The sequence below is a fragment of the Lepidochelys kempii genome, chromosome 1, assembly GCF_965140285.1.
Source record: "Lepidochelys kempii isolate rLepKem1 chromosome 1, rLepKem1.hap1, whole genome shotgun sequence".
Classification (NCBI taxonomy): Eukaryota; Metazoa; Chordata; order Testudines; family Cheloniidae; genus Lepidochelys; species Lepidochelys kempii.
Genome location: NC_136380.1, coordinates 53,382,511 through 53,454,599, shown reverse-complemented (window position 1 = coordinate 53,454,599; position 72,089 = coordinate 53,382,511).

Sequence of the window (72,089 nt, the reverse complement as noted above, 5' to 3'; positions counted from 1 at the left end):
ACAAATCACTTTGCTAGGGATGGTGGCTCTCCCCTTGACACATCAATGAGAAGCGGAGCATCCCCCTTTTACATAGCCCATTCTGTTTAGGAGGAACCGCCTGTAAACATCAGCAAAGCTACCTCATTATCCTCTTTCAAAACCCTTAACACTTTCCTATTCTATTATGCCTGCAAAACACTTGACAATGATTAGGCTGCTGGTGTGATGAGGACAACCCCCCACCATGCTGAGCAATATTGTCTCATTGTTTCCTTGTATTCCCTCACTTGTCTGTATCCACCTGTTGTCTTATACTTAAATTGTAAGGTTAAACTTAAATTGGGGCAAGAACCACCTTTTTGTTCTCATAGAATATCAGGATTGGAAGGGACCTCAGGAGGTCATCTAGTCCAACCCCCTGCTCAAAGCAGGACCAATCCCCAATTAAATCATCCCAGCCAGGGCTTTGTCAAGCCTGCCCTTAAAAACTTCTAAGGAAGGAGATTCTACCACCTCCCTAGGTAATGCATTCCAGTGTTTCACCACCCTCTTAGTGAAAAAGTTTCCTAATATCCAACCTAAACCTCCCCCACTGCAACTTGAGACCATTACTCCTTGTCCTGTCCTCTTCTACCACTGAGAATAGTCTAGAACCATCCTCTCTGGAACCACCTCTCAGGTAGTTGAAAGCAGCTATCAAATCGCCCCTATCTTCTCTTCTGCAGACTAAACAATCCCAGTTCCCTCAGCCTCTCCTCATAAGTCATGTGTTCCAGGCCCCTAATCATTTTTGTTGCCCTTCGCTGGACTTTCCAATTTATCCACATCCTTCTTGTAGTGTGGGGCCCAAAACTGGACACAATACTCCAGATGAGGCCTCACCAATGTTGAATAGAGGAGGATGATCACGTCCCTCGATCTGCTCGCTATGCCCCTACTTATACATCCCAAAATGCTGTTGGCCTTCTTGGCAACAAGGGCCCACTGCTGACTCATATCCAGCTTCTCATCCACTGTCACCCCTCGGTCCTTTTCCACAGAACTGCTGCCTAGCCATTTGGTCCCTAGTCTGTAGCGGTGCATTGGGTTCTTCTGTTCTAAGTGCAGGACCCTGCACTTCTCCTTATTGAACCTCATCAGATTTCTTTTGGCCCAGTCCTCCAATTTGTCTAGGTCCCTCTGTATCCTATCCTGCCCTCCAGTGTATCATCCACAAACTTGCTGAGGGTTCAATCCACACCATCCTCGAGATCATTTATGAAGATATTGAACAAAACCGGCCCCAGGACCGACCCCTGGGGCACTCCACTTGACACCAGCTGCCAACTAGACATGGAGCCATTGATCACTACCCATTGAGCCTGACAATCTAGCCAACTTTGTGTTTGTATAGTGCCTAGCACAGCAGGGTCCTGGACTATAACTGGAGTACTTAGGAACCTGATAAACAATAAGAGGTGTTATAGAATTTTTTTTAAATAGAATTGTGCTTGGCAGTGGGGAACAGGCCAAGTTAGTAACATGTGACTTGAACTCCTAGAATTAGACTGGTATCTAAACCAGTATTATGTCACCAATAGTGGCAAGTAACAGCTGCTTCAGAGAAGTTGCAAGAAACTCTGAAGTAGGCAATTATGGGATAACTTTGCAGGGAAAACTTTCCTCCTAACTGCCCACCATTAAAGTTTCTCTTATGCCCTGAAGCATAAGGGTTTTTATCACTTCCCAAATGCTTGCTTATTTTTTTAATTTCCTATTATAATTCAATATTCTTGTTACTATAAATGCCTCCTCCCTTAGTTGATTTTGGCTGCAGGGGTTTAACTTACAAGAGACAAAAGTTCTCAAAAGAAGCTTGTGACCTGCTGTAGAAAAATCTTGATTTACATGAGGTTCAACTGATCCCTAATTCACATCACTGGTGGCTCCCACAGCTATAAGTCACAGTTGCATTAGCTCATAGGATTGTGGACAAGTCAGCTTTCTTTGGCCACTTTAAAATTGTTGACTTGTTTTCTTTGCATTTAGGCTTTATGGTGGCAGAACAAAGCAAGGTCATTTAGTTTTGTGTTTGGCATAAGCAGGCCAGTGGTTTTGTATTTGTTTATTTTAAATAATCAGACCTTGGTTTCATGCAGTGTTCGCATGTATCCCATCTGGCTAAAATATGTGATCATGTGAAACAGAAGTCTGGTTACAACAAAAGAACATGCAATGCAGTAACTTTAAAAGGAGCCAAAGTTCACAACCTATATACTGCACTTTAAATGACCAAGACAGACATTTAGGCTGAATTTGATCCCTTGTGCATTCATAAATCCATAGCTTGGACCTCTTCATTAATGAATGGCTTACAGGCCACTATTGGTCTCTGTCCGTGATGCAATACCTAGGCAGAATGGAAAGAGTTAAGGGTAAGCTGACTGGAATTGCTGGATCCATTCTTTTAAAGCAGACTTTTCAGGTATAACATTTTAAAACAGAATTTGCTTGGTTCCTGTTAATTTTAAAAGAAAACACTCCAGGGAAGTGATGGGTCTGTTATGCCACAGTCAGTGCTTCTTCATTTCATTCAGTCCAAGGAATGAAAACAATGAAGGATTTTTCCACACAGCCACCTCCCCATCCAGCTTCAAACTGCTCCTTTATCAAACTGTTTCAGTCTGGGGAAGACTCCTTGGACCACTGGCCAGAAGCTTCTTCCCCTACCTCCATCATACCCCCACAGCAGGGTCTGAGGAAGGTGGCCCAGGAGCTGAAGGATGCTAGTTGGATGCCAGCCAGAAATGGCTCCAGGCCTGTGGAATCATGATACAGGCCAGTTAAGGCTGCTAAACTACCAGAGCAGCTCAAAACTGGAGCAGGACTGAGGCTCCAGCTCTCTGAATTGTTACAGCCCCTAGCACACTTTGGATGCTGGATAAGTGTGGCTATTGTTTTATATTATTTAACATGGTTTCCACTGAAAAGTCAGGATACCACCATTTCCCCTCCACACAGAGCAGTGGTATCTCAGAACTACTCATACATGTTGGCATTTTAGTGACAACTACTGCAGGTGACTCCAATAACCTATAAAGACTATGAACAAAATAAACTAATATTTCTCTAACATCTTTTAGAGCCATTTGAATCACACCTGTGTTCATTAGGTGAAATCCTGGCTTCATTTATTTTAATGTCATCCTTTATGTTCAATACACTTCTGGCTCTCAGGTCACAATTTAGCAAAGAACTTAAGTGTGTGCTTATAGCCCTTAGGCTCCAGTCCTTCAAACACTTACACATGTGCTTAACTTTACTATTATGAATAATCCCATTTGCCTGTAGAAGTCCCAAATAGGACTACATACACTAGTATGTCCCACCATCAACCTCAGCCTGAACCAGTCCACACAAGAGATCCACTTCCTGGACACTATGGTGCTAATAAGCAATGGTCACAAACACCACCCTATACCGGAAACCTACTGACTGCTATTCCTACCTACATGCCTCCAGCTTTCATCCAGACCATACCACATGATCCATTGTCTACAGCCAAGCTCTACGATACAACTGCTTTTGCTCCAACCCCTCAGACAGAGGAAAACACCTACAAGATCTCTATCAAGCATTCTTACAACTACAATACCCACCTGCTGAAGTGAAGAAACAGAGCCAGAAGTGTACCCAGAAGTCACCTACTACAGGACAGGCCCAACGAAGAAAATAACAGAACACCACTAGCCATCACCTTCAGCCCCCAACTAAAACCCCTCCAATGCATCAAGGATCTACATACAACCTACCCTGAAGGATTACCCAATACTCAAATCTTGGGAGACAGGCCAGTCCTTGCCTACAGACAGCCCCCCAACCTGAAGCAAATACTCACCAGCAACCACACACCACACAACAGAACCACTACCCCAGGAACCTCTCCTTGCAACAAAGCCTGTTGCCAACTGTGTCCACGTATCTATTCGGTGACACCATCTTAGGGCCTAATCACATCAGCCACGCCATCAGAGGCTTGTTCACCTGCACATCTACCAATGTGATATATGCCATCATGTGCCAGTAGCGCCCCTCTGCCATGTACATTGGTCAAACTGGACAGTCTCTACGTAAATGAATCAATGGACACAAATCAGATGTCAAGAATTATAATATTCAAAAACCAAATCGGAGAACACTTCAATCTCTGGTCACTTGATTAGACCTAAAAGTGGAAATACTTCAACAAAAAGACTTCAAAAACAGACTCCAACAAGAGACTGCTGAATTGGAATTAATTTGTAAACTAGATACAATTAACTTAGGCCTGAATAGAGACTGGGAGTGGATGGGTCATTACACAAAGTAAATGTATTTCCCCATGTTTATCCCCCACCCCCACTGTTCCTCAGACGTTCTTGTCAACTGCTGGAAATGGCCCACCTTGGTTATCACTACAAAAGGTCCTCCCCCCCCCCCGCTCTCCTGCTGGTAATAGCTCACCTTAAGTGATCACTCTCCTTACAGTGTGTATGGTAACACCCATTGTTTCATGTTCTCTATGTATATAAATCTCCCTACTGTATTTTTCACTGAATGCATCTGATGAAGTGAGCTGTAGCTCATGAAAGCTTATGCTCTAATAAATGTGTTAGTCTCTAAGGTGCCACAAGTACTCCTTTTCTTTTGCAAATACAGACTAACATGGCTGCTACTCTGAAACCAATACACTAGTATACTTAAACACATAAGTGTTTGCAGGATTGGGGCCTTAAGTACCTCTGTGTAGAACTGAATGGAGAATGACAATTCTTGTAACAACTTTTGAGGTTTCAAAAATTTGTTTTCATTCTGCATTGGAACAAACCCAAATTTTTTTAAAACTTTAACCAAATAGCCATTTTGTGCTCTGAAAGATCAGATTCTTTTGTTCTGGTCTCTGTCTCTGGGCTGCAGTGACCAGAGAGCCCTAGAAACCTTCTGGATGAAATTTCCATTGAAACTGATTCATCTCAGTGAAAATACTTTTGCCAGAAATATTCCAACCAGCTCTACCTCTGTCATACCTACTCATCTGCCAAAAAGGCCTGTAAATGTAAATGCAAATGCTATTAGCCCCTCACCTCTATGCTTCCAGTCTCACATTGCAATGCTCACATATTCCTTGACACAGTAATCCTGTCCCCCTCCCAGTATATTTATTCAAACTTTCCTCTCTCAGTGGAAGAAAATGTGAAACAGTTAAAATAAGTTTAACAAAGTAACATCTGCTCTCACTTTATATTTTCCCCCTTTTCCAGTGGGGGAAAAACTTGTTTGTTTCAACTTTTTTCCACTGGGAAAGTGGAGAGAAGGGGTTGCTAAAAGAGAGAAAGGAAAAACAGTGACTTTAATGATAGAAAAATTGTTTTGCTTCATTACATTTTCCATTAAAAATGAAAAATTTCTACAAAAATTGATCAAAGAGCCATTTTTGATCAAAGTGTTAAAAAAAGCTTTGACCAACTGTAGCTTTAAATTTCCACCAGTTCTATACATATTCAAGTTTTAGTTTATCATCTCTCGTCTGCCAGCCTTAAATGAATCATTGTATTTTAGTTTGGTTATTCCTTCCCTCCTCTGTTTGCAGTAACATGAGATCTTTGACCCGTTTCTTCTTTCTTGTATTTTTTCCAGTTGAATTATACCACTTGTGCCTTAATTATGTCCCTTAGGATTCTCTTGTCATCTTGCACATTTCCTCTATTTGTTATATGCTCGTGAGAATATATCATTCTGCAAAATTTCCTTTCTTGAAATCTAACAGGCTGCAAATGTCTTGATGTAGGCAGTTTAGATGCCATACGCAGTTACACTGTGGATACAAATATTTAGAGTAGTAATTTTGTGTGAAGTTCAGTCTAATCTGCTTGTCATTACATAGGACCAGAACATTCAATTAAATGGAAAATGAATTATTGTGATGAGTTGGAAAGAAAACCTTATTTCTTCCCTAGATCAAGGCTTCTCTACCAGGGGTACATGTACCCCTGGGGGTATGCAGGGGGTCTTCCAGGGGCACATCAACTCATCTAGATATTCGCCTAGTTTTACAACAGGCTACATAAAACACACGAGTGAAGTCAGTACAAACTAACATTTCATACAATGACTTGTTTACTGCTCTATACACTGAAATGAAAGTACAATGTTGATATTCAAATTGATTTATATTATAAATCAGAGAAAGTAAGGAATTTCAGTATTTTTATGTCCAATTTTGTAAGCGAGTAGTTTTTAAGTGAGGTGTAACTTGGGGGTATGCAAGACAAAAATCAGACTCCTGAAAGGGGTCCAGTAGTCTGGAAAGGTTGAGAGCTACAGCCATAGACAGATTACATGTCTATTGTCAGTATGATATGACAAACATTACCAGCATAGAATATTTCCAGATATACAATTAAAGATCCTTTATTGCATTTTCTGACTATAATGCATGTAAATCCACAATCTCATGACTCTTGAGTGCCATGCACACTGTCTGTAGACCAGACAAGTTTCTAAGTGACTATGCATATGCATGCAGCTCACCTACGGTTACTGTAGATAAGGCTTTCTGATCAACTGCTCAAGTACAAGAGTAATGTGGTGTATTCCCTCAAGTTCAGTTACCACAGATGAAAGTTCTTAACAGCTGGAACTACACCAGTGTCCATAAAAAAAGCCAATCCTGAAGAAAGCAGCAGTCCGATATTAATGGACAAAGCCTGCACTAATGCCATGATACAACTCTTTGTGATGTTACTAAAGATTTTATTTCAGAACTAATTTTTATTAAGTGATAGTATACATTAAACTCTTGGCAATGGCAGCTACATATTCCACACACTAAGTGTTGGAAAATACCAGTTATGGGAGCAAAAGGTTAAGAGTTGACAGAATTTGATTTAAGATGTGTTTTAATTATATATTACTAGCAAGGTAACAATGTTAAATACTTTCATGCCATTATAGTTCTTGGGATCAAGGAGACAGTAATATTTAATTGTTTTGCATGTTCTGCTAAACTGAAAGCTGCTCAATTAATACAGATTTACCTTAAGTTCTATTTTGTGTTTGTAACTAGTGAATGCATTTTCAAAGTTCCCCTCTGTGCCAATCCAGAGAATATGAATTATTACAGCCTACAGCTACAGAGCCTTTACTCCTTAGAGCATGCTTTTAGCTATGGAGGTCCTAGGTTCAGTCCCTAGAATGTCAGCCAAGAAGGCAGCCATCCCATGTATACACTAGAAACAGACAGAGGGAAACCACAACAAAAGTAATGGCTCTTCTTGCTTATCCAAATGGCTAGAATACAATGAAACTCCCAAAATATTCTAATTCTAATATTCATTTGCAATACATTTGTTTTAATTCATTTTATATTCTTTGGATCAGTCATTTAAGATAAAATTGAATAAATAGGTCTGGAAATTAATTAGTTGACATTTCAGTGACTGTCAGGATCCTGACAAGGGTAGTGGGGACCAAGGGTCAGAGTAGGATCAAACTGGAAGCCAAGGTTAGCAGAGAAGTTCATAATCAAGTTCCAGGCCAGGGTCAATACCAAGAATCAGAAACCAAGTCAGGTTTTACGGTCCAGGTCAGGAAAGGAGGTCCAAATCAAGACTAGGTCTCAGCCAGGCATTCAAGACCAAAGAGCATGAAGAGTTAAGGCAGCTACAAAAGAGCTGCACACTGTTGTCTAGACACTTTCTGAAAAGTCCCTTTGGGTTTATATAGGTTGGGGAGCCAATCAGGAGCAATGAGGCTGCCTCATGTTGGAGCCCATCAAAGTGGGACTTCTTGGTCTGTGTCCACCGCAGGTAATGGAGCACAAGCAGGTCACAGCTGTTGCCAGGTGGCAGCATGGAGGTGTTTGCTACCTGGCAACTCTATGGAATGAGAGCCACAGGGCCCTAGAGAATATAGATGGGGATCTATTAACTACAAGGAGTGAAAAATGAAAACTATAGTAAATTCTAATTTGGTAAGATTAATTTATGCAATGCCACATCTCTGATTTCCTTATAAGGTTTATTAAACTTGCTGCAAGCTTAAAGGCAGCAATGGAAACTTTGAATACATCTGCTGTCAAACACTATCAATACTGAATGAAAAGCCTTAAGAAAATATTCAAATTCATAGAATGCAATGATTTTTATTTTACTCACAATATCTGCCTATTTACTATTGTTTTAATACCAAGAAATCAATAAACCTATTTTTATAAAAGAATAATTTGCCAAATTCCAGTGTTCACACTGAAGCTGACTTTGAATACTAATTTTAGGAATTGTACAGATGCAAAAGAAACACTTGAATTTAAATTCTTCTCTCACCACTCATGTAAGGCCTGATTTGTGTGTGCGCACCACAGGTCTACATCAAATTAGGCATCTGTATAAGTTTTTATAACTGGGGCTAAATGCTGTGAACCCGCAAGCACAAACATGCTTACCTTCATGTACATAAGTCATTCCATTGTCTTCAGTGCAACAATTTGCATGCATAAAGTTAAGCATGCGCATAAGTATTTCCAGGATTGGGGGCTAAAAGTATAAATACAGCTGAATGTGAACCACAAGCTGAAAATCTGGCCCATATCTCAGAAATAGCCAAAACCTTATTTGAAAATGAGAAAAAATTTCTCATGTGCCAAGATTCAACAAAAAGCTTCTTATGATAAAAATCCTGGCAGATCTTGCAGTGCAGTGAAACTACTATAATAAATAGCCAAGTCCTTACCTTAGGCAAATTAAAATAATTGTAAACAAGCAATTAGTATCAGTCTTTCATCCTGATAGCATGTGTTTTGGTTAGTAACAAGAAAATGGTGATCATTTATAAACAGGTAATTTTATGTTTTTACACTTTCAAAAGAAAGTATCTAATTAGGAAAACTGAGAACTGCTATTGTTTTTGCTTGGCTATTTTTCAAATTCAATTGATATTTTAATTGCACTTTTATTTTTAGACACTTTGCCATGTAAAACAAAGATTTACAATGTAGTAAACATTTTATGGGATTTGAATTTTAATCAAGATTGTTTTTAATTCTCTTGATAGGGTGAAAGGAGATTTGAATATCATGCTGTGTTAAATTTCTGTTTTCACAGGCAAACCCCCAAGAACTGGATATTAAAAAAAACACACAATTCCATATATTCTACAAATGAAACACTATTTCTGTAATGGCTTGAACCTGTTAGAAGAGTTCTTAATATTCAATTACTGTTAATAGCACTTTTACATTATGATAGAAATATCATTATCCAGGCCAAGCACTTTAAGTAGCCAAATGTCTAGTTATTTCTGGGTTTTTTAGTTGAATTATGGTAATTATTCATGATCAACCACTTTGTTGTAGAATTCTTTTTTTAAGTATAGCTACTCTATCACTGACTTTAACAGATAAAATCCCAATTCAATAAGGTACTCAAGAATATGCCTAATTTTAAGCACATACATAATCCCATGAAAATTGATCCCTTGTCCTGGGTCTTTTTGACATCAATTATGCAATGGAACCACTTTTGTGCCTAAAGTTAAGCATGTGTATAAGTACCTTGTTTAATAATGACAGATGACATGACATCAGATAATCATGTCTTGGTCTGTATTCTGAACCTGCAAGTGCTACAAAATAATGGCTTGAGAATTTGATGAAAAGGATCACCAGGAAAGCAGTGCACAAGCTTTCAGAGCAATTTAATCATCAATATTTAATAATTACATCTGCATTTCTTGTGATTAAGAGTATCATTATTGTATAACTCGGGGAGGGGGGGTGTCACATTCATTAGGTTGGTCTTCATCTCATATGTACTATCATGGTCTCCCTTGATGGAAGGAGAGGTTGCCTCACAAGAGAGGCAATTGGTGTGGGGAACCTGGACAATAGAGGAGAAAAGGGAAATGAGGCAACTGAATGACAACACCTATGAGGCACTGACAGCAGATCCACATTGAAATATTTTGGTTTTCAGTTGAATTATTTTGGATTTGGGGTATTTCTTTTTCAATTAAAAATCAAAATTTTCTGCACAAAGTAGATATTTTGCAAAATAAAGCCCCCAAAACAAAATTCTGTCAAAAAACTAGTTTTGATGAAAAATTCACAAACCCTGACCTGACACTAATCAGCAGCAATCTGGAGTCTTCACCTGAAGTGCACTTGTGCGAAGTGGCTGTTGCCTGTCTGCATTTGACCAAAGGTTTCTAATGACTGGCTTTCTGGGGGATGGTTTGCCCTTCATGTAACCATTTCTTCCCGATAAGGCATGCATTGGGGAGGAGTGCTAGTCGTGGTGTTTGTTGGTGAAGATCTGGCAAGTGTGCTCAACAAACCTGGGCATTTTGCTGTGAGAAGGGGCAAAGCTGTAAAGGGTCACCCCAGAAATGGGGTTGCAATGACACATTTAGAAAAAAAATCTAGACATAGAAACTAGGATGTTTAAGGATTGGGGAGATGTAGCCACAACCTGAGATTTTCTTGGTTCCAGGCAGCAAGGGAGAAGCCTGTGTCTTCTTGATGAAAGAGGACCAGCCAGGCCCACAGACGGGGGGATGGAGAGGCAAAGGGGCAATTGCCCATGGGCCCAGGTGATTTAAAAAGGGTCCAGGGCCCCCCCAACCACTACTGCCACCACTAGCAGGGCAGTGGAGCTAAGGCAGGCTTCCTGCCTGCCTCACACCTGGCCACTCCCAGAAGTGGCCAGAACGGCCCTGGGAGGAGCAGGGGGTCTCTGCACACTGCCCCCACCTCCAATGCCAATTCCGCAGCTCCTATTGGCCACAATTCCCGGCCAACGGGAGCTTTAGAGGCAGCGCCTGTGGGAAGCAGTGCCTGGGCCCCCTGCCTAGGAGCTGCTGCCAGAGGGCTGTCCTGATCACTTTCAGGAGCCACCTGAGGTAAGCGCCGACCTCCTGACCACTTCCTGAACCCAAACCCCTGCCCCAGTCTAGAGCCAGCACCCTGCACCCAAACTCCCTCCCAGAGCCTGCACCCCCTCCCACACCCAACTCCCTCCCACCCTTGTGCGCCTCAACCCTGTGTCCCAGCTCCTGGAAGCAGCCAGATGGCCCTATGGCCCCAAGGGAGCAGGGGGTCTCTGCATGCTGCCCCCACTCCTAGCACTGACTCTGCAGCTCCCATTGGCTAATGGGAGCTGTGGGGATGGTGCCTGTGGGAGGAGGCAACATGCAGAGCCATGCCTCCACCTAGGAGCAGCCTGGACAGGTCGCTGCTTAGGGGAGCTACCCAAGGTGAGTGCCCCCTAGATCTGGTACACTGCACCCCCTACTGCACCTCAACCCACTGCCCCAAGCTGCCTCCTGCACCGAAACTTGCCCCCCCCGGAGCCTGCACCCCCATCCCCTGTCTGGGGGAAAGGAGTGAGGATGGGTGAAAGTGAGCGACAGAGAGAGGGGGATGGAGGGTGGGACCTCGGAGAAGGGGTGGGACAGGAGTGTGGCCTCAGGGAAGGGGTGGGACAAGTGTCTTTGGGTTTGTGCAATTAGTTGGCAACCCTACCAGGTGGGCATGTGGAAGCCCTGGCAGTGCCAGAAGAGTGTGCCCAGCAGTGCAGCCAGTGTGGTACAGGAAACTGCTCCCAGTAGGAAAGTGCTACTTATGGTGTACTGAGCATGTTCAGCAACATCTGCTGAAGCCACGGCCCTTATTAGCCATAAGATTCTGCTAACTGCTTTTTACAGGGGTTAAAGGAGGGGGGTGGCCAGGGTCTGAGCAGGGGGCAGAAATTGACTGGTCGGGTGGCTCAAGCAACTGGAGGCAGGGTTAGGATAGGGCTGAAGTGAAAAATCAGGGATGGGGAGGGGGGGGAAGGAACTAGGGTTAAGCCCATGGGTGAGGCACTGCCAGAGGGTTACAGAGGGCAAAACCCCAGCAATCCAATCCAATACATCTTTGAGATGGGGTGACCAGGACTGCACACAGTATTCAAGATGTGAGCATACCATGGATTTATATAGTAGAAGTGGAGGAGCTTGGTTTGCCAGACTGATTAGCAAAGCCAATGCTGACAAACTATGTGAAAAATCTGCAGACCACCAATCCTCTGGACTGCATTGACATGCAGAAACCCTCATAAGCCAGTCATTGTCAAAGCCAATTTTAGAAGTACTTAATGAGACTGTTAAGAATGCCAAGACACAGTTTATGTTAACATGGCTGTCACATCATACTTTCTGTTTAAGTAAGAGATACCACACACACAAATTGGAGGCCAATGTTAAGTGCATTGTCATTTGTTAATTCTGAAGTTGGACACTAGTTCCAACCAAGACTGACAAATGCTCACTATCTTGCTGCAAGAAACTCAGCTGACTGTTAGAAGCATGAAGTACAATAGTGAAAACCAGCAGTTGAAAAAGTAAAGAACTCTCTCACCACATTCAGTAGATGAATTTCTAGATGTTCAGGTTATAGAAGACACATCTGCTGTATCTCTGACAACCCCATTTTAGAAGAGTTAAATGCTTTTCAATTGAACCCCAAACAGATGGCTGCTTCTGCATTTGATGGAGCTGCAAACTTCTCTGGAAGACATAGTGGAGTACAAGCTTTGCTCAGAGAAAAGTGTAACTCTAGTCTCTCCAATACACACTGCAGAGGTCAAGCTGCAGAATCTTCAAAGGGTATTTAAAAAGCCATACATCTTCATTATATACTCTTTCAGCAAGACTCCAAAAGGACTGAATGTCTTGGAAAATATATTGGGATAGAAGTTCAAATTAGTCCAACCTGGGAAAATCCACTGGCTTTCTCAAGAGTGATCCTTGGCTGTCATCTTAAAATTATTGCAACCATTATTGGCTTTGGAAAGTATCTACCAAGATGGGACGTATCCAAGTAGTGAGGCTGGTTTTGCTACTAAGTTCAGAGAAGACAATCACCATTCTCTTTTGTAAGTCTACTGTTGAAACCACTTGGGCCATTAAACAAAGTCATCCAGGCATCTGCTACAACAGTAGTAGATCTATCCAGCAGTGGAAGCTACACTTGGATCAATCAGAGATATCCATTGAAAACATACTGGAAGAAGCAAAAGACTTTGGTTCAGAAGTTGACTAATTACAGCACTTATATTAACTCCTTAAATGAAGGAGACAAGAAGTGTTTGTTAAGCTAGCTGAAAAAGTAAAGTACACTGACTTGCTTCTTACATCTCTACAAGAACAACTTTTGGATTTCATCAACCTCTACGTAGCTTTAACAGATGCCTGTAAAACATGGACAGCTGAGTGGAGTGAGGCACTACCAGCAATGGGGCTGCCATGTGATCAGGCCAGAACAGAGAATTTGAACACAGACTAGAATATAATACGATGAACAAATGTAGATTTGATTTCAACTTCTTCTTTACCATTACTAATGGTTTGACCCAATTTTTGGGCTAAGTAGGAATTTTTCTACTCCTAGTCACAGCAGCTACAGTTGACCATTTTTTCCCTCATTGAATAGAATTTTGTGCTCTAACAGAAGTTGCCTTCTGCCCGATCATGAGCATATCATGAAGGACTGGAAGTACCTGACACATGAGACGCCACCAAAAATGAATGCACTGCATTTGAGAAGTTCGTTAACAGAGTTGTGCAAAATTACAACAAGAAGGATGTAGATATAGTGCTTCATAGAAGGCTTGCATAGCCAACTTCAATTTGTGTGATGATTTAAAAACCATGAGTTAAATCTAATAAAATGGTAATGAAATATTTTTCATTTTTTACTATGTTGCCATAGAGCCCACCTTTGCCCAAACAGTCTCACCCCTCCCCTGATATTTTTGAACACACCCCCTAATTTCAATTTCCATGGAAAACACTGCACTGAAATATTTTCTGTGCAATACTTGTTTATATCACATTCTGTCAGCTGCAGGATACAGCATCAATTATCCTCCTAATGTAAATAGCAGGGTAGGTTTGTTTATTTTGTTAGGCTGCTTTGCTGGCTTATTTATTCGTGGGAGAAGCCTGAACCTCTAAAGAGCTATTCACCTCACCAAAAACACCACATCAGTTTTTCAGTAGAACTCTGCCTTCCCACTTAGATTTGTCTGAGTTTGAGATCCTCAGTAGCAACAGTTATAATCAACTTATGTCATGTTTTATAGAGATCATGTGCACTTTACCAACTGCAGGCTCAGTTATGGCTCTGAAGCTTGAGCAATGGGATGGTGGAGGAGAAGGTGGTACATCTTCAAGCAATGGTGGAAAGAGGGGTGTTTATGCTGGTGGAAGCCAGGGGAAGCCCTGGGGCCACCAGGAGCACTGGAGAGTGAGGGTTGCCCTTGCCAGTACAGAACAGGTGTAGCAGCATATATGCCACACAGTTCATGGCTCCTATGGGGTGTTCAGTATAGCTGGCAGTGCCTTCTGCCCCTACCCTCACAAGGTCCCTCACCAAAGGCTCTTACGCAAAGTAAGCTGCCATGGGATAAGAGGAAAGGTGCTCTCATGGATTGGGAAATGGTTAAAAGATAGGAAACAAAGGGTAGGTATAAATGGTCAGTTCTCAGAATGGAGAGAGGTAAATAGTGGTGTCCCCCAGGGATCTGTTCTGGGACCCGTCCTATTCAACATATTCATAAATGATCTGGAAAAAGGGGTAAACAGTGAGGTGGCAAAATTTGCAGATGATACAAAATTACTAAAGATAGTTAAGATCCAGGCAGACTGTGAAGAGCTACAAAAGGTTCTCTCAGAACTGGGTGACTGGGCAACAAAATGGCAGATGAAATTTAATATTGATAAATGCAAAGTAATGCACATTGGAAAGCATAATCCCAACTATACATATAAAATGATGGGGTCTAAATTAGCTGTTACCACTCAAGAAAGAGAGCTTGGAGTCACTGTGGATAGTTCTCTGAAAACATCCACTTAATGTGCAGTGGCAGTCAAAAAAACTGAACAGAATGCTGGGAATAATTAAGAGAGAGAGATAATAGGACAGAAAATATCAGGTTGCCTCTATATAAATCCATGGTACGCCCACATCTAGAATACTGTGTGCAGATGTGGTCGCCTCATCTCAAAAAAGATATATTGGAATTGGAAAAGGTTCAGAAAAGGGTAACAAAATTAGGGGTATGGAATGGCTTCTGTATGAGGAGAGAATACTAAGACTGGAACTTTTCAGCTTGGAAAAGAGACAGCTAAGGAGAAATATGAGTGAGGTCTATAAAACCATGACTGGTGTGGAGAAAGTAGATAAGGAAGTGTTGTTTTGTACTTCTCATAACACAAGATCTAGGGGTCACTAAATGAAATTAATAGGTAGCAGGTTTAACTCAAATAAAAGGAAGTATTTCTTCACACAACACACAGTCAATCTGTAGAACTCCTTGCCAGAGAATGTTGTGAAGGCCAAGATCATAACAGGGTTCAAAAAAGAACTAGATAAATTCATGGAGGATAGGTCCATCAATGGCTATTAGCCAGGATGGGCAGGAATGGTGTCCCTAGCCTCTGTTTGCCAGCAGCTGGGAATGAGCGACAGGGGATGGATCACTTGATGATTACCTGTTCTGTTCATTCCCTCTGGGGCACCTGGCACTGGCCACTGTTGGAAGACAGGATATTGGGCTAGCTGGACCTTTGGTCTGACCCAGTAGGGCCATTCTTACCTATTTGCCATCAGGGTATTTAGGCAGCCACAACATTATGGCTTCCACATGCATAGGGGTGTTGGGGGAGGGAAAGGACTTTTTAGCTCTCTTCTCACCTCCACCACCACTAATGCCTCTGTGTGATGGCAGCCATATTTTGACCCTATAATAAATAGATAGGAATTGCTTCTGCCAGAAAAAATGTCAGGTGAGCATAGATGGTCCTCAGTAAGGGAAACAGGAAATGAAAAATACTTCTCTCTCCAGCTCCCCAAGAATAAAATATACTGTAGCGGGGCAGCAACTCACCAGTGCAGCACCTCCTGCTGGTCATCTTGGGAATTAGTTCTTTTCCGCCTTCAGAGCACCCTCTGCAGGCCAGTGGCTCACCTGCCACTGAGCCCCATGTTCCTCTCAAACCCAAGTACCCCTTTACCTTGGGGTCCTGCCCCCAGAAGTGTCCCCCACACTCTGAGTCTCCCCTCCCAAGGGGAACCCCTAACCCTCTAAACCCACCTTGCCTCAGTGGCTACTGCCAGTCATCATCTAGCCCCCACTCACTGGGGCAGACTGCAGTCTGTAAAGGCCACTCATCATTGGCAAGGGGTTAGGACCTGCTGCTTTTGCCTATCCTCATGCTACCCCTCTGCAGTCCCAGTACCTTTCTGGGCCTTTCCTAAGGCCTGCAGCCTAGGGGTTTACCAGGCTGGAGCTCCCTCTACCCTTCCCCAGCACTGGGCCACTTCAGGTACCTTGATCCCAGGCAACTAGCCCTTCCCACTCCAGGGCTAGAGTGAGACTCCTCTAGCTTCTGGCCCACAGCTCTCTTATAGGGCCAGCTGGGGCCTGACTGGGGTGTGGCCCCAGCTGGGGCTGCTTCCCTCAATCAGCCTAGCTTTTCCCCAGCTGCAGCCCTCTCCAGGGCTGCTTTAACCTCGTTAGGGCCGAAGTGGGGTAACCACCCCGTTGCACATACCTGCATGGAGACAGACTTCTGAATCTCTTTCTGAACAAGCCCTTTCATCTCCAATGAGATATTACCCCAGGAGGTTGCTGGAATCTACGCTCCCTTTGATCAGAAACTTTCTCAGTCCAGGCGACAGGACAAGTGCATTGGTGCCTGTGGCTGCCCGCTGAATTGATGATCTGTAATGGTCAGACATCACACCAGCATAGAAGTATATATTGAAGGTGAACCCTAAGGAAATCAAGAGTTTAAATTATCCTCCACATGTCCAGGGTCCCACTACAATGAATCCAGGCAGGGTTGTTTGGAAGCTGAACACTTTATGCTCCCGTCCCACACCACTGTCCAGTTTTATCAAATTAGGACAAGTCAGCAAATAAGAACAACCTTATGTATCAGTAACTGCTAATGATAACAAATCACTACCTCTCCGTGCTGCAAGTGGCCAATTCCTACAGATAGCAATTTCACACACCCAACGGTGTAAGAAACTGCTACATGTAGCAGTGTGCTACATCATATAGTAGTTTTTAGCAAATTAGGACAAGTCAGCAAATAAGAACAACCTTATGTTCTTGGTGCTGATGGGGGACTTCAGCTACTCAGACATCTGTTGGGAAAATAACACCGCAGGGCACAGATTATCCAACATGTTCTTGGAATGGATTGGAGAAAAAAATTTATTTCAGAAGGTGGAGAAAGCTACTAAAGGAGAAGCTGTTCTAGATTTGATTTTGACAAATAGGGAGGAACTGGTTGAGAATTTGAAAGTGGAAGGCAACTTTGGTGGAAGCTGATAATGAAATGATAGGAGTTCATAATTCTCAGGAATGGTAGGGAGGGAGAACAGCAAAATAAAGATAATGGATTTCAAGAAGGCAGACTTTAGCAAACTCAGGGAGTTGGTAGGTAAGATCCCATGGCAAGCAAGTCTAAGAAGACAGTTGGCAGTTTTTCAAAGAGACATTATTAAGGGCACAAGAGCAAACTATCCCACCGCAGGAAAGATAGGTAGTATGACAAGAGACCACACTGGCTTAACCAGGAGATCATCAATGATCTAAAAGTCAGAGAAGAGTCCTACAAAAAGTCAAATTACAAAGGATGAATATAAACAAATAACACAAGTATGTAGGGACAAAATTAGAAAGGCCAAGGCACAAAGCAAGATCAAACTAGGTAGGGATATAAAGGGTAACAAGAAAACATTCTACAAATACATTAGAAGCAAGAAAAAGACCAAGGACAGGGTAGGTCCATTACTCAATGAGGGGGGAAAAACAATAACAGAAAATGTGGAAATGGCAGAGGTGCTTAATGATTTCTTTGTTTCAGTTTTCACCAAGAAGGTTGGTGGTGATTGGATGTCTAATATATGAATGCCAGTGAAAATGAGGTAGGAATAGAGTCAAAAATAGGAAAAGAACAAGTTAAAAATTACTTGGACAAATTAGATGTCTTCAAATCACCAGGGCCTGATGAAATGCATCCTAGAATACTCAAGTAGCTGACTGAGGACATATCTGAGCCATTAGCGATTATCTTTGAAAAGTCATGGAAGACGGGAGAGATTCCATAAAACTGGAAAAATGGCAATTATAATGCCAATCTATAAAAAGAGAAATAAGGACAACCTGGGGAATTACAAACTAGTCAGCTTAACTTGTGTACCCGGAAAGATAATGGAGCAAATAATTGAGCAATCATTTTGCAAACATCTAGGAAGAAAATAAAGTGATAAATAACAGTCAGCATAGATTTGTCAAGAACAAATAGTATCAAACCAACCTGATAGCTTTCTTTGACAGAGTAACAAGCCTTGTGGATTGGGGAGAAGCAGTAGATGTGGTATATCTTGACTTTAGTAAAGTTTTTGATACTGTCTCTCATGACCTTCTCATAAACAAACTAGAGAAATGCCACCTAGATAGAGCTACTATAAGGTGAGTGCAAAACTGGTTGGAAAACCATTCCCAGAGAGTAGTTATCAGTGGTTCACAGTCATGCTGGAAGGGATCAGTTCTGGGTCCACTTCTGTTCAATATCTTCATCAATGATTTAGATAATGGCATAGAGAGTACACTTATAAAGTTTGCGGATGATACTAAGCTAGGAGGAGTTGCAAGTGCTTTGGAGGAGAGGATTAAAAATCAAAATGATCTGGACAAACCACAGAAATGATCTGAAGTAAACAGGATGAAATTCAATAAGGAGAAACGCAAAGTACTCCCCTTAGGAAGGAAAAATCAGTTGCACATATACAAAATAGGAAATGACTGTCTAGGAAGGAGTACTGCGGAAAGGGATCTGGGGGTCATAGTGGACCACAAGCTAAATATGAGTCAACCGTGTAATGTTGCTGCAAAAAAAGCAAACATCATTCTCGGATGTATTAGCAGGAGTGTTGTAAGCAAGACATGAGAAGTAATTCTTCCACTCTACTCCATGCTGATTAGGCCTCAACTGGATTATTGTGTCCAGTTCTGGGTGCCACATTTCAGGAAAGATGTGGACAAATTGGAGAAGGTCCAGAGAAGAGCAACAAAAATGATTAAAGGTCTAGAAAACATGACCTAGGAGGGAAGATTGAAACATGATAACAGTTTTCAAGTACATAAAAGATTGTTAAAAGGAGGAGGGAGAAAAATTGTTCTTTTTAACCTCTGAGGATAGGACAAGAAGCAATGGGCTTAAATTGCAGCAAGGGAGGTTTAGGTTGGACATTAAGAAAAACTTGCTAACTGTCAGGGTGGTTAAGCACTGAAATAAATTGCCTAGGGAGGTTCTGGAATCTCCATCATTTTAAGAGCAGGTTAGACAAACACCTGTCAGGAATGGTCTAGTTAATACTTAGTCCTGCCATGGGTGCAGGAGACAACACAAGAGTGCAGGGGACAAACTGCTATCTGTAGGAATTTGCTACATCAGATAGCTGTTTTTTGCAATAGCAATTTTCTACAATCCATTACGTACCAGTAACTGGTACAGGTAGCACATTCATACAGGGAGCAGTTTCCTGTACTACAGCAGCAGCTCACTGCACCGGCACAGCACCACGCAAATGTCAGGCGGACTACGTCCATGGGGGCCCATTGACTGTTCTATCATGGGGCCTGGAATTGCTGTCGGCGGGCCTGGGGACAGGAGAGAGAGACAGCTGCTGCTTCCTAGGTCAGGGCTGCAAAGCTGGCAGCCTCAGGCAGTACAGCTGGTGACCTGGTTCCTGCAGGTGGGAACGGGCCCTGTTCTGCCTTCTTGTGGTGAGGGCAGAGCTCCTCTGTTTGTAAAGGTGCTTCTTACTGGTGTAGGGAAGTTTTATCTCTAGCCTTAGCAGTGGTTCTCAACCAGGGGTACAGAGGTCATCCAGGGGGTACATCAGCTCATCTAGATATTTGCCTAGTTTTACAACAGGCTACATAAAAATCACTAGCCAAGTCAGTACAAATTAAAATTTCATACAGACAATGACTTGTTTATACTGCTCTATATACTATACACTTAAATGTAAGTACAATCTTTATATTCCAACTGATTTATTTTATAATTATATGGTAAAAATGAGAAAGTACGCAATTTTTCAGTAACAGTGTACTTGTACAAAATACTTTTGTATTTTTATGTCTGATTTTGTAAGCAAGTAGTTTTTAAGTGAGGTGAAATTTGGGGTATGCAAGACAAATCAGACCCCTAAAAGCAGAACAGGAGTCTGGGAAGGTTGAGAGCCAATGGCTTTTAGTATGTGTTGTTTCTGTGGTTCATTCTTGCCCTTTGTCTGTTGCTGCAGAGAAAGAAGGAAGCATGGAATGATGCACATGAGACAAAATTTTGAACTGTTGTTTAAAGGCCCACTTGGAAATCTCATGGACTTGGAGTAACTGCTTGTGAATTTAATGTTGGTTTGATATCAATTTTAACATCTTGTATTGTATGGTGCATATTTTAGCTAGCTGAAATTTATTTCATTTTTCAATACAAAATGGCTTGTTGGTAAAAATGCAATTTTCCATGGTGAAATGTCTGGGGTTTTTTTTACTAATTTAGGGGGGATTTTCATCCAAACTCCCCAAAGCTATTTTTCCCCTCCACTTTTCAGTAAAACCAAAATGTTTTGCCTGACTAATGGATGGCAAACTTTGAGAAACTGCCAGCTCTCCTGAACTCCTTTTTCCCTTAAATTTTCTTCCCATGGGATCTTACTTATAAGTTCTCTGAGTTTTTTTACCCCTTTTATCTTTGCCCAGGGACTTTCAACTGGCCTGCCTCTCACCTCCTTCTGGACCTCATAGAAAATTCTTCATGTATAATTCAACACATCCTCTCTTTTCATCCTGCTTGTCCTTCCTGAACAAACTGCACTCCTCTATACCAATATTCCCAATTATGAGACTTATCCTACCAAGTCTCTGTGATGCAAATTAAGTCATAATTTAGCTTATGTAATAATACTTACAGTTCTTTGTCTTTATTCCCCATACCCTTTGCATTTTGCATAGACCTCTACAATATTGAGCAGATTTCCCCACTGATTTCCCTCCTATTGTTCCTATGACCCTATTGTAATTTTCATGTCCTACCAGCCCCCAATATCTAGACTTCTGTTAAAGTCACCTTTCTTTTGTGATTACCTGTGGGCTTTTGTCACCTGTCCACTTTGAACCTTGTTAAAAACCCTTCTCACTTGTTTGGTGAGTTGATGCATGAAGATGCTTTTCCCCTTCGTGGTCAGGTGGACCACATCTCTTCCCAGAAGAACTTCTTCCCAGAACAGCATCCCATGGTTGAGGAAGCCAAAGCCTACCCATCAACACCATCCATACAGCCATGCATTCATCTCCAGGATTCATGTGTCCTTGCCTGGGACCTTACCCTCAGCCAGGAGGATGGATGAGAGTACAGTCTGCTCCCCCAACCCCTACATCCTTGCTCCTAGAGCCCTGTAGAGGTTGCAGTTTTGTTTACTCTGGTGATTTCTATTGTGAGTCTCATGGCATTTGATGTTTTACGTAAAGCCCCAGCTCCTGGTGACAAGCAATTAGGTGAACATCTGAGCATTCCTTTTTTTAGAAAGTAATTTTTTAATCCTCATAAACGGTAACATGTGTGAAACCTAAAGACTCAAAAAACAGAAGACAAATAAAAAGAACCCAACATTTACTTTGAATATCATGATTTTTAAACCAATCTCATTATTTTTAGGGCTTGACTCATGATTTTGAAGTTATGGGTTTGGCCACACTGTAACTCATAACGTGATACAGTGCCTTACAACCATATGCCGGTACTGCTCTCTTACCTCAGAGTCAGTAAACAACACTTTCTTTCCATCCGGACCAAGCAAGTTCCAAAACCTTTGAACCAGCAGCAAATGCCTGACTAATTAAAGGGAATATAATTAGCCATAATTAGTTCTGATTGAAGTACACAGTCTCTAAATTAAATGCCAAACCACTTATATCTGGGCCAAATCGTAAGCCTACTAAAGTCATTGGGAAGGCTCTCTATTGACTTCAGTGAGTTCTTGATCAGGACTTGTAATTCTAGTATTCAAAGATCAAGCTTAAAGCATAACCCCATCTTTTAGTTATCTCAGGTTCTAAGCAAAATGTCAAAATGTCTCTCTAAGGATTTACCTCTGTATTTGTTTCCCTTGTGGTTTTAGCCTGTGACAGTTTTTAATATAGCTATACAATTATATATAAAAATATATATTCACATATGTCACAGGCTAAAGCCTCATAGGAAAAATATATATATATTTTGAAGAAAATGATTGAACCACAATTCTGGGGGTGGGCACTGGGATTGGCAGATGTAATTTAAACTGCATGCTTGAGAGGAAATAAAATATATGAAAACAAAACGTTACTATACATTACACTGAAACTGAAAACATAAAAACTGTTATTATGGGTAATCCAGAAAACAGTGTGATATAGACAAGTTAGGAGTCAGCATAACAGAGGCATCTGATTCTAATAATTCAAACAAAAAAACAAAAAATGACTTATTAACTGTAGTGAAGGTTGACTTGATTCATTCTCATCCAAATATGACTTAATTACCCACCGGAACTGCAGGACTTGAATTCAGTCTATGACTTTTTGATGCACTATGTGCTAATGAGCAGAAAGCAAGGTGGTTTTAAAGAGTTGTGATCACAGTTTAGGTCATGAACTGATCTATACATATTCTAGGCGTGGTAACTTTCTGACCATTTCAATTCACCTCTACTTTCTTAGATTAAGGGTATGTCTATGTTGCAGCTGGGGGTATGAATGACAACTCATGTAGACTTACCCACGTTAGCTGTACTCTAGCTAGCTTGCTAAACATAGAAGTTTCAGAGTAGCAGCTGTGTTAGTCTGTATTCGCAAAAAGAAAAGGAGGACTTGTGGCACCTTAGAGACTAACAAATTTATTTGAGCATAAGCTTTCGTGAGCTGTATCACGAAAGCTCATGCTCAAATAAATTTGTTAGTCTCTAAGGTGCCACAAGTCCTCCTTTTCTTTTTGCGAAACACAGAAGTGAGGACCATGGTTAGGGCTTCAGTGCCAGATGCACGTGTGAGTAGGTATCAGTGTGGGTCGGGGGGTCAGATGAACTTGTACAGCCTGCTCTGAAGTCAATGTCTTGGCATTCTCACTTCTATTTTTGGTGTGCTAGCCAGAGTGCAGATAGAGCAGATACATCTACACAAGCTGCCATTCACTCCCCTGGCTTCAATACATATGTACTCTAAGGGTTTGTCGTCAATTAATTGTTTCTCAGGCTAAATTTTGTGTTAATTGATTAAATTGTCTGTAAACCTGATTCACAGGTTTCTTTTAATACAGGGTGATTGTTCGCCCACGAGTATATAGTCTGATTTTCTCTCTGGTTAGTAAGACATTTTCTTTTCACATAAATGTACAAATTTAAAAGTCATGCTGCATGGAAAGAGTAAAACTCATATTTTTCCTTGCATTATATATTCAAGGATATGCAAAGTGAGAGAAGACATTTATGAGAATGTTTAAAAGCCACGGTAATGACAAAGAGAGAGAAAGCTGACTTTCAAAATACAGTAGAACTTCAGAGTTATGAACACCTCAGGAATGGAGGCTGTTTGTAACTCTGAAATGTTTATAACTCTGAACAAAACACTATGGTTGTTCTTTCACAAGTTTACAACTGAACGTTGACTTAATACAGCTTTGAAACTTTACTATGCAGAAGAAAAATGCTGCTTTTAACTATTTTAATTTAAATGAAACAAGCAGAGAAACAGTTTCCTTATGTTGTCAAATCTTTTTTTTAAAACTCCCCCCCCCCCTTTTTTTTTAGCGGTTTATGTTTAACACAGTACTGTACTGTTTTTGTTTTTGCCTTGTTGTTGTTGGGTTTTTTCCGTTTTGGGTTTGTTGTTTTTGTTTTTTTGTCTCTGCTGCTTCCTGATTGTGTATTTCCAGTTCCAAATTAGGTGTGTAGTTGACTGGTCAGTTTGTAACTCTGAGGTTCTACTGTACAGAAGAAACTGATCAGCAGGAAGCTTCATGGATTTCAGTTTTTCTCTAAGGCTTTGATGCTGCAAGCATTTGTACATGTGCCTACTTAAAGCTGATCAGAGAAACCTAGATCGAACTATATTCCATAGGAAATTGCAATTCTTTCATAACTGAAACATTTTGTGAAATTGGGTTGATTTTTCCAGGATTTTTTTCATAAGAAAACTAGAAAACATTGTCATTTTTAGAACAAAACACTTCAATTTTCATTTTAAATTACTCTTTGTTTTGAATTTTGTTTAATTTTGTTTTCTAATACAAAGCTTTGAACTGTTTCATTTTGATTTTAACGTTTTAATATACCTGAAACAAAAATTTTGGAATTTTCCTTCAGAGAATTTTGCAGTGTTCAGGTTTTATTCCTATCTGGAACATAGTCAAATTTCAAAATCATGAAATACTTTGTAAAACAGAACCTCCATCGTCATATAGTTCTAGTGCTTACCTCTGTCTGTGAGTGGTCTTACTGAAGTCAACAGAACTATTCACCTGCTTAAAGGTAAGCCCAAGCCTAAATGTTTGCAGAATTGGAATTGTAGCTGCCATCTCAAGTGAACAAAGGTCACCAAACTCTCACAAGAACAGGCACTCAGGTGCAATGGTGACATGCATGGCATAAGGATACAAATAGGAGAGAATTATAAATGTATGTTTCCCAATTAATTTCACTGCAGCAAGGTTACATTTTACAACACTTACACTGTTATATCAATGTAGTAAAAGATTTTAATTAATGGAATGCAATTCAGGGTGTTCATGGAATTTAAAAACTTGTGTGGGGAAATCATTTTTTCTGAATTTTGTTTCTCTTCATATTCTCTTATAAAAACGTTACATTTTCTCAGTTTCTAATGTAACAGCTAGAAATGAGTGAGGTCAAAATTTTCAAGACAAAGTTAGGCAACCAGTCTTTGGGTGTCTGTTTTAGCATTGGGCCAGTTCATCTATTTATTAATCTGAAGGCAGATGCTTTCAATTGTTACCAGGGGAGAAGAGTTCTTCAAAACACTTCTCTGTTCAAACCAGCAACATCTCAGGCTTGTCTGGGTTTTACATCAGCCAGACTCTGATTGCAGCTAGATACTGAGAAAGCTGGAAGATGGTATTATTTACACTAAATACAAAGGCGGTGTAGAACCACACCATTTCTGAGCCACTTGTACCAATGAAAAAGGAGGCAGAGTTTCCTCCTAAATTGATCAAAAATAAAGTTAATTATGCATATAACTCTTTTAACACATAGTATGAGACTTTCATTTCATGACTATATAGCAATACTAGAAACATCTAAAGAGCCCCAGCACTAAACATCTGGTTCAGGGGCTGCAATGAAGCCCACATAGCTCCTGTTCCAGCACTACCTTTAAACATAGGAATTTTTATTCTTCTTCTCTTTTTTTTTTTTTTTTTTGGCAAACCAACAGGTCAAATTGGACATCGAACACAGGGAGACTAGGCCAAAAACCTAACTGAAACAGCTATTTAGCAGATGACTTTCAGTGCATTGTACATCCAAGGATACAGATAATTGGTTTTAGAATATTTTGCTTAGAGATGTGCCATTTGCATTGCTATCGTTAAGGGCCTGTCAGTATTCCAATAATAAATCGTGGCTTTCAGGAGGTTGTAATTTTGAACAACTCACTCTGGCCTGACCTTGACAAACAGTGTAACTTTTTTGCAAACAAAAGCGAAGTCAATTTAGGTAATTCAGACTAATTTGTTTAATTACTGAAGGGTTCCTTGGTACTGAAGTGTAGTTTGTCTTATACCTCAAAACCAGATTCCATGGTCAACAGACACTTTTTCAGTCCATACTTACAATTGGCTCAATTGCATTGTCACTGAAGTCAATAGCAAAAATTCCATTGATTTCAATGGGAGTAGGACTGAGCCCATGAGGGATAAAGACCTTTGGCATTAACAAAGCAAAACAAAAACAGACAGATTTTAAGATTTAAGAAGCTTTACCTCATTTTGGCTACCTCTTTATCAGCAACAGAAACATACCCTCACTACCAGTTGGAGTTGTGTATATGTAAACAGTTTCTGGGAAGTGAATTCTCAGGGGAACACTGCAGTGTCAAAGGAGAGGTGGAACAGTGATTCAAAATAAAAAGATATGGCAGTTTCTTAACTCCACTTGGTCCAAACCTCTGTGTCTTAAATTGCATTCTGCTTTGGAATGTTCATCAGTTCTGTTAGCCCCAAGTCTTTGATGAGCTTGGTAGGGACAAGTAAATGAGGGGAAAGTGATTCAAACTTAGGTGCCTGGAGCCCCTTTGGGTAAAAAAATATTAAAAGATTATTATGATTACAGCAATAAAATAAATAATAATAAATAAAACAGCTGAATAGCCATACATTTGAATTCTAATACATGTCCATGATCCCAGTAAACAACTTGCTACTGTAAATTAAATCTATAGCTAAGTATTGTCCCTCCTAGCCTTCCTTATATTGTCTTCCTGTCCTTAATATTAACTCCTTTCTAACTTCTCTGTGGTCTAAACTTTCCTTTTCACATGGATTCTTCTCAGCCTGCTTTCCAATAGCCTTCAAAGATGCTGATAATTACCCTTAGTACTTAAAAACTACATAGCCCTGTCAAAGGGCTGAAGAAAGTAACCAAGTTCCAATTCTGCACATATTTAAGCCTGTGTCTAACTTCCTGGTATGCTTGAAGCCCATTGGAAAGCCCAGGGAAAGCCTCCTTTTGACTTCAATGGGCTTTTGATCAGAACCTATGTGAGTATTCCCATTGAAGTTAATAGGACTGATTAGGTGAGTGAAGTTAGGCATGTGTTTAAGTGTTTGTAGGATCGAGACCAAAATCTATTCTTACCAAAACACTTATTTTAAAGAATAAATTGTTTGCTGGATTGTGGCAGGGAAGTTATGTCAAATTTACAGACTTTATATTGTTGAATTGATATAATTACTAGATGGTTTTATATACACTTGAAAAAAAAGAGGTTACTGACCTATTCTGTAACTCTTGTTCTTCAAGATGTGTTACACATGTCCATTCCACCCTTGGTCTCTTGGTGTCTTGGAAAAAAAACTTTTAGTATTAAAGAACATCTATAAAAGAAAGCTCTCATAAGACATCCAAGTACTGGAACCAAGCCCCTGTTCCCTCAAAATGTGTATCATGTGCCAATAACCATAATTAGTCACACATGTCAATCTGCATTGAAATAATACATATTTTCCATTTTGCATAGTATCACCACTGGTTTGTACACTAAACAGGCCAAATTCACAGTACAGAAGGTTGGGCCTGTCTACTGCTTAGAATTGTTGCTTGTAAATAACAGATCATATTTACGTTATAGATCAAAGAATAAGCATGTTTCTTCCTGAACTTCCTAGATTTACATAGTTTAATTCACTCTTAAATGCAATTTCTTCACCTCTAGTTCTCAGGGAGCCTAAACAATGAGATGCCCAAAGTTTAATATCCCTTTGCTAATAACATTTGAATAATGGTTTCTCCCTGTTTTGCTCAAAAGGGAATAAATTTTACCTTAGGTCTTCCAAAATTTACAGAGCTTAGTTGCTCCTTCTGAGAACCCAAGGAACTCTCTGTGAACCATGCTCTGTGCTCAGTATGCTAAGAATATGCTCACTTTGATATGAAGATGTAAGCAGTGTCAGGATGAGCTCCACCCTGACATCTGGTGGTGAGGTGTGGCAAGTTGTGGAAAAGAACTTCAGGGGCCGATCTCATTTGCATAGGCACACCCACCACGCCTAGAATGAGACCATAGCTGCCCAAATGGTCACTTTGGCTGCTGTGGGATCCCCAGTGTCTCTGTTATTGGGGCAGGAAGAATAAATTGTTATTACCCTGATTATGGGAACTGTGCTTGGAACTGTACGTGGCCTTTTGTTACGATGGAGGGATTCACCATCATCTAAGTAGCACTCGCTAGGCAAGGGTCATGGGTTCCAAAACTGTGTGAATAGAGAGAGGCTGGGGACAAGTATTAATACTTGGTGGCATGGGCCCCTTGGTGAGGGCCTTACATGCTGATTGCACTTCCTCCTCTCTCCACTGTGGAATATCAGAGCTAATTTTGATTTCATTAGAAGTCTAGTTATAGGCTGCTGAGCTCACTTTGGGCTGACAGTGCACCAGCACTGGGGCTCCCCTACTATAAGCTGAATTCACCTAAGCGCTGAAATCACTGAGTGTTGTGTTAAGTAGTGGGGGAGCCTGAAGATATATTGTGGAGCAGTTTGCGGGACGGCTGGTGAAGCAGTTCAACACGGAGCAGTGTGTGGATGGCAGGAGCTGCTTGTGGGCCGTGGAGCTGAGCGAAGGAGTTCGTGGGGCGGCTGGCGGAGCGGAGTGCAGCTGCGCGAAGGAGTTTTGTGGGGCGGCTGGCGGAGCGGAGCGGAGCGCTGCTATGGAGCTATGGGGCGGTCAGCTTCAGATCACGTAAGGTGCCTCTTACCCCCGTCCCATTTCCACCCAGGTTGGGAGGTAAAGCTCCACCGATAAACTTTCAAACTCTGGGGCTGCCCTGACCAGGGACAGAGACTTTTGGGGCATTGGACTTTTGGGGTTGCTGGACTCAAGAACCAAAGGGAAAAGGGCCTGCCCCAATTTGCCTGGGGTGGGGTTGTTTTTGCTCATGGGTTGTGTTATGAATCCGGTTGGTGGTGTTTCCCCAACATAATGCCACATTGTTTCTCTCTGTTATTAAAAGACTTTTGCTACACTCAGACTATGTGCTTGCAAGAGGGGAAGTATTGCCTCTTGGAGGCGCCCAGCGGGGGTGGTATATATTTGTCCCAGGTCACTGGGTGGGGGCTCGAGCCGGTTTGCATTGTGTTATTGGAATGGAACCCCTAGATATTGAACCCGGCCCTTGTTGCTGCCAACTCTGACGGGCAGAAGGGTTACAAAAATATTCCTGGCCCTTAAGTATCTCTCTACAGATACAATCATGCAGTTTACCATTTAGATAGCATTGCCTTAGAATGAAACAAAAAGGACAAAATAAATCCTTTAAACCATGTTTGGTTTTAATATAAATACAACATTAAACTCTGACTAACGGTCTCCTAGTGTCCAAATTACTGTACAACAGATTTCAGCGGCACATTCTACTGCAGTCAAAGTTAAGGTATAGCCTATATGCATGTGTCATAAACATACAGCTAAGGGTAGCATAAAATCCCTCCTTTACCTGTAAGGGGTTAATCAATTCCATTAACCTAGTTGGCACCTGACCAGAAGGACCAATGGGGAAAGAAGATACTTTCAAATCTGTGGGGAAGGGAGGGGGAAGTTTTTGTTTGTGCTCATTGTTGTTCTCTCAGAGACAAAGAGAGAGACCAAGCAAGTAATCCAGCTTCTACTGAAATGATACATCTAAATTTACAGATATTGTAAGTAATAGCAAGGAAATGTGTCAGACTATCTTTTGTTTGAGCTTGTGAATTTTCCCTATGCTAAGAGGAAGGTTTATTCCTGTTTTTTGTAACTTTAAAGTTTTGCCTAGAGGGGATTCCTCTGTGTTTTGAATCTTATTACCGTGTAAAATTACCTTCCATCCTGATTTTACAGAGGTGCTTCTTTTACTTTTTTCTTTAAAATAAAATTATGTTTTTAAGAATCTGATTGGGTTTTTAGTGTCCTAAAAATCCAACGGTCTGGTCTGTGCTACCTTGTTTACTCTCAAGCCTCCCCAGGAAAGGGGAGATATTGTTGGGGGATATTTTGGGGAAACAGGAACTCCAAGTGGTCCTTTTCCTAAACCTTTGTCTAACTCATGTGGTGGTGGCAGCGATACTGTCCAAGGACAAGGAAGAATTTGTGCCTTGGGGAAGTTTTTAACCTAAGCTGGTAGAAATAAGATTGGGGGTCTTTCACGAGGGTCCCCACATCAGTACCCTAGGGTTCAGAGTGGGGAGGGAACCCTGATGGCATGTCTCTTCCAAACCATGCTTTTCAGAATCTAATATCTTGGTTATTCCCAATCACATGAGGTTGAAACTTGAAGGAAGATGAAACAGCAAACACTGACCTGAACAGTCACCCAAAACTTTAACTAAATCTTTCTTGAGGTATGAAAAAGTGGTTAACTTCTCTTTTAGTTATTTGCTACTTCCAGATTCTGGCTTGGACCAGAAGCAAAGTGTTAGAATCCCATGAGAAGGACCGCTCTAGATATATTTCCAGCCCGACCGGAAGCAATAAATACCTCTATCTCACAGGTCTGCTCCCAGTCATGCCTCTATGATCCCTACAAGATTTTACCATAGGAAGCGATTATCAGGTCTTCTCGCTTTCTGACATTTCCATCCTGATTTTACAGCTCAGAGCATCAGATTCTGATCTGTTAACACTGGTGCGTTGTCCTAAATAAATGCAATCCCTCTGGCTTTATAGCGGTGTAACTGAGATCAAGATGTATCTCTAAGCTGCAGAATCAAGATGGAAATGTCACAAGGATCAGATGAGTTGGAGAAGCAGTATACACTGTGGATGCTTCTTTAAAATGAACTGGCCATCTCTGCTCAGGATTGACCTGAGAATAAAGTAGCACAGGGTCTTTGCAAGCCAGAACTGGGGTTCCCTGGCAGAACTGTAAAGAACATTTCAAACATGCATAGTGCTTCCTAAACTGTGCCTTCTCCTAGATAAATATTCTCAATCGTTTTCACCCAAATATTTATTTAAACAAAAACAGCCTCTCTGATCTGGCAATTCGGTCTTACTGGTGATTTGACAATGTGAGGTTCAAAGTGGGGCAAAATGGGGTGAGTTGATGTCAGACTGGCAACTTTAGCTGTGGATTGTACCAATGGCACTGCTGCTGTTACTATAAAGTTCAGGGTCATACTCATTCCTGGTGTAACTCCTTTGGTTAGACCAGAGATGAATATGGCCTCATAACTGTAATATACTTTGAAGATGGAATTGATTTAAGAACAGTTTATTTTGAAGAAACTAAAGCTGTACGTATGACTCAAAGCTCAGACTCCCTCTGTTTGATAAAATAGCCTACTGTTTGCCTATTCTTCAAATATTCCAGGAGGACTCACAGCTAGTGACAATAGAGTGTCCAGACATGATTAGCAGTTTCTCCCATTAAGAGGCTGGACTTTTAGTACATGCATTACTACAGGAAACATTTGGTCAGGTTCCCTCCAGATCTGAGTCAGGAGCTCTCCCAGGTGAGCCAAATGGGAATCTCTTTTAGCCAAGCCAATAGGAGCTGATCTAATTTTAAGCCTCTGATGGAAGTGGCTTCTTGCATATCTTGAATGTGGGACAAAGCATGAGTCAGATTTTGCTTTCCTGTAGTTTTACAGCCTTCTGAAAGAGCTGTTAATGTATCATTTTCAGGGCTGGAACAGTCGGTACGGTGGTTCAAGCCAACAGCTTGTATTTTTGGCTGTCAGAGGCTCTAACCCAAGAGCTTTGCTCTCCCTCTGGAAATGACAGCACTGAAAAAAATTGTAAAATAATTAATGAAAACGTAGCCCCTAAATTGGCTTTTTTTTTACAAAAAAGGGGGGGTGTCTCCATTTTCATTCATAGAGCTTTTTCTCTTTCGGAGAATTGTGCTGTGGTAGGCAAGTTTCTTAAAATTTACTTCAAATTTTATGTCTCAAAACCACAGCTTTCAGACATAGTGAAAATAGGCAGATTAGTAAGTGAGATTGTTTCCATGCATTTGGGGGTGGTTTAACTTTTCTTTTTCAGACTTTGTCCTCCTGAATTTTAGCTCAGCCAAATAACTAAGGATGCCGAGCTCAACACCTGCTGGAAATAATAGACCAACCCAAAGTAATATTATAGTGTGGGTCATTACCCGTCCCATCTTTTTTTAGTTCTTGCAGTGTAGTGCAGGACTGACTAATGTAACAAAGAGAGGAAAAACTGCCAGAGCCAATGCACTGATGAATAACCAGTAAGTATTTGGCATGGTGTCACAGGGTAGGCAGCCCCAACCTACTTGTGACAGGCTCTGCTAAGGAGAATGAGCCAACCCAGATCCACCTAAAAGTAGTTAATTGTTTAGGTGACTGGGCAGCAGTTAATTAACTAAGGAATATCTGGGCCTAAAAAAGGGTTATTAGGGGTCAGTCGGGAATTCCCAGAACAAAAAGGAAGCTCCTGAGGAAAGCAACTTTTCAGAGGAGCTGGTTAGGGAGTTCACCAGAAAAAGGGACCTAGGAAAGATACTTCCGGAGAAAAGATGTTATGAAAGGATAAAGCTACAAGTGGCAAGTCCTAGGGAGACCGGGTCTTGGTGAAAGGTCCTTGCCAGACAGCAGCAGGTGGTCCAGATCACAGACAAGCTATCCACCATACAGGGGAAGAACTGCAGTAGTTTGACCTCTGCAGGGGCCCTAAGTCCAGGGAAGGAATCTTTCCCCACATGATGGCAAGAGGTCTGGCTCCAGAGGGCCTCACTGATAAGGGGTCTGGATGGATGGGACATGGACACAAGGGGGACAGACAGACTAACATTATCTCAACTGCCCCAGCTAGGACACTTGTTTCTGTACCATATTTAGGCCTTTCATTAAATAAATGCGACCCCTGAAGGGGCACTGTTCACAAAGTGAAGGAGTACTTGTGGCACCTTAGAGACTAACCAATTTATTTGAGCATAAGCTTTCGTGAGCTACAGCTCACTTCATCGAAAGCTTATGCTCAAATAAATTGGTTAGTCTCTAAGGTGCCACAAGTACTCCTTTTCTTTTTGTGAATACAGACTAACACGGCTATTACTCTGAAACCTGTTCACAAAGTAAAAGCCTCATTGTTTTGTGAATTATGATGGATCTTGTATTTTGGTATATTTGTTGTATTTGTAATATATATATAAAAAACTTAAGAAAAAGCCTCACAGAATTCATTGAAAGCGCATTAGGGGAAATTGAGACAGAGCTACAACTGCAGTTCCACACTGGGCCACCAGGGAACACTCAAAGAGTGAGGGCCCACCATAACACATGGTTTTGCCCTAACCCCTTTCTGGGGCACTTGAGATGTCTTTTAAAAAATCCCAAATTTATTTACCAATATAGAACCACACTGAACTGGAGCAGAGCAGACTATCCACTTTTCTTGAATTCCTAGCCTGTAGCTGTAATATCTCAGGGGGTTTTCAGTTCTGTATTTGCTAAATAACAATTGCATATGATGGGGGGAGATGAGCAATGTTCCAGGATATGTGTGTATTCAAATAGCAGTGAAGCATGTTTAAACAAATAAACAATATGTTTCTCTAATATATTACAAGCTAGGACATAGGCTAGTATACACAGGCTAGTACTAAAAACTAGTCTATGTGACCAAGGGAAGCCATTTCCTTTAAACTCTTAGCAAACAGGCTGAACATTAAAAATGCCTTAGCACACAGCCAGTATACTTGGAAGTATTTCAGGGATTCTGTTTTCATAGGTCTTAAAGAGTGTCTCCAGTTTTATGAGCAAACTGAATTTTCTTCTGTTCCCAGATGTCCCTCTTACGATTCCAGACAGGTATAAAACCTCCTGACAAGCAATGAGAAAAAAAGCAAAGCTTTTGTTACAGCATTTGCCCTTCTAACGAGGCAGACTGGCTGCTTCTGATAAGTTATTTTCCTTTCTCTAGCTGGTGGAGACAGCCCTTTTGGATGAGTAGGTTAGACTTCTCTGGTCTCTTTAATAATGCTTCCCTTTGAGGACAACCAACTGGCCAAGTAAATGACAACTCAGAGGAGGTAGTGATCTTCACGCATTCTCCTAGGTAATCTCATGCTAAGCTGTGTAGCAATGCTTAATAGAGCCTATATCTAAAGACTGATTCTTCCAACCCTTTCATGATTTAGGAGCTTTCTTCTTCCTGCACCAGAGCATGACTGGTAGGCACAGATGGGACTGATAGTTGTGGAAGCCAAGGACCACAAAGAGTGGACAATTAATCAGAACTCAGTCTTTTCCAATCAGAGGAACTGGCCATGATGATGAAGCAGGTAGCCTGAATCTATTTATTTGGGGTAGGCAGGGTGGAAGACAGGCAGATTGATGCAGCCATGGTAGCACATACTGGCTAAAGAACCTGGACAGAGAAATATGGTAGGGGGAAATCAAAATCAAAACCATGCAACTAATAAACAAATTCTACAAGAGCTGTCTCCACACTACCTCTTGGGTTGACACAGGGGATCATTTTCCATCTGGATGTGTATAAGCTTAGAGGTCCTCACATTAGTTATGCCATTACAGATTTGTGGCTCAGTTCTATTCCCTTTGAAGTCAAAAATACTCTTAAATTTGACTCAAGTGGGAGCAGGAACAGATCCTTGATACAGGATCCTCTGTAGATGCTGCCTTTGGAAGATGGGTTCTTTATCCTATAGTTAATCATTTGGTGTTTCAAAGGTGACCTTGAAATTCCACAGGTCCTGTAGGAAGGGAGTGCCTTTTGTATAAGAACCCCATGTTATTCAACGGAATTTACCCAGCAGGCCAGGAAATACTCTAAAGGACAGGTAGAATTTAAGGCTCCATCACTGAACATCTATTGTGACTACTGCTGTTGAGTTCCTGGGGTGAAATTCTGGCTTCACTGAAGTCCATAGCAATACTCCTGATGATTTAATTCAGACCAGGATTTCACCCTTGCTGTATAAGAATACATAAAAGGATATGGAAAATGACAATGTTTTATCAGTTGATTTGATTTCTTTAATTTACTCTATGTTCTTCCTGCCCTATTTTGTGTGTTGGTGTAATTGGGACCATTATTCTGAATCAAACTGATATTTTTTTTCTCATGTAATGTTTAGAATTAATACAGTTTTTATATTTTGGGAAATATCTACCTGAGCAGGGTCAGAATCCTTTACAAAGTGATTTGGGGAAGCCAATTTAACAGGTAAGGCATTATTATTACCATGGATGGGAAGCAACCTCACACTTCTATGAGAAAAAAAGATGCCTAGTACTTTGTTCCCTTTTACGGTCTACTAACTCCTAATGACAATATCTGAAATCTGCAATTATTTATACCCGCAACCACACACTGCCCAGAAACTGATGCAAGGCTGCATATTTTAAATGTTCTTTGGGTAGAATATTATAGAGTGAGCATAGCTGTCTGGCTGAGAGCTGCAAAGGAAATCTAAGAGGGGAAAAAACACAGATGTATGAGCTAAAGATGCAAGAATTCAGCTCATTTAGCTTTTTTGTTCCATAATAACCTTGATTAACAGAATTTTAAAACATGCGTGTGAAATCCTGCAAGTGGTTTGTTCTGCTCTGAGACACACGCAAGCAACTCCCACTGACGTTATGCATCAAGATTTTGTTCCACAAGCCCTGCTACAGAACACAACTTCAAGTTGTGAGCTGCATGGGCATGATGCTTTCATATTTATAATTGTTTCTTAGAAAGGTAAGTTCCTTTGTCGTCTTGTGGAACAGCAAATTATGCTTGCTTGAAAAGCGAAACTTCAACCATGATTACCAAGTGTAGGTTTTGAATGTAAGTCAAATATTAAATCCCATTCCCCAACCCCCACACAAATGAATATGCCACATTCGTTCACATTCAGGAGCCAAGTCAACTCTTATCTTCAACTTTCTGGAGTTCCAATGCAACCCAGAGCAGGAAATATGAAAGTAAATATCATTGTTTACAACCCAGAGATCTATTCTTAGATTTGGATATAACCACTGAATAAGTGAATGCAAATGAGTAAGCCAAACATTTCATTTTTGGGATTAGGAAAAATGAAAGAAAATTATCCTGTTTTTTTACCACACAGCCTAGTTCTATAATGTATATTTTTGTTCACATGAAAGACTTATTTCTTAATGTTTTTAACCAGGGGGCCAAACTCAGCAGTTCAACAACCTTGTGGCATTGTAATAAATCTGTGAACACCTCTTCGCTTGACTACCCAAAAGGCATTGTTACTTGTATTGAAATCTGTTGTCTTGTCAAATCCTTTACATATAGTCAATAATGGCTATAAGCCCTCATGCTTCGAGGACTGATGCAACCACTAACTGACTGGAGGTTTAGAAGAAAATTTTCTTATGCCAGATTACTCCATAATTTCTGCAAGCAGAATTTCTTACGTTTTTATCTGAAGCATTTGGCAGTGGCCATGGTCTGAGACAGGTTTAGTGGACTCTATGAGCCACTGGTCTGATTGAATTTGGCAGTTCCTATGTTCCTGTTATGAAGAGATATAATTTTTCCATTGCTTGTAGCTGAGTGAACAATAGGAGGGAGAAGGTATTTGTATAAAGAAGAATTTACTTTCTGTAGAAAAACAAAGAGAACCGTGCCATGAAGCTATAATTAGTATATAACGCATATAATACTGAATATTTTCTCAGGGCATGGTTCTCTTTGCCATCGATTGGTTCATCCAGACAGTAAGTGGATCCTGAGTTAACTCTCTTTCAAATTCCTTTCTTGTCCGTCCTAATGTCCTTTTGCATCCTTTTAACACGTTCTCCACGATAGGTTCTGTTCTGTCTATTAGTTTTACTTGGGCTGGCTTTCAATTTTCTTAATATTTCTAATTATTTTACAATACTGTACTGTCTATTGACTATCCAAAACACAAATCAGATCTAGTGACACTGGTTTGATTTGATTACAAGACAAGTTACATCTACCACATCATGTCAGTAGGTGTACACCAATCTCATATAATTCTAATGTAACTCACTCTTCTCATACCCATACTGCAATACAGCAAGCAAAGGGCATAGCCTGCCTTTAATTGAGGGAGATATGAAGGGGGAACGGAGCAGCCGCTGCCAAGTATTTAGCAGCACAATCTCCCTGTGGTTGCACAGTATGATGTAAAAATAAGTGGTATCCCTGGCTAGCATCAGCTGATTAAAATGGCACATTGCTAGCTAGCTGTCGGGGCTAGACACACCCCACTGCTGGCACACAATGCCCTCTTGGGTGTGTGGTGTTTGAGCCAGTAGCTGCTCCCCCTTACTAATATTCACTTAAGTATTAAGGAAAGGTATTAATCCACCACTTGTGTTGAGGATTGGGGCAGGGGCAGTTAGTGACCTCTCCCTCCATCTCCCATTTTACCAGCATGGAATTTAGCCTACAGGGTATATCCCTCAAAGAAATGACACCCCATGTAACCCCAGTTTTCATGTCACCCTTGCTAACAAATGAAGCATTGTAACTTTTATGTGCAACTTACAAAAGTCTGGTTAGGGGCTTGTTTTGTTTTGTTTGCAAGATCCCCTTTCAAGAATCTGCTGGGAAACAGCAACTGGCTTTGTTTATAAACCATGTGTGTTGGGAAAAAAGAGAACGAGATTTCATGTGAAGTGGTAAAGCATGAGAAATTAACTCTCTGTGCTAACATACTGACCTAAAACACTTCATAAACATAAACAATAAGGGCATTTTGTCCCAAAATATAGATTCCAGTTGTGTTACACTAGTTTGGAGAGCTTTTTGCTGGCTAAATAGTTATAAAAACAACCAGCTAAGAAGATTTCACTGATAATCTGATAGGAAGCTACTCAAGCAAAGGGCTACATGGACAGGGAGATTTTAGATACTCCAGATATCTCTGAAAAATGTTTCAGATGATGTCTTATCATCCCATCAACCTTTCAGCAAACTGCAAGCAGCTTCTTAGGTGAGATGAGTAGACAGAAAAGAGGATCTATAATAACAAAGATACCAATATCAGTTGCGCACTGGACTTGGTTAAGTAAAAGGCCTGGTTTTGTGAGGACTTGAGTGTCTCCTACGAGTTGCTGAGTTCCCTCTACTCACAATCAAGTCACTGGGAGCTGAGGGGCCTCAGCTTCTCACAGAATCAGGCCAGAGTGGGAAGAAAACTAGATTAGAGAGTCCTAGATACTCATCATTACAATGTGGAGTTAACAAGTGAAAAATAAAATATCAGCTGCAAAAGAGAAAAAGTTGTTAATAAAGAAGGATGTAGACATAGAATGTCATAGGATTTCTCAGGAGACGTGGCTGAGAGAAGGAAAAAATTTACTGAACCACAAATTACTGCATATGACAGTGGCTTTGACTTTCCCTGCAACTTTAAAAGATTTTTTTTTTCAATATCCGAGTATGACTCTCATCCAAAGGCTAAAACACGTGGAGCACTAAGAGTTACCTCTTTTAACTTGCTGCAGTTATAGCTCATCGGGCATAAATGACATGATCTGCAGCTACAAGCTTATACCAACATTTTTATGCTGTGAGTTATGTTTTGTTTAATAGCACATTCTATTCCCTTTTTCTTTTTAGAGCAGAAACATTTCCTGCTACCTCTCTGGTGAGTTTCATAACTGCTTATCTCACATACTTCAAATCAAGGTAAAGTTTTCTCTAACCCACTTCTTTCGAGAATGTAAATTAACTCAAAACTGCCTTTCCTGGGTCCAAAAAACATCTTCAAAACCTTACTAGGAGCAAATAATTTAAAAAGTTTTCTGCATGAGGGTTCTATCCTTCATTCACTGGGAGACCTGAAGAACAGCACCTAATGAGATTAATAACTTAATTCCCTCATAGAATTTAGAAATACCACTGGTTTCATCAGTGGAGTGTGTATGTTTCCAGAATAAAAGCTAGTTCACATGTGGAGCTTGCCAACTCCACTCAAGAAATTGTAAACTTCTTGAATGTAGTTATTACTCTGAACCCTTAACATGTCCATAAAGGTCAGTACTCAGGTGATAAGTTCTTCGGGTGTATCCTGTGTATATTTAAGGGAGGGCCCTCCCTATGGGTCTTGTAAATTCTGGGTTCAAAATCTACACACTTATAAGTCCCATAGCAGTAAGCATCTATACACTTTGTAAGATCCATAAGCAATGCCTGTGGATCTTGAAAGAAGTGAGCTATGCATGTGGACTTTGTAAACTCCATCTTGTACCCAGCTAAGTAAATTCCACTGTGGTAAGCATGGTGCTTCCCAGCTCCACAAGGATCCAGCTCTTCTGACTCTCCTTGGCCTGAAGAACTCTGGAGTAGAGCTGGGCAAAAATGTTTCAGACAAATAGTAAATCACCAAAAATGCAGTTTCAGAGCAACCAAACTATGTGCAAATATAGGTTGAATTTGGCTAAACAGAGGCGATGCGTGGTGGGGTATGGGGGGGTCAAGTTCCGATTGGCCTGCCATGGGTGGGGAAGGAGAGGGACTCTGTCTTCCTCTCCCTGTGCCTCCCCTATCCCCGGCACATTTGACTGCACTCCCTGGCAGCCAGGCGGGGAGTGGGACAGAGCTCCCCCTGTACTCCCCCCGGCATGCTCGGCCCCTGTCCTTGGCAGCCGACCCTGGCCAGGAAGCAGGCAGCCACTGCCTCCTGGCCAGACTCGCTCAGGCAGAAGCAGCTCCATCCCACTCCCTGCCCTGTTGCCAGGGAGAGCGGTGGCTCTGAGCTGGGCACAGGGCGGTAGAGGAGTCACTGAGCAGAGGAGACACATGTGGCAGTCACATGTCCTCCTGTTTAGATTGTGCCTTCCCCCCCCCAACCAAGTATGGGGAGGCAGGAGTTATGTATGTGGCGAATAGTTTCGATAAAATAAAAACTGAGGGATTTTTTTTTCTAAAAAGGTCAAACTGTTATTTCAACATTTTCAAAACAAACCATTTTGTCATGTTGTTACAAAATGAACTGAATAATGAGTTATTCCCACAGCTCTACTTTTGGAGCTGTCCTTGTGTCTCTGGGTTCCCATCTCACCCTACCCTGTACTGTTCAGGAGGAACAATCTATAAGGTTCTTATTTCTCCCCTACAGTTTCTTGCCTGCATAGATTGCAGAATGTATCGATCAGGCCAGGTGGACTTTTTAAAATGCGCATCCCTGCGCCAAATAAGGGGGTAAAGAAACCATTTTAAAAATTATTTTAATTAGCATTTAATGGGTACTTAATTGTTTGTATAATTTGAGGTTTCACAGTCAAGCTGAGCCCCAAAGGGTCCAAGCCAAGCAAGTGTTAGATTTGGAGTCAAATTTGCAAAACATCATTACTTTAAAGTATTCCTAACCTTAAAAGCTGTTGAACTAATTGCCTTCAAATGTTCCCCCCAAAATTCTGTTGCCCCCTAAAAGTTGATCACAAAAATAAATGTCCTGTTCAAAGTTATAGAGGGAGTGAGCATAGGGTTTACAATGGACCCTGGATGAAGTCTGATCGAGCTACTACTCAACATCTTTATTTTCATGGTCATCTTTAATGACCTACCATTCAAAAACAGCTTGACCAGTTTTCTTTCTACCTTGCAGAAAAGAACAGTTAGATGCCATTTGGTAATATGGCCAATCATACAAATGAGTATTCAATAAACCACACAAATCTGCAAAGCTGGGGCAAGAATCCTGGCCTTCAAGGGATCTGAGTAACTCCATTCAAGTCAATGGAATTACACTGCTGAAAAAGTACTGGGTCTGATTCTTAGTTAAACTAAGACCATTCTAGGGTGCTTTGACAGTTTAAAGGTATTTAAATTAGGGTAAATATAATTTATGCCCATTTTAACACTGCCAGAGTGGTATAAATGAGGATCACTCCCACTATTGGAAAAGAACCAAGCCCCATGACTTCTACTACATTTGAGGTAAAGGAAAATGTCTGTCACAATGTTGGACTATGTTCTATGTTGTAACAAGTTGCTAGATGGTTCATACAGACACTACAACTGCTATAATTAGTTTAACAGTCGTTAAGGACTTCATTACAACCTTCAAGTACTGTATAGCCTATGTACAAGGCTTCAAGGAGATTCAACTATGTGAAAAGCTTGCAAGGCTAGTGAGTAACAAATAGTTTTTGACACAAGGAAAAGTGCTACAAAAATCAAAAGTTCAAATCAAGGTAATTTTAACAGGTCTGTACTTCAAAGACAATTTGATCAGATTTCTTCAAACTTTACCTTCATTTTAAACCTGGCAGGTCTCAGGTCAAACCAGTTTTGCTAGTCAGATTATTAGGAACGACTAAAAAAGGTCTTAAAATAGAAACTGGTTGAGATGAACTATGGAGAGACTGGTTTCAGAGTAACAGCCATGTTAGTCTGTATTTGCAAAAAGAAAAGGAGTACTTGTGGCATCTTAGAGACTAAGCAATTTATCTGAGCATAAGCTTTCGTGAGCTACAGCTCACTTCATCTGAAGAAGTGAGCTGTAGCTCACGAAAGCTTATGGTCAAATAAATTGGTTAGTCTCTAAGGTGCCACAAGTACTCCTTTTCTTCATGGAGAGAATGTATCTCCATAGTATTGTATAACTACATTTAAGTATCTATAATAAGGTTCATACAAAAGTTAGAAGATTCACATCAGTGACAGAGCCAAGTGTTCATTAAATAGGAATTAATGGAAGAAATTGGGTGTATACAACAGGAGAAAAAGCTCATAAATGCCCACAAGTTTTACAGCCCAGGTTTGAAATAGCCGAAACAAATAATGATTTCATCATCATATGCTAGTTGTTATTTCATCTGCAAGCTGTTTTTGTCAATACAGAGAAAATTCTTTAGTTAGTCATCGTAGAGGACAACAAGTTGGCCTGCAGTTACTGCCTTCATCCAAAGAGAATCGTAATTCAATTCAAAATGCTAATGCTAATATTTCCTGTTCAGACAACTGGAAAAATGGTACTTTAATTTTATTGTAGCTAAAATGCCTTTGGGGAGGATGGTAAAATAACCAATGTTAAAGGAAGAAATGTTCTATCACAGCAGCAGTTTTGATAAATAAATCCATATTCAGAAATGGAAGCAGCTAGTGAACTAATGGGATGGGGTCCTGTAAAGAGTATAAATATTCTTCAAAGAGACATTTTTAAAAAAATAACAGTTGCTTAAAAACGTGATGGTTACAAATGGTACCTCTAAATTATCTTTTCGCCTCTGTACATGTTCCTTGTAGCGTCAAGTGGATACGGCGTTCTTCATTTCTTGCTGTAAACTGTCCCACACTACTGTTGTGTGCTGAAAAATAGGTGCCACTCTCAATCCTAGAGGTGGCTACAATTCAGTGGTGAGTGACGGAATTCATGTAGGATTAAATCCACTCAAACTGCTTCAGGAAGCTGGAAGGCGGAAGCAAGGTAAGGCAGCCTAGCTCCTGAAGAGAGAGGTGCTACTCCCTCCCTCTACAGAAGGCCAGAAGAAATTGTTATAATCTAGTCTGCCGCCTGCATAATGGAGGACATAGAACTTCACACAGCGTACATCTACTCAGCAAAGAAAAATCCACTGTGCTGAGTCACAGAGCTTAGGTCAATTTTCCCAGGTTCATGCAAGGGAGCTAAAAATAGCCGTGTATACATTTGGGCTCGTGCTGGAGCGTGGGCTCTGGGATCCCACAAAGGGGGAAGGTTCCAGAGTCCAGGCTCCTGCCTGAGCCCAAACTTCTTCACCGCAATTAAATAGCCCCACACCCCGAGCCCCGTGAGCCTGAGTCAGCTGACACGGGCCAGCTACAGGTGTTTAACTGCAGTGTAGACATATCTTTAGTGCCCTCAGTAATGCTAGAGATTAGACTATATTGTCTTAATGGTCCCTTCTGCCTTAAGCAGCCTGTGTGAATGGAGAGAAGTAATGACAAAGTACTCCAATGGGTATTGCATTAGAACCTAGATAGAAAGGGAGGCAGGTTTAAACATTTAAATGAGTCAATACTGGACTATAACCTCTCTTGAGCTCCCCTCTCCCGCCCCCAAATGAAGGAGCAGATGTGGTATACATAGCTATGCAGCAATGAAGCAGTGTTTTGCCTATTACACCTCTAAATTTCTAAGATCTCTATCTTTCTGAGAGGAAAAGGCCATTTTGTTCTCAGAATTGCTAAAGCTTGTTACAGAGGATACGAATACGCTGTATTCTTTTTATTTTTGTCCTTTCTTGTTGTTTCCCAATAATCTAAAGTAAAATCCATTTCACATTTTTCAACTTGTGTTTGGAAAAAGCATGTCACCACCCTTTAAAATATTTACTAACAAAATTGGAAGCAAAAAATGCAGATGTCCAGCTGTGGAATGACTGATGATGCAGTAGCTTTTCACTAGAAGTGCTACATTTCCAGCAGCCTCAGCATGGCCAGTGGAGTCTTGAAACAAAACCTATAGGAAATCACAGTATATGGGGCTCCTATTCCTTCACTGAAATAGCAGATGTCATTACCTAGGGCATTAAGATTCTAGCTCCAATTGAATTCAGTGGAAAGATAGCGATTGAATTGAATGGGAATTGGGCTGAATACTAAGAATGGGAAAAAAGAAGTGACTAATTGTACATAGACAAGAAAACAGTTTGAGGTTTCTGGCAAATTAAGTGAAATGTATTAAACTGTTACGTCTTCTATCGTAGCACACATCATGCTTTTAATAACTTAAGACTGGTCTACACTAAAAAGTTCAGTTGATCCCATTATGTCTCTGAAGGGTGTGAGAAATACACACTCCTGAGCAACGTAGTAAAACCGATCTCTAGCCTGTAGCGTAGACAGCGTTAGGTTGATGGAAGAATTCTTCCATTTACCTACCTATTGTCTCTCCTGGAGGTGGATTTACCACCGCAGTGAGAGAACCCCTTCCATCAGCATAGACAGTGTCTACACTGAAGTGCAACAGTGGGGCCGCAGTGACATTTCAAGTGCAGACAAACCCCTACTCGGATATTTACCAGTCATGTGGGCTAAGTCCAAAAATATACTGATTTGACAATGTCTCCTGTTTGAAGGATACTGCAGATTGAGTCTAGAAATGTTACTCAGATGAAAGAATACATAAAGTCAAAAGTTGTTCTTTTACAGTGTCAAATCAGTAATACAGCGAACTGCAAAAGAAATAATATTAATCCAGAGAAAGATAGAAGATGGGTGAGGCAATATATTCTAGTGGACCAATCAAGTTCTTCAGCTCTGAGGAGCTCAGAAGCTTCTATCTTTCACCAACAGAAATTGGTCCAATAAAAGATATTCCCTCACCCACCTTGTCTCTCTCTCTCTGTCTGTCTCATACCCTGGGACCAACATGCCTATAACAACAATCAAAATATTAATCCAGGCAGAAAAATGATAGAAAGATTTATCCCTACTAAGATGCACCTCAGGCAAGTTGGCAGAATGCTGACTTTTTTTTTTTAAGCTTCCACCTCTTTTTAATGGGACATTAAATTTTAAAATATAGTGAAATGTTCTCATGACAGTCAAAATATCTTTCAGTCATCTTCTGAATTCTACAGGGGGCTTGGCACATTTTCAATTCTTGACAAGGCTTTACTTCAAACAATTCAATTGCAAAGATTTGGGGCTAGTGTCTCAGCTGGTGTCCATCAGTGCAGCTCTTTCGTGGTCAGCGGAGCTATACCAATCTGTACCAGGTGAGAATCTGGCCCATACGCTAGGGCAGAGATGTTTGCCATGCACTGGCACTGGAAGACTAAGAATGCATTATTTTCACCAGTGTTTGAGAGTTCTAGGCTAGCCAGATGCTACAGCAAAAGTTGGAAAGCCTACAGAAGACAGTAGTCTTGGTGTAGCTGGCAATTCTCGTCACATATAGCTGTCTCCACTAAAACTGAAAAAATACATGCACACCTTTAAATTGGTTAGCTGTAAATCCTGCTCTCATTTACATTGGAGTAAATCAAAGTTACTTCAGTGACTTCAAATGAGTTAGGCTGGATTTATTCCAATAGAAAGGAAAACTAAATTTGACCCTCAGATTTAGAATAAATCCAATCCCATCTGATCCCCTTCTTCTTTTTTCCTATGCTCATTTTTCATGTCTATATGTCATGTTTGACTTCAGGTCTTTGAGGCAGGGACCATGCTGAACTAGCCATTCTGTGAGATGCCAAGTATACCATTGGGTGCAGTACAAATAAAAACCAATTGATGTCAAAAGTAATGAAGAGGAAGGGCACAATTTTCAAAAACACCTGAGAGAGTTTGGGTGTAGCCACGCGGTATGCTTCTCAGCTCAGGAAGACAGTCTCCCTTTATGGATCTGGGCCTAAGTGCCTAAATCACTTCTGGAAATGGGACAGTGGTTATGTGCATACAGAAATAATAAAAGTAATCACAGCAGAAAGCTTCAGAGCCTGGATCAACTGACTCAGGCTCACAAGGCTCATGCTGCAGGGCTAAAAAATTGCAGTGTAGGCATTCGGGCTCAGGCTGCAGCTGAGATTGAGACCTTCGCACGTTGTCGGGCTTCAGAGCCCAGGCTTCAACTCCAAGCCTGAACGTCTATGCTGCTATCACAGTGAGAGCCCCAGGAACCCAAGTCAGTTGACCCAGGCTCTGAGATTCACTGCCACTGTTTATTGTGTGTGGGGGGGGAGGGTGTTCTGGGGGTGGTGGTGTATTTTTTCCTTCTGTAGTGCTATACCCTTAGAGTCCTAGGTCAATTAAGTACTTTTGAAAATTTTACTCTAATTCAACATTTGGAACATTCTGGGTTAAATCCTACACCTTATCCTGAGTGCTTAAAGAAATCAGTGGAAGCTGCAGATATTTAGCACCCACCAGAGTCAGATCATAAGCATCCCATGATGATATCCTGAGAGGCGCAGCATTGTTTCAGTAGAGTTATGAGAAGCAGGGTGGTCCAAGCAGGTATCATGGAACAGTCTCATGAGATGCAGGGTTCTGCTACTGACCTGCTGTATGATCTTTGGCAAGTTGCTTCACCTTTCTAGGGTTCTGCTTCCCTTCCCACCCTTTGTCTGTCTTGTTTATTGAAATTGTTTACTTTTAAGGCAGGGAGCGTACGTCACTACGTGTTTGTGCACCACCTACTTTAATGCAGCCCTGATTTTGGTTGAGTCACTGGCTGCTACTGTGATATTACTAGTGCTCCAGTCCTAAAAAAATAAGTGCTGGAATTCACTGGTGGTACTTCCAGAAAGTGATAGTACTGGAAGTACCAGAATGCTGTTACAGCTCCCCCCAAAAATGCTGGGAAGCCGCTTCAGAACAGCTTGAGCCCCGGATACTAAGTAATAATAAAGTCATGCCAAAACTACTCTTGCCAGCAGCGAGATCGGTGAAAAGTCTAAAACATTGTTTATGCTTTCAGTATTTATGTTTTTCCCCAATGATGATAGGTTGTTTTGCAGCCTCAGTATTACTGCAAAAATGGCAAAATGTATCAGCAAAAAGCTGTAGTGAATTCATGGTAGCTGGGAGCTTTTCCTCCAACAGAAGTGCAGGTTCACCAGTTGCACCACAAAACATGTGTGGTAGCAGAATTGGAAACCTCTTGCTCTAGATCAAATTTGCAAATATTTTCTTGCTGATATCTCTAAGGAGGGACAAATAGTATTTTGTAGAGTTGTACAAGGTACAAACTATGGTGGCTGATCTTTCAAAGCCATTTTGGTTGCCTTTCATGGTTGAAATTATTTTTGAAACTGCTCAGCATAATGTTATACTTTCAAGTCCTCCTTCATCTAAAGAGCTTTATGAGATAAAATCCTGGATCTGGGTGAAAAACAGTATTCTGTAAAACTAAATCCCAACTGAACTCTATTTTTTAAAAAAGTGGAATTAGCTGCTTAGTCTCATGCAAACATCAGGACAAGAAGAGATTTATGGTAGTCTGTACTATTTCCTGGCTTGCAATTCTAGCTATGTTAAGACTGTTCGTCCAATTTCAGAGCATCACATGCAACACAAACCCTTGCTTTACCCTTTGTTTTAACTTTGGGAATGAATTAAATATTTGAGTTGATCCCCCCTTTATCTTACCTGTTTAGCCATCTTAAACAGTATTAGAAAAGTTGGTAGTACTTTAAATTCAGTTCTATAAACAGAATTCAACATGCATTTAATTTAGATATAAGACCTTTATTATATGTCAAATGTTAAATACTGAGGGCCAGACTATGGGTGTCTTTACCTGGGTGCACAAAGAGACGGAGAGGGAGCCAGGAAGACGTTGCAGTGTGGCACTAGCCTCCCTATAGAAGGTGAAGGGTGAGGGCAGGGCCACCACTCTGTTTCCCCTTCACCCCATCCAGTTAGCACAGCTTGCCAGCCAGAGATCAAAACATAATCAACACCTGTTTAAAAGTTATCAGAGCTGCCCTTCAGTGTGTGCTTTCTCAGACCCAGTATGCTAAGTCAAACCAAATTTCCCCTTGGGTTCCTGCTGCAGCCTGGACCCTGTGCACCCTGAAATGCAGGGCTGACTTTTACAGACACTGTCTAATACTATTTCTCTTCTCAAAGCTATAGCCTATTAAACAAGTGTGTTCCTTTTAGGTTCAATATTTGACATACCTCGGCGTTTTGGTTGGAACCTTTCCTTTGTTCTGCATGTCACTGGGGTGGGGGGACACACAAAAACTGTGGGAATGACTGATGGTTAGGCCTATTCTTCCTCTTTTTTCCCACTGAAGTATGGGGGAAATGCATTCCTCTTCCCTGACTAACAGAGTTGTTCAGATAGCAGCAATCAGAGAATCATAGAATATCAGGGTTGGAAGGGACCTCAGGAGGTCATCTAGTCCAACCTCCTGCTCAAAGCAGAACCAATCCCCAACTAAATTATCCCAGCCAGGGCTTTGTCAAGCCTGACCTTAAAAACCTCTAAAGAAGGAGATTCCACCACCTTCCAAGTTACCCTTTCCAGTGCTTCACCACCCTCCTAGTGAAAAAGTTTTTCCTAATATCCAACCTAAACCTCCCCCACTGCAATTTGAGACCATTGCTCCTTGTTCTGTCATCTGGTACCACTGAGAACAGTCTAGCTCTGTAACTCCCAGGTCCTATTCTGCAGAACTGCTGCGTAGCCGCTCTGTCCCTAGTCTGTAGCAGTGCATGGGATTCTTCCATCTTAAGTGCAGGACTCTGCACTTGTCCTTGTTGAACCTCATCAGATTTCTTTTGGCCCAATCCTCTAATTTGTGTAGGGCCCTCTGTATCCTATCCCTACCCTCCAGTGTATCTACCACTCCTCTCACTTTAGTGTCATCTGCAAACTTGCTGCAGGTGCAAGCCACGCCATCCTCCAGATCATTAATGAAGATATTGAACAAAACCGGCCCCAGGACTGACCCTTGGGGCACTCCACTTGATACCGGCTGCCAACTAGACATGGAGCCATTGATCACCACCCGTTGAGCCAATGATCTAGCTTCCTTCTTCCTCATTCCTCAAGGAGGATGCGTGGTGTCAGATGGGTCTTCTCTTCTCTTTCCTGCTACAGGGTGGGGGGGAGAGAGAGGACCTCATGATGCAAAAACCACAGTTCATTTCCTAGTCTTGCTGAGTATTAGGGGCATCGTTGTTAATTACTACTCCTCTGCTCCAAAGCCCATTGCACTCAATGCAAGTCTTTCCATTGATTGCAAGCAACTTGGCATTAGGCCCTTAATCATTGCTTGGTATTTACTGTAGTTAACACTGAAATATAAAGTCTTATTACAGCTAGAGAGTTAAAATTCTCATTATGGTGATTAGGAAGTTAGACATGCTTTTGGTGCTGATTCGTATAAAATAGCGTTTTCTCATTGTTTTAATTTTCTTGTAATAATTGTCTCCCCATCATTTTTCCCCTTCAGCAAACACCAATATTCTTTAAGAACATTTTTTGTTTTATATAGAGCACAAATCAACATGGCTCTGCCTTATTATTGCAAAAGCATCATGGATGTAAACCCAGTTTTCAGCAGAAAGTTTAATTCCCAGTTTGAACTCCCTCTACAGCATTTATTTCAGTGGAATATAAATATTACTGGATTATGTTTAAACAGCTTTGTTGTATTTATTAATTTACTATAAAAGAATAATATTTCTTAAAAAAAAAAAACCAACCAAACCCAATCCAGATGAAATTCTCAGATCATAACTGATGGGATGCAAATTGAATTTGGAGCCTAAAACTATCTGCAATACTTGTTTATTTTCCTTTATAAACAATATACAAAAAAGTATCTATCCTTAGCTCTCATGACCTTTGCCAAAATTAAACATACAATCTAATTAATTACAAATGTCCACTTCAATACATATTATGATTTACAATTCTTACTCAGATGAGTAGTCTCACTGAAATTGTGGAGTCTCATTGAAGTCAATGGGTCTGTTTGAATAACAGGTAACTTGAAAATTGTTTGCAGGGTCTGACCATGATTATCTAAAAACATATTTAACTGACACTTATCTCTGCTACAGATAAGAATATCCAGCACCCTAAAATTATTGATTCACTTTTAAAAATATACTTTATTTTTATTTAATATTTAAGATCTGAGCGCTTATTAAATCTCAAATGTTGACACCAAGTTCAAGCCATTATTAGAACACCCAAACTCTTTTTTACTAAGTTTTCTGTATTTAAATCTGACTTGACTGACATCAGTATGATAAGTTGAACTGTCAAATAAAACTCATAAAAAAGACTATGTTCTCCATCTGCATAAAGGGCTGTTCAGACATGAGGCATATGCATGATAACCACAACCATAGCTGAACTTTAAAATTAAAGGATAATAATACTGCACTTTTTAATTAAAGGACAGCTTATAGGTTGGGGGATGCTTGTCCCTACATTATATACTTTGGTTGCTTTAGAACTGAAGTACAATTGCCAGTCATTTCTAGTGATCTGTATAGTATAATTCAAACTTATGGTTCTGTATAAATAAGAATAATTAAAAGAAAATTAGAACCGTGGATGGACTCGGAGACTCTAGCAAGCAACAGGAACCAACCTGACTTCAGCTGAACAGCCATCTTTGCCCCACCTTCTAGCCAAGGATCAAGACCATTATTTTAGTTCTGTCTTACAATGGGTTACATTCGCAATACTCAGTGGATTGGTAAAAGGATATAGATCCTAATTTAGTTCTATGTCAGGTTTTTAAGCTAGCAGAGCTTCACGGTGACTAAATGTTGTTAGCAAGGCTCTTTCCTGGTCTCAGTCAAGTTCCCAGTGGACAAGTGCCCTGTATCTCAGCACACGATCATAATTAAGGCCTTTATTGTAACCTTCTTACTCTGAACTGAACCCAAAATATACTTAGTTTGGAATTTCTCCAACCATCCCTGCAATCCATGGGTTATCATGGGGAGGCTAATGGCAAAGTGTATTTCCTATTGCTATTTGTTATGTTAACTCTAACTGATTATGTTGTTTGCGAAGTGAAAGGTAGTTGCAGTTGGAGCGAATTCATTACACTTACATTACTTTTTTTTAAAGGTATTTGGGTGATCTAGATGACTGTGAGGACTGGAAATAGAATATGATTACTTTTATCTATAGGTCACCAACCTAAATCTGGCACAGATCAGCAGATGCCAAGGTTATTGGTAATTCCCATCTGACAGCTGCTATTTCCAGCTGACAAATGTGCAGTGACGTGAGCAAAATGAGTTTGCCATCTCAGGCTAGTTTCCTAGTGGACAAACGTACACATCACAAAAACCATAATTGCAACCAACACCGATTGTAAATCTGTAGAAGTGGTCCCACCAGGTTAGTATTAAGCTCATATTGGAAGGCTATAGTGCCAAGCTTTTACTATCTATGCTGTACCGGTTCAGGGGATAAACAGGGGAAACTTGACTTCAGGACTTTCAACAGCATTCACAGACAAAAATTAGTAACATCTGCAAGGGGGACTCACTCATTTCTTCAATAAAACAATCCATACAGAAAATATGAGGTTTGACTAGATTAAAAATAATATGCCTAATTAGCATTAAAATGACATCATCTGAACCCGTAGAAGGGCATGTTTTGTAAGTTTAAAAAATAAATTAATCAGATACATCTGAAAAATTATAACTCACACTTACAAGATAGGGATTTAGCTCTATATTATGATGTGGAATGTTCCCAAAGCTATTTTAATCAGTGGAAAACTATTTCTCAGGCGTGGTCCTTGGAGTCAGGGAACAATTCCTATTATTCTACAGTGACCCCTTTGGAAAGTTTAAGGATAGCTCTGATTGGCTTCTTGGGAAGGTGTTTCCTGTTCTCCTTGCCTAAAAGGACCACAAGGGCCTCAGGGGTGACAGGGAGTAAAGAGAAATGGAGGATCCCTCAGCATCTGAGAGGGTTCAAAGGAAATTTCTTCCCTTGAATAAATATATCAAATATAATGTCCCTTTGGCATTCACGTGATGTTTTCTTGTAGTTTAAATCCATATAATGACTGCATCTCTAAATGAGTAAACTCTACTCAAATAAGACCAACCAAAGCACTTTGGATGGTGTTGCATATGACAAGAATTTGGAAACAGCTGGCATCCAGCTATTTTGGTCTTGAATCAAAAACCCTATTATTTATTTTTATTATTGCCTGACAACTGTCTGTTTCTTAAAGACCAAGTATGAAGTTTATTAAAATCAGCTTCAGTCAAGAGATTGTTCACTGCAGAACAAAACTACCTCACAGCACAAAAATTCTTGTACTAACACAAACCTTAGGTTGCTTACAAGGCCTGCCAAATGTTTCTAGATACAAGAGATGCAGAAGAGACTATCGGTGTCCTATTATAAAAAAAGGTCATTTTTTACTACACTATGACTTTAAAAAGCTAGGCATAAACCCTCATATGTCTAAGATGTAGTGAATGGTCCATCAAATCTAAGGGATTGGCCACAATCATAATGCCCTCACCATGTGAATATATTGTATATAGCATTTATTTACCAAAAATAAACTAATAAGGACCAGATTCTGATAGCCATACTCATATTGGGTAACACCTAATTCCACAAGTAGTCCCAATAATTTCAGTGACACTACTCAGGAAATAAGGTACTATTCATGATCATTTCAATATTATATCAGAGTCTGCCTCTAAATCCCCCCCCCCCCAAAAAAAACAACCCACTTGCTTAACAACGAATTAGGGTTGAAAGAGTGTTTCAGTAAAGTATAGCTAATACCAAAACCTCAATGGACCTCATTCTGTAGTCCCATGCACCGGCTGCACTCATTTACAGCAGTATTATTGGGCAGCAAACACCATTTTAGTAGCACGTACTGTTGTAGACAGAGCTAGTGTTATAGTATAATGGAAATGGATCCATGGAATAGACAATGGCGTTTGGTAACCTGGTAGCGTGTGTGTGTGTGTGTACACGCACCACTGCCCTCTACAGAACAGTAGGTCAGGCCTACTCAACTGTTGGTGACTATATTGCCTTCTAGTGGCTAAAATAAGGGAGGAGAAAGTTATGAGGCTTAATCGTACCTCACCAAGAGCAGATTTTGAAAATTTACTCCAAAACGGCACTAACTTTGGGTGTCTTCCCCGGAGCAGTGCAGGGTGGGCAGAAACGAGGCAGGAGGAAGGGCTGGTTGAGCCACAGCTGCTCAGATTCACTGGCCGTTGACTTGTGTAGGGTGAGAGAATACACTGCATAGGTTACTGCAGCCCAGTATCAGCTCTGCTACTGCATGTATGGAAGGATGTATGTATGTCCCAAGAAAGATCCCCAGCTACTCATTCTGAGAGCTGGGGCCAGGATTTTCCATGATGCTCAAGAGAATAGCTATTTTTTTTAATTTAATTTTTGGCACTCTGAGATGATGTTACAAACAAGCAGTTGTGCCAGATAATCTACAGATGTTAAATCTTTGCATGCATTGTGTTAATGTATTACAGAACATAGTATAACATGCCATCTAGCTTGAAAAATGAAGTAATTTAACTGGAACATATTTGTATTTAAGTAACACTGGCATGTTTACCGATCATTTCATTAATTTCTTAGTCAGTTACAGTTCCCAAAAGTAAATGCACCAAACAGCTGTCCCAGCATTCTTCATGGGTCTATCTTTTCCTTAATTTGCTCTTTTGTTTGTTTTTAAAAATCTTTTTTTTTTGCACTCTTTTTCCACATGATTTTATAATTCACTGGAAGTAACTTTTTAAATTAAAGGGCCATTAGAGCGCTTTCTTTGGATAACCACATGGCTCAGGGCAGTGGGTGTAGAATAGGTCGCACGAATATTAACCCAGCAAAGCATTTAAATATGGGCATGCTCCTATTGACTTTAGTAGGATTATGCGCATGCCGAGAGCTAAGCATACGCTTATGTGCTTTGCTGGATTGGGGCTCAGAATGCTCACAGTTTTGCAGGATGGAGCCTTCATACAGCTAGAGAAGTATCAGAAACTCACAAATTAAATGGAAAGGAGAAACTTGGAAACAGTCATGATGACAACTGACCTAGAGGTGACAGAGAACAGCAAGTTAGACATTTACTTGGACTTTCAAATATACCTTACATAAAGTCCTTCATAAAAGGATATTAATGAAACTAAACAGGCATGGAGTGAGGGACACAACACTGTCATGGATCATAAACTGCTAAAAGACAGAAAAAGAGAGCTGGAGTTCCGATTTGCCTTCTCTCCTAACACCAAAATGGACATTCAGTGAAACTGAAAGCTAACAAATTTAAGACTGAGAAAAGCATAGAACTAGAAGAGGTGGCATGAAAATTAAAACTTAGGTTGAATGATGTACAGGAGAATCTTCCTGGCACTGTGAACTATTAGCTGATGGAATAGTCTTGTAATGGAAGTGGTGAAAAACCCCTAACTTGGCACACTAACACTAGACTGGATAAACAATTGACAGCATTCTCTAGGTAATAAACCTCCTCTGACAGGGAGCTAGAGTAGAATGATGACTTAAGAGTTCTTTTCCTCCCCCCCGCTTCTATAATTTTCTTCAAGTGTGTCATGCCATTGCCTGCGCTCTGTATGTTCTGAGGATAAACAAGGAATTTCTGTCCTCGGTGCTGTCAAGCCAGCATCTTGCACAAGAGCTTAATAATACTAATAATGAATGAAGTACACAAATCTTTCTGTTAGCAGGTACCAATGATCTAACAGTGTGTTGGGGATCCAAAAGGCAGCAGTTCATTTAGTCTTCCACTGACTTCACTGGTCTTTGAATCAGGTCCTTAAGCCCCGATTCATGAAATCAGGTGCTTTAATTTTAAGCATGTGCTTAAGTGGATTTTTTTTTTAGAGAGATGGACTTAATCATGTGCCTAACTGCTTTCCTGGATCAGGGATCTCATGCTTAAATAGTTGAGGAAGTGTTGCCTGGTATATGCATACATACTCTACCATTCACAGTTGTCATTATTTACTATATGCAATTAAATCCAATCTATGCCACTAACAAAATGATCCCTTTGCAAAGAGCATGCTTCTAATCTTCAGATAGTAGAAATCAGGGTTCATAAGGAGCAAGGAGCAAAAGATGATAATTTATTGGCTGGTTTCACTGTATATCCCTGTCTATTTATGTTCCCATGCTGTGAAATGGCAGATCATCCAACAAAAGTATGGATTCTGCAGACTAAGTCTAATCATTCACAGTTTATCCTCTCTCGGAACATGATGATTTTATTTATTGATCAAAAATGTTTAATATTTGGAAAAATATCAGGAAGCAAACCAAAAATATTATGACAGCGAGTTACAATGTTTTGAATATTTTTATAGCATAAATATCTCTAAAGTGACCCACATGTATCTCTGGGTGTTTGACTTAAGAAAGAAAGAAAGAAAGAAAGAAAGAAAGAAAGAAAGAAAGAGACTTTCTTATATCCATCCCCTTATAATGTTGCTACATGCTATTTTACTAATCTGAAAATGTGCAATGCGAGGAAATTATATTCCCCTCCCACAATCACCATGATGGCTAAAAATGATGAAAGTGAGAAGAAAAATATTCTGGTCTTTACACAAAATCCTCCCACCAACTGACAGTATTAAAGAGTGCTAAACATTAAAGTTCCCATGTTGCAGTCTCTCTACGGCAATTGTACAGTCCTTAACATGGCAGAGCAAGCTTAGCCAAAATTGTAATCTCATATAAAAGAAAAAGATATCAAGTTAATTAGACAAGCTCTATTTTCCATAAACCCATGTTGGTTTGCATTAATTACACCATCCTCCTTTAATATTATATTAATTAAGTCTTGTATCAGCTGTGCCATTATCTGGCACAAGAGCAGCTTTCTTACAGTCCTCTGGAATTTCCCTGGCATTCCAAGACTTCTTGAAAAGCAACATTTATGGTGCAGTGAGCTCCTCAGCCAGCTCTTTTAAAGCCAGTGGATGCAAGATATCCAGGCATGTTGATTTAAAAGTGTCTAACTGTAGTAACTATTATTTAACATCCTCCTGAGATACTAGTGGAGTGGAAAGCATGTTACCATATGATAGGACTACATCATCTGTTTTTTTCCTTAATATAGAACAGAAATATTTATTTTCAGCATTATTATTGATCATTTTAGATAAAAATCTAATAATTTTCATCTTGTAATGGACCAATACCATTGTTAGGATTCTTTTTGTTCCAAATTTTAAAAAATCTTTCTTACTTTCTTTAACTCTGCTGGCCATAGAGTTCTCCTTGTGTCTATTTGCTTCCCTTATCAATTTTCTACATTTCCTAGTTTCTACATTTCCTATTTATATTCATTAATGTCTACTTCCCCTTTCTTCCATTTGTTATATATGTATATTTATTTTTTTATAATTGCCTTCACTTCCCTGCTGAACCAGCTCAGTATTTTAATCAAGAAGCAGGTCCTCCCGTTCCCTAGGATGATTTGGTGGTCTGTAGTAGACATCATCTAATACCCTATTTTGTGCTTTATCTGTAAGAACATTGATCCACAAGCATTCAAGATCATTTTCTTCCACGTTATTAGTGACTCAAAAAGACATGCTGCCATTTTTGATAACAGATTGCTACACCCCGTCCCCTTCTGCTGTCTTTATCCTTCCTAAATAGGTTATAAACAGTTACTTTAGTATTTCAATCACAGGAATCATCCCACCAGGTTTCAATAATACATACTAGATCAAATATATGCTTATAAATGAGCAATTCTAATTCCTCCTTTTTGTTACCCAGGCTCCTAGCATTGGGGTATAGGCAATTAAAGAATTTCTACGCTTCACGTTCTTTGATTCCTTGATTACATTTACTCTCAGTATCTTAATTTTGTGCTGAGTGCTCATAGCTTCCCTCCTTTTACTCACCCTTTTTGGCATTAATTTAGTGCTCTCCTGACTATCAACCTGCCCCTGAGGAGATTGGTCCCCCTTTTACTGAAATGAAGGCAATCTAAATTATACAGCCCCCTCCTCCCATAGAAGGTGAACCAGTGTTCCACAAAACCTAAACCTACACTCTACACCGCTTACCTAGCCAGTGGTTCACTTCCAGAATCTTCTGCCTTCTCTCTTCCTTTGTACATGGAACAGGAGGATTCTAGAGAAGATTGTTTGATAATTTGTCTTCTTCAGAATGCTTCTGGGTTCCCTGAAGTCATCTACTATCTGAGATATTCTGTAACACAATGTCATTAGCGCCAATATGAACCATCACCAATTGATCCTTTCTCATTAACTTAAAAAGCCTAACCAACCTTACAGCAGTGGCTCTCAACCTTTTCAGACTACTGTACCCCTTTCAGGAGTCTGATTTATCTTGCATACCCTGAGTTTCACCTCACTTAAAAACTACTTGCTTACAAAAGCAGACGTAAAAATACAAAAGTGTCACAGGACACTACTGCAGAAAAATTGCTTACTTTCTCGTTTTTACCATGTAATTATAAAATAAATCAATTGGAATATAAATATTGTACTTACATTTCAGTGCATAGTATATAGAGCAGTATAAACAAGTCAATGCATGAAATTTTAGTTTGTACTGACTTCGCTAGTGCTTTTTCTGTAGCCAGTTGTAAAACTAGGCCAATATCTAGATGAATTGATGTACCCCCTGAAAGACCTCTGTGTACACATATCCCTGGTTGAGATGGACCTTAGAAGACATCTTATGACTTGGGTCTGGGAAGGCATCACATCATCCCGTTGTCTGCCTGTCCCTTGCAGAATGTTCTTTTGATTCCCCTGAGTATTGAATCCCCAACATGGATAGTCTGTATTCTTTGGATGATTGGAGAATTCTTTGTGGGCAAGCTTGATTTTATTACAGTTTGGGCCAAGCCACCATCCCCAGCTGTGTTCTTCACATCTCTCTACTAATACATAAGAATAGCTATACTGGGTCAGATCAATGGTCCATCAAACCCAGTATCCTGTCTTCCAGCAGTGCCCAGTGCCAGATGCTTCAGAGGGAATAAACAGAACAGGGCAATTATTGAGTATTCCATCCCCTGTCATTGAGTCCCAGCTTCTGGCAGTTGGAGGTTGTCTCAAGAACTCAGCATCCAATTCATCAAATGTGTGGAATTTGTCTCCAGCCATCATTTGTATGCCAGCCAGGGCATCTCTGATGTACACTGTTTGATTTGTTGAATTCTTTCATCTTGAGCTCCCAGCTGATGACCTAATTCGGCTTTGTCAATTCTTCTCATTGCTCCATCAGCACAGAAGAGGGGCATAGGCACAGGTGACTAAGAACAGTTGCCTCTGCATCTTGCTGAGGACAGGGCTCTGCAGAAAACAATTTCTGGAATGATAGTTGCTGTGATTATCCCTCCTTTGCCAGACTTAAATTTGGTCTTCTTGTTCCTGTTCATAAATGTTTTGATGCCAGATTCTGGACAGGACTGAAGAAGCTATGTGTCCCATCAGAATCAAGTGTACCTCTGACAAATCTCTCCATTTGATCTTCACCAACATCTACTATTTTCATCAGACACTCACATGCATCTGATGTTACATGAAGTCCTGTAGATATGTTGATAGGCATCGCTAGATGTGATTCATGGTCAGATGGATTTGTCATATTGTTGATGACATGGTTAAGAGCAGTAACTTGTTCCTCATTCCTCTTCAGTGCAGAGGCAAGGACTTGTTTCTGGACATAAGAATAGCCATACTGAGTCGGAGCAATGCAATGGTCCATCTAGCCCAGTATCCGGTTTTCCATCAGTGGCCAATGCCAGAGGCTTCAGAGGGAATGAACAGAATAGGCAATCATTGAATGATGCATCCCCTATCCTCTACACTCAGCTTCTGGCAATCAGAGGCTAGGGACACCCAGAGCATGAAGTTGCATCCCTGACCATCCTGGCTAATAGCCATTGAGGGACCTATCCGCCATGAACTTATCTAATTCTTTTTTTAACCCTGTTATACTTTTGGCCTTCACAACATGTCCTGGCAATGAATTCCACAGGTTGATTGTGCATTGTGTGAAGAAATACTTCTTTTGTTTATTTTAAACATGCTGCCTATTAATTTCAGTTCTTGTGTTCTGTGAAGGAGTAAATAACACTTCCTTCTTCACTTTCTCCACACTACTCATGATTTTATAGATCTCTATCACATCCCTTCTTAGTAGTTGCTTGGTCTTCACTACTTGTTGGGCCATTTCTTTCTCTCATAGCTTTAACATATTCATAATGTGAATCTGTGTATTGTGATCTCTAAAACTTACACTGACCTCTGCATGTGTCACTGAATTAAAAAGCTAGTTTCTACAATATTTCAAAGGCTAGCACTGCATGCATAGGCAATTACAAATTAAAACCTTCTAGCAAGAAGGCTAGATGCTATATTGTATATTCAAAAGCTTATAAATGGAGAAGCATTATATTAGGAATTCACATACATGTATATCCACTTGCTGTGCAGTACAAACTATGGGCATGCAATCTACTGCTGCTGGGGCACAACCTTCAATGTGAGGCTCATCTGATAGTGAATTTCAGTTGAAAATATAGAAGACTATTATAATCACTTGTGAGATACTTTGACAATTAAGAACATACGAAGTGAAAACATTTCATGTTAGTACATTGCAAAATGTTGATATTCACCATTTTTGCCACATGTTACAACAGCTTCATCATTTCTGGGGAAAAAACACTTGCCCATGAAAAACCCATAAAAATCTTTTAAAAGGTTGTCATTTGGTAGTTTTGACAACTAAACATCACATTAATGTGTTAAAATTAACTTAAACAGTAAAAACTGTAGTCATTGTCATGCTGCAGTGTTTCCGGGACTGAACAAAAATGACACTCTCATTTTGGGTATCGTAGTTTCATCTCTCCTACTGACTTACAGCACCACTTGACAGCTCCACATTATACTGCATGGAAATACACATAAAATAAGCTTTCAAATGATACACGGTGTGTGGGTGTGAGTAGGGTGGGTACATAAACTACAAAAATATGGCTCTTTTTGGAGAATTGCCGAACACTCATTGTGAGCAGAAATTGCTGAGACACAAAATCACAGTAAACTAAACTGGTTGGCATGGTTCAGTTCCTTTCTGCATCCCAAGCATGATCCAAAGCCCACTGAATTCCACTGCAATGTTTCCACTGACTTCAATGGGCTTTGGACGAAGCCCCCTATAATTTTCATAGCAAAGGGCATCATCCACATTTGACGCAAACCAAAATGTTTCTTTCCCACTGTATTTAATGACATATAACAAAGAGTTTACAGAAAGATATCTACCCCAAACAACAGTGGGCTCTGTCTTCTGAGGAGCTGAGTTCAGTGCAAGCACAGGTATGCCTCATCCCACAGAAGGTACCAGTGTCTCACAAGATTGAACCCAAAACAGCCAAAGGAACTCAACTGGCAATATGCTGAGCACCTCCTTAACTCCCACTGACTTCAATGGAAGCAGTGGGTGCTCAGCAACTGGCAGGATCAGGCCTTCCATGATCTATATTTACTCTCTACTCAAATTCATTAAAGCAACAGACTCTTTGAGAGATACCAATAAGGGGAGCCTATACAGGAAGGATGGGCTCCACCTCAACCAAAAGGGAACCAGATTGCTGGCACTTAACATTTAAAAGGTTGTAGAGCAGTTTTTAAACTCAGGGCTGGGGGGAGGCCGACCAGTGTGGAGGAGCACGTGGTTCGGACAGAGACATCCCTTAGGGGAGAATCTACTAATGAACAGTGTCTATGTCCTAGTAAGGAGGAGAGGATGGAAGATGATAAAATACAGGTAGGATTTGATGAGAAACAGTCAAATGAAAAAAAGTCTCATTCAATTACATCATGTAATGGGAGACAGCTAAAAAGTGACAAGTTTTTGAAGTGCGTATATCCCAATGCTAGAAGTCTAAATAATAAGATGGGTGAACTAGAGTGCCTCATATTAAATGAGGATATTGATACAATAGGAATCACAGAAACTTGGTGGAATGAGGATAATAAATGGGACACAGTAGTACCAGGGTACAAAATATATCGGAAGGACAGAACAGGTCGTGCTGGTTGGGGAGTGCCACTATATGTGAAAGAAAGCATAGAATCAAATAAAGTAAAAATTTTAAACGAACCAAACTGTACCATAGAATCTCTATGGATAGTAATTCCATCCTTGAATAACAAGAATATAGCCATAGGGATATATTACCGACCACTTGACCAGAATGGTGATAGTGACTGTGAAATGCTCAGGGAGATTAGAGAGGCTACTAAAATAAAAAAATAATAATGGGGGATTTCAACTATCCCCATATTGGCTGGGTACGTGTCACCTCAGGATGGGATGCAGAGATAAAGTTTCTTGACACCTTAAATGACTGCTTCTTGGAGCAGTTAGTCCTTGAACCGACAAGAGGAGAGGCAATTCTTGATTTAGTCCTCAGTGGCACATAGGATCGGGTCCAAGAGGTGAATATAGCTGGATCACCTGGTAATAGTGACCACAATATAATTAAATTTAACTTCCTTATGTCTGGGAAAAACTCACAGTGGCCCAACATTGTAGCATTTAATTTCAAAAAGGGGAACTACACAAAAATGAGGAGGTTAGTTAAACAGAAATTAAAAGGTATAGCACCAAAAGTAAAATCCCTGCAAGCTGCATGGGAACTTTTTAAAGACACCATAATAGAGGCTCAACTAAAATGTATACCCTAAATTAAAAAACATAGTGAGAGAACCAAAACAGAGCCACTGTGGCTAAACAACAAAGTAAAAGAAGCAGTGAGGGGCAAAAAAAGCATCCTTTAAAAAGCGGAAGTTAAATCCTAGTGAAGAAAATAGAAAGGAGCATAAACTCTGGCAAGTGAAGTGTAAGAATAGAATTAGGAAGACCGCAAAAGAAATTGAAGAACAGCCAGCCAAAGACTCAAAAAGTAATAGCAATTTTTTTTTAAGTACATGAGAAGCAGGAAGCCTGCTAAACAACCAGTGGGGCCACGGGACAACTGAGAGCTAAAGGAACACTCAGGGACGATAAGGCCACTGCGGAGAAACTGAATGAATTCTTTGTGTCAGTCTTCATGGTTGAGGATGTGAGGGAGATTCCCAAACCTGAGCCATTCTTTTTAGGTGACAAATCTGAGCCATTGTCCCAGATTGAGGTGTCATCAGAGGAGGTTTTGGAACAAATGGATAAACTAAACAGCAATAAGTCACCAGGACCAGATGGTATTCACCCAAGAGTTCTGAAGGAACTCCAATGTGAAATTGCAGAACTACTAACTTTGATATGTAACCTATCATTTAAATCAGCTTCTGTACCAAAAGACGGGAGGATAGTTAATGTGACGCCAATTTTTAAAAAGGGTTCCAGAGGTGACCCTAGCAGTTACAGGCTGGTAAGCCTGACTTCAGTACTGGGCAAACTGGTTAAAAGATAGGAAACAAAGGGTAGGAATAAATGGTCAGTTTTCAGAATGGAGAAAGGAAAAGTAGTGGTGTCCCCCAGGGGTCTGTACTGGATCCAGTGCTATTCAACATATTCATAAATGATCTGGAAAAAGCGGTAAACAAGTTCAGAAAATGGCAATAAAACTGATTAGGGGAATGGAACAGCTTCCATATGAGGAGAGATTAATAAGACTGGGACTTTTCAGCTTGGAAAAGAGATGACTAAAGGGGGATATGATAGAGGTCCATCAAATCATGACTGGTGTGGAGAAAGTAAATAAGGAAGTGTTATTTACTCTTTCACATAACACTAGAACTAGAGGTCACTAAATGAAATTAATAGGCAGCAGGTTTAAAACAAACAAAAGGAAGTATTTTTTCACACAACGCACAGTCAACTTGTGGAACTCCTTGCCAGAGGATGTTGTGAAGGCCAAGACTATAACAGGGTTCAAAAAAGAACTAAATAAATTCATAGAGGATAGGTCCCTCAATGGCTATTGGTCAGGATGGGCAGGAATGGTGTCCCTAGCCTCTGTTTGCCAGAAGCTGGGAATGGGCAACAGGGGATGGATCACTTGATGATTACCTGTTCTCTTCATTCCCTCTGGGGCACCTGGCATTGGCCACTGTTAGGAGACAGGATATTGGGCTAGATGGACTGTTGGTCTGACTGAGTATGGCCATTCTTATGTTCTTAATAACAGGCATTAAAAACAGGCTGGTTGTTTAAACCTCACTTTTACAGCCATCTCATAACACCATTATGCAGAAGGGAAGAAGAATGCTGGGTCTGCTTTAAATTCCTTATATATTCATTGGTTCCCATTATTAATGCCCCTCCAAAGTTTGGTTTGCAATCTTAATTTTACAGGATATTCTCAACAAGGGACTGGATTCATTTTTATGTAAGCATTTCAGATATTAAGGTAAATGTTATAAGTGAACATTGGAACCAATGGAAATATGACATACTGCATCCCCTACACATAGTGTTTGGTTTGAGTTTTCCTTCCTTTTGAAAGTCTCTCACAGGAAATGAGTGTATAATATCCTTTAATATAAAGGAATTTGATTACAGTGGGTGGAGTTACGTACCTGCCCCACTCCATACAAATGTGCTGTAGGTGAAGACCACTCTTTACCTTTTAGCCAAGTGGTTAGAGCACTCACCTGGGAGGTGGGAGACCCCACTTCAATTCCCCCCTCCCTGACAAAGGTAGAGAAAGGATTTGAACAGAGATCTCCCACCTTTGAGGAGAGGTGATTTAACCACGAAGATGGGATATTCCACTGTGGATTAAATAATAAGAGAGTGACTGGAGCAGAGGAACTTGACCGAGGCTCTCCTATCAGGTGGGTGCCCTAACCACTGGGCTACAGAGTCATTCCCACGCTCTCTCTCTCTCTTCACTCTGGCCCAATGATTGTTCCATTTTGAATTAACAGCTTCAATAGGAAAGACTGAGGCTGGGTTTACACTACAGAGTTAGGTCAGTGTACACACTACAGCCTTGCTCCCACCTCTGTAAGTGCCCTACTACACCAACATATTAACTCCACCTCCACGAGAGGCATAGGGCCTATGTCACTGTAGTTACGGTGATGTAGTGTCCCTATAGACACTGCCTTACTTACATCTATTGGCTGTCATTCTTGCCAATTTCATGGCTCTGCTGGAGCCATGAAATTGGCAAGAAAGCCAGCTCCCTGCCACCCAGGATCCCAACTTCCAGCTCCCCATAGGGAGCATGGCAGCTGATCGGACTCTGGAGGAGGATCTCCCTACTGAGAGCCCAACTGCCCCCCTGGGGTCTCAGCTCTCCACACCCCACTGGGAACATGGCTGTGCATCTGGCGGGGAGCTCTGAGCCTGGAATCCGGTTGGCTTCTGTGCTCCCAGCATGGAGTGGGGAGCTGAGAGCCTGCGGGGGGCGGGGGCATTTGTGCTCCCAGCAGGGAGCCTGGTGGGCAGCCAGCCCCCCAGCGAGGAGATCTGCACCCAGTGTCTGGTCAGCTGTCCCGTTCCCGGAGGGAAGCCAAGAAGCCCGGTGTGGCTGCCCCATTACCAGCGAGGAGTAGGAGTAGTCAAAGCTCTGGCTCTCAGCCCCCTACACTTCCCCTCTTAATTCAGTGGAAGCGTTCTGGTGAGGATGCACACCACCGACAGAAGAGCAGCAGCGTGGACATAAACCACCACAGTAATTACTGCAGTGGCTGCAGTAAGTTTATAGTGTAGACCTGCCCTGAGAGAACCACACATCATAATATTCCATAGCCTGGGGCTAACATACTTGCCTGAGAGAGGGGTAACCCCTGTTCAGCACCTTTTTCTCCCTGTGGCACAGTGGGGAGGAATTGAACTTGGAACTCCCACATTCCAAGTGAGTGCTCTAACCACTGGGATGAAAGCTATAGGGGGGATGGCAGCAGCACCACCATCCCTGCCTCCTGGACAGGGCCCCATCTGGTAAGTACACTCAGAAGATGCCCATCAGATCATGCCCCTTGGGCAAGTTAGGTGGCCAAATGCCCATCTTCCCCTGGTTTGTGACTTGCTCTGGGGATTAGGTGGGAGACAGACAGACAGACACATAGGGGTAGACAGCACTGCGGAGGCCTGTTAGGATATAGATATTCGGGCCTGTCTGTAAAGGCCTATACTCTAAGAATTTAGGTGTATTCTTATCACTTAGCTAGTTATAGAGGTATAAAAGAAAGAATCAAAATCATTGTCTGCCGGTGTAAGGGCCTTCTCTTACTCTGACAGTCTGAGGCCCTGTTCTTAGGCTAAGGCCTTTGGCTAAGCAGCAGAGGCAGCCATAAGCTGGGAAGCGAACGGTCACATCCTCACATTCCAACCTAGTCACATTGAAATAAGGTGCTATTGGGCTGTTAGGAATACAATCCTGTCCTGATAGCTCCTATCGCCTCCAGAGAAAGGGATGTGCCTAGAAGATGTAAAAGGAAACTTAGTTTGATAGCATCCTGTCTGGCAAGAACTCACTTATCAATAGCGGGGATATGAAATCCTCATTTCTTTGTTATTCTATCACTGTAGTCCCCATTTCCCTATTGTTTTTCTGTATAATCTCTGTTTGGTTCTGTGATTGTTTCTGTCTGTTGTATAATTAAGGTTGCTGGGTGTAAACTAATTAAGGTGGTGGGATATAATTGGTTAAATAATCATGTTACAATATGTTCGGATTGGTTAGTTAAATTTCAGTAAAATGATAGGTTAAGGTATCGCTAAGCAGAACTCAAGTTTTACTATATAGTCTGCAGTCAATCAGGAAGAAAGGGGGGACATGGGGGTGGGGGAATCGGAATCATGTTTTGCTAAGGGGGAGGAAATTGGAATCATGTTTTGCTAAAGGGGGGAATGGGAACAGGGACACAGGTGTAAGCAGAGTCACGATGAGCTCCACCCTGACATCTAGTGGTGAGTTGTGGCAAGTTTTGGAAAAGAACTTCAGGGGCTGATCTCATTTGCATAGGCACACCCACCCCGCCTAGCATGAGCCCATAGCTGCCCAAATGGTCACTTTGGCTGCTGTGGGATCCCCAGTGTCTCTGTTATTGGGGCAGGAAGAATAAATTGTTATTATCCTGATTATGTGAATCAAGGACAGTGGAACTGTACTTGGCCTTTTGTTATGATGGAGGGACTCGCCATCAACTAAGTAGCACTCGCAAGGGACATGGGTTCCAAAACTCAGTGAATTGAGGGAGGTTGGGGACAGGTATTAGTATCTGGTGGGGTGGGTCTGAAACATCAGTTGCACATCTTTCTCTCTCTCCACTGTGAATTAGCAGTGCTAATTTTGGGTCTATTAGGAGTCTAGCTACAGGTGCTGAGCTGAATTTGCTTTGGCCTTATGGTGTACCAGCACTGAGGCTCCTACTACTACAAGCTGAAATCACTAAAGAGCTAAAATTACTGAGCACTGTGATAAGTAGTGGGGAGCCTGAAGATATATTGCTGGGCAGTGAGTGGAGTAGAGCAGTTTGTAGGATGGCTTACACACACGCACACACACATATGCACCCAGACTGGGGAGTAACACTCTGCAGATGAACTTTTGAACTCTGGGCCTGGGCTTTTGGGTTGTTGGACTTTTGGGACTTCGGGTGATCTTTGGGTTGCTGGACTCAAGAACCAGAGGGAAAGGACACGGCTCAATCTCCTGGGGTGGGTCTTTGCCCATGGTTTGGTTGATGAACCCTAGTTGTGGTATTTCTCAATTTAATGCTGATGTCGTTTACCTCATGTTATTAAAGATTTCCTGCTACACCAAGACTTTGTGCTTGCGAGAGGGGATATATTGCCTCTTTGAGGCACCCAGGGGTGTGTGTAAGATTTTTCCCAGGTCACTGGGTGGGGGCTCGAGCCGGTTTTGTATTTGCTTTGTTGAGAGGGAACCCCTCTGTACTGAACCCAGCCCTTGCTGCTATCAACTCGGCCTGGCAGAAGGGTTACACAGGTAAGGTTCTGTGATGTCAGAGCTGGGAAGGGGGACACTAAGGAAGGAAACTGGAATCATGCTTGTTGGAAGTTCACCCCAATAAACATTGAATTGTTTGCATCTTTGGACTTCGGGTATTGTTGCTCTCTGTTCTTGCAAGAAGGACCAGGGAAGTAAGCAGGTGAAGGAATAAGCCCGTAATAAGGCCCAGAGTCAGAAACATAAGTGCCTAGGGAATTTTTACTTTGAAAAACTTTGGCTCCAAGTGAGTTTAGGCACCTTGGTCCATCCCACTAAAGCTGTCAAAGTATGGCTTCACTGCTGCATGAGGCTCCTATACACCTCCTGGACATGAGTGGGTTTCATGTTGCGAGATTCTACAGTCTGTTAAAGAGATTAGAAAACATAGTGGGCAGCCTGTTCCTGCTGCGTTTTCAGATGTGACTTTCCATGGATGAATTAGTCATTGCGTTTGTTCTGGTTCCTGATGAGTCTATCCTTGCAGTGAGTTAGCACAGCCTGGCACTGACATTGCCAGAGCCCAGTGTGTCTAAATGTTAAGTCAGGTCTGGCAGGTCCTCCAACTGAAGACAGGCAGAGCTACTAGCAGACCTGAGTGATGTATGGTGCAAAAAAAAATGTATGAATTGGAAGGACGGTGTGAAAGCTAGGCACAATGATGGTAAGGAGTGATTGGTGGACAGAGGTGGTAGGGAATTTTCTGGTGGAATGAGTTTCCACCAGAAAATGCAGATTTTTCTGGAAAATATTGATTTTCCACCAAGAAAATAAAAATATTTCATTTTATGTCAGTTTGACCTCAATAAAAAAAATGGGTTTTTGAACTGATCTGAAACATTTCATTTCAAATCAGTTCAACAAAACATTAGCCTGCACTTGCCTAGCAAATGGGAGTTATAGTTCCTTCCCGCTTTCTCTCCTGTGGGACAGGCTCCCTGGAGAAGTACATTTCCTTCTGACCAAGCTGTGTGGTGCATCATGAAAGTCACATGAGTGGGTTCATTACGGGAGCTGTAGTTCAGCCAGGGAGTCTGGCCCACAGGAGAGAATAGAGGCTGGAACAACAACTCCCTTACGCAAGGTATCACAGGGAAATGCACTTTAATACTGAAGTATCAGAGGGGTAGCCATGTTAGTCTGGATCTGTAAAAGCGGCAAAGAGTCCTGTGGCACCTTATAGACTAACAGACATATTGGAGCATAAGCTTTTGTGGGTGAATACCCACTTTGTAGGATGCATCTGATTTAATACTGAAATGACTCTAAATGTAATTGGATCATTTCAATAAACCTCTAACTGGAAATTTTGATAGCCTCAGAAGAAATGCTTCAGGCTTATTGGGTGTGGGCAGAAACCAATCTGCTATGCACTCTTCTGCATAGCCCCTACTGCTCAGGGTAGAGGAATATCAGTCTGGAAGCTTTCAGGAGCTCTCCCAGTGTTGTACCTCTTTTATAGGCAAACAGAATTTTAGTATCCAGGACTGTCAACCTAACCCTGTGTGGCCTGCAATCCCATCCTTGTTTATTATTCTTCATTTAGAATCATAGAATATCAGGGTTGGAAGAGACCTCAGGAGGTCATCTAGTCCAACCCCCTGCTCAAAAGCAGGACCAATCCCCAATTAAATCATCCCAGCCAGGGTTTTGTCAAGCCTGACCTTAAAAACTTCTAAGGAAGGAGATTCCACCACCTCCCTAGGCAACGCATTCCAGTGTTTCACCACCCTCCTAGTGAAAAAGTTTTTCCTAATATCCAACCTAAACCTCCCCCACTGCAACTTGAGACCATTACTCCTTGTCCTGTCCTCTTCTACCACTGAGAATAGTCTAGAACCATCCTCTCTGGAACTACCTCTCAGGTAGTTGAAAGCAGCTATCAAATGCCCCCTCATTCTTCTCTTCTGCAGACTAAACAATCCCAGTTCCCTCAGCCTCTCCTCATAAGTCATGTGTTCCAGACCCCTAATCATTTTTGTTGCCCTTCGCTGGACTCTTTCCAATTTATCCACATCCTTCTTGTAGTGTGGGGCCCAAAACTGGACACAGTACTCCAGATGAGGCCTCACCAATGTCGAATAGAGGGGAACGATCACGTCCCTCAATCTGCTCGCTATGCCCCTACTTATACATCCCAAAATGCCATTGGCCTTCTTGGCAACAAGGGCACACTGCTGACTCATATCCAGCTTCTCGTCCACTGTCACCCCTAGGTCCTTTTCCGCAGAACTGCTGCCTAGCCATTCGGTCCCTAGTCTGTAGCTGTGCATCGGGTTCTTCCGTCCTAAGTGCAGGACCCTGCACTTATCCTTATTGAACCTCATCAGATTTCTTTTGGCCCAATCCTCCAATTTGTCCAGGTCCCTCTGTATCCTATCCCTGCCCTCCAGCGTATCTACCACTCCTCCCAGTTTAGTATCATCCGCAAATTTGCTGAGAGTGCAATCCACACCATCCTCCAGATCATTTATGAAGATATTGAACAAAACCGGCCCCAGGACCGACCCCTGGGGCACTCCACTTGACACCGGCTGCCAACTAGACATGGAGCCACTGATCACTACCCGTTGAGCCCGACAATCTAGCCAACTTTCTACCCACCTTATAGTGCATTTATCCAGCCTGTACTTCTTTAACTTGCTGACAAGAATACTGTGGGAGACAGTGTCAAAAGCTTTGCTAAAGTCAAGAAACAATACATCCACTGCTTTCCCTTCATCCACAGAACCAGTAATCTCATCATAGAAGGCGATTAGATTAGTCAGGCATGACCTTCCCTTGGTGAATCCATGCTGACTGTTCCTGATCACTTTCCTCTCATGTAAGTGCTTCAGGATTGATTCTCTGAGGACCTGCTCCATGATTTTTCCGGGGACTGAAGTGAGGCTGACTGGCCTGTAGTTCCCAGGATCCTCCTTCTTCCCTTTTTTAAAGATTGGCACTACATTAGCCTTTTTCTGGTCATCCGGGACTTCCCCCGTTCGCCACGAGTTTTCAAAGATAATGGCCAATGGCTCTGCAATCACAGCCGCCAGTTCCTTTAGCACTCTCGGATGCAACTTGTCCGGCCCCATGGACTTGTGCACGTCCAGCTTTTCTAAATAGTCCCTAACCACCTCTTTCTCCACAGAGGGCTGGCCATCTATTCCCCATGTTGTGATCCCAGCGCAGCAGTCTGGGAGCTGACCTTGTTAGTGAAGACGAGGCAAAAAAAGCATTGAGTACATTAGCTTTTTCCACATCCTCTGTCACTAGGTTGCCTCCCTCATTCATTAAGGGGCCCACACTTTCCTTGGCTTTCTTCTTGTTGCCAACATACCTGAAGAAACCTTTCTTGTTACTCTTAACATCTCTCACTAGCTGCAGCTCCAGGTGCGATTTGGCCCTCCTGATTTCATTCCTACATGCCCGAGCAATATTTTTATACTCTTCCCTGGTCATATGTCCAACCTTCCACTTCTTGTAAGCTTCTTTTTTATGTTTAAGATCCTCTAGCATTTCACCGTTAAGCCAAGCTGGTCGCCTGCCATATTTACTATTCTTTCGACACATCGGGATGGTTTGTCCCTGTAATCTCAACAGGGATTCTTTGAAATACAGCCAGCTCTCCTGGACTCCTTTCCCCTTCATGTTAGTCCCCCAGGGGATCCTACCCATCCGTTCCCTGAGGGAGTCGAAGTCTGCTTTCCTGAAGTCCAGGGTCCGTATCCTGCTGCTTACCTTTCTTCCCTGTGTTAGGATCCTGAACTCAACCAATTCATGGTCACTGCCTCCCAGATTCCCATCCACTTTTGCTTCCCCCACTAATTCTTCCCAGTTTGTGAGCAGCAGGTCAAGAAAAGCTCCCCCCATAGTTGGCTCCTCTAGCACTTGCACCAGGAAATTGTCCCCTACGCTTTCCAAAAACTTCCTGGATTGTCTATGCACCGCTGTATTGCTCTCCCAGCAGATATCAGGAAAATTAAAGTCACCCATGAGAACCAGGGCGTGTGATCTAGTAGCTTCTGCGAGCTGCCGGAAGAAAGCCTCATCCACCTCATCCTCCTAGTCCGGTGGTCTATAGCAGACTCCCACCACTACATCACTCTTGTTGCTCACACTTCTAAACTTAATCCAGAGACACTCAGGTTTTTCTGCAGTTTCGTACCAGAGCTCTGAGCAGTCATACTGCTCCCTTACATACAGTGCTACTCCCCCACCTTTTCTGCCCTGCCTGTCCTTCCTGAACAGTTTATAACCATCCATGACAGTACTCCAGTCATGTGAGTTATCCCACCAAGTCTCTGTTATTCCAATCACGTCATAATTCCTTGACATCACCAGGACCTCCAATCCTCTAATTTCCTCTAATCACTTAAGTCCTGGATGCTGCAGACCCTCCATCCCTGAGGGGTTGGGCCTTGTGCTCTTTCGGTGGCTTCTGCCCACCCTCCTGGGACTTAATTAGACTGACTTCTTTCATGAGTGTTACAATCCCTTAAAAGAAAACAAAATTAAAAATAAAACTTCGAGGGTATAACCATTAAGCAGGTATTAATGGTTCATCTGGAATACTAAAAAACAGAACTGTATTTTGGGGGAAGAATATTTCTTCTATGCCTTGTGTATGTTCTCTTTCTCTAGAAAACCTGCAGTTTTCCCAGGGAAGGGTCTCATAATTGGGGTCCTCTAGTAGTTTTGCAAACTTTTTTTTGTTTGCCACTTTTTAAAAAGGAACTTTAATTATCTACTGCCCTGTGTAAGTGGCGATATCAGTGAACTCTGGGAAAGTTCTGGTTAATGTCATTTTCTGTGAATTTGATAAGGACATGACAGTGATTCCATGTAGCCAACATACACACAACTACAGAATACAATAAACCCCTTTCAATCAAGAAATGTTAAAACCTAGACTTTGACATTTAAATACAGAGAAGGAAGGGCAAGTACTAGAACCAGAAAAACCACCACAAAAATATTTTAAAAAATGTTGAGAAAAGGACCCAAAACAAAACGCTGAATCTAAACCTCATACTTCTATATTAGGTAGGACGTGGCTACACCTGAACATGGAGGTTCAGACTGTAAATCTGAGCCAATCTCTCTCAAATGTTTGCTGGTTAAGATTTGGTGCATCAGTTTAGCTCTTTACAGAAATAATTTGACCTGCAACCTCAGATCCAGATCCAGACCTGGATCCTAATTTCCAGTCTTGGGGTTTGATTTTGGTGTATCTCTAGAAATTGTACTTCAACACTTCAGAGGCAAAGTCCCCCACTGCTATTATTCAGCTTTTAGGAGTAGCCCGGCATGATTCTTCTACTTCAAGTGGCTGGGATTACTGAACAGACAGAATGAATAATGTAACACTCCGCTCTCTATCCAAAAAGGAAAATTTAGCACCTTTTTTTGTGTCCAGTTCCCCATTTTCTGAGATATTCAGACTACCCGTGTTCATTTTGCTACTGTCTTCCACTGAGTTTGAGTCACACATCACAATGGGCTCTGAAGGAAGGATCAACAAAGATAAATGCGAGTCTTGTCCAGAAGGGGCCCTGGTAGAACCATGTCAGACATTCCTACCCCTCTGAAACTGAGCTTATTGCCCTTCACTTAGCCCAGAATCCTGAGATCTGCATTTACAGTCTTCAAATAGCTACACAGATTGCCAGATCTTTGGCTTGCTGTACTATTCCAGAAGCACACAGGGAACGTAAGCTGCATCAAACAAGCAGCTGGGCCATGACAATGTAGGCATGGGGCAGGGGTGGCATGCTGGGACACAAGCAGGGAGGGCACTCCCACTGGTGTAATTTAGAGGAGCCTTCAGCCACGTCTCTGATGGCTCCAGGATTGAAGGAATGGGAAGGTGTCTTAAAGCCATGGAA